At 32.2% G+C, this 71,192-nt stretch overlaps 7 protein-coding genes and 2 non-coding genes across 15 annotated transcripts; 6 read left to right on the top strand and 3 right to left on the bottom strand.

Annotated features, from left to right (window-relative positions):
* Positions 1–14,907: 14,907 nt before the first annotated feature.
* LOC105780408 (kinesin-like protein KIN-UC) lies at positions 14,908–27,223 on the top strand. Of its 2 annotated transcripts, XM_012604720.2 has the most exons (21): positions 14,912–15,466; positions 16,335–16,435; positions 16,661–16,783; positions 17,012–17,197; positions 18,272–18,493; positions 18,649–18,793; positions 19,051–19,200; positions 19,563–19,651; positions 19,859–20,071; positions 20,263–20,397; positions 22,194–22,373; positions 22,534–22,713; positions 23,809–23,928; positions 24,106–24,234; positions 24,309–24,447; positions 24,540–24,632; positions 24,848–24,973; positions 25,414–25,539; positions 25,869–26,012; positions 26,100–26,228; positions 26,581–27,223. In XM_012604720.2, exons 1-21 carry the CDS (start codon positions 15,244–15,246, stop codon positions 26,736–26,738), a joined length of 3,111 nt encoding a protein of 1,036 aa, XP_012460174.1. In that variant the 5' UTR covers positions 14,912–15,243; the 3' UTR covers positions 26,739–27,223. The 2 variants fall into 2 exon arrangements, 1 of the variants encoding a protein (XP_012460174.1); XR_008195424.1 differs by lacking the exons at positions 26,100–26,228; positions 26,581–27,223 and having other exon boundaries at positions 14,908–15,466; positions 25,414–25,638; positions 25,869–26,006.
* On the top strand, positions 20,404–21,434 carry LOC128040616 (uncharacterized). The gene is made up of 2 exons (XM_052629821.1): positions 20,404–20,987; positions 21,072–21,434. Exons 1-2 carry the CDS (start codon positions 20,678–20,680, stop codon positions 21,116–21,118), a joined length of 357 nt encoding a protein of 118 aa, XP_052485781.1. The 5' UTR covers positions 20,404–20,677; the 3' UTR covers positions 21,119–21,434.
* A 1,233-nt stretch (positions 27,224–28,456) lies between the features above and the next one.
* LOC105779725 (hypothetical protein) lies at positions 28,457–32,778 on the bottom strand. Of its 4 annotated transcripts, none has more exons than XM_012603625.2 (2): positions 32,291–32,778; positions 28,457–31,592 (listed from the first exon to the last, which is right to left on the bottom strand). In XM_012603625.2, exon 2 carries the CDS (start codon positions 31,527–31,529, stop codon positions 28,602–28,604), a length of 2,928 nt encoding a protein of 975 aa, XP_012459079.1. In that variant the 5' UTR covers positions 31,530–31,592; positions 32,291–32,778; the 3' UTR covers positions 28,457–28,601. The 4 variants fall into 4 exon arrangements, with proteins under 4 accessions (XP_012459079.1, XP_012459081.1, XP_012459080.1 ...); XM_012603627.2 differs by having other exon boundaries at positions 32,295–32,778; XM_012603626.2 differs by having other exon boundaries at positions 32,385–32,778.
* A 4,023-nt stretch (positions 32,779–36,801) lies between these two features.
* LOC105779726 (serine carboxypeptidase-like) lies at positions 36,802–41,317 on the top strand. Its single transcript, XM_012603629.2, has 9 exons — positions 36,802–37,181; positions 38,465–38,633; positions 38,813–38,932; positions 39,107–39,250; positions 39,369–39,519; positions 39,733–39,821; positions 40,415–40,673; positions 40,770–40,903; positions 40,998–41,317. The coding sequence occupies exons 1-9, from the start codon at positions 36,838–36,840 to the stop codon at positions 41,121–41,123; spliced, it is 1,536 nt and encodes a 511-aa protein (XP_012459083.1). The 5' UTR covers positions 36,802–36,837; the 3' UTR covers positions 41,124–41,317.
* A 2,769-nt stretch (positions 41,318–44,086) lies between these two features.
* Positions 44,087–44,709, top strand: LOC105779727 (protein phosphatase 1 regulatory subunit INH3). Its single transcript, XM_012603630.2, has one exon. The coding sequence runs from the start codon at positions 44,190–44,192 to the stop codon at positions 44,562–44,564; it is 375 nt and encodes a 124-aa protein (XP_012459084.1). The 5' UTR covers positions 44,087–44,189; the 3' UTR covers positions 44,565–44,709.
* A 5,380-nt stretch (positions 44,710–50,089) lies between these two features.
* Positions 50,090–54,420, bottom strand: LOC105780022 (vacuolar protein sorting-associated protein 24 homolog 1). 3 transcript variants are annotated; one of them, XM_012604084.2, is made up of 6 exons: positions 54,181–54,420; positions 53,914–53,990; positions 52,479–52,581; positions 51,389–51,510; positions 50,503–50,697; positions 50,090–50,416 (listed from the first exon to the last, which is right to left on the bottom strand). In XM_012604084.2, the coding sequence occupies exons 1-6, from the start codon at positions 54,290–54,292 to the stop codon at positions 50,336–50,338; spliced, it is 690 nt and encodes a 229-aa protein (XP_012459538.1). In that variant the 5' UTR covers positions 54,293–54,420; the 3' UTR covers positions 50,090–50,335. The 3 variants fall into 3 exon arrangements, with proteins under 3 accessions (XP_012459538.1, XP_052485780.1, XP_012459541.1); XM_052629820.1 differs by having other exon boundaries at positions 53,914–53,978; positions 54,177–54,342; XM_012604087.2 differs by lacking the exon at positions 54,181–54,420 and adding an exon at positions 53,334–53,383 and having other exon boundaries at positions 53,914–53,984.
* A 6,993-nt stretch (positions 54,421–61,413) lies between these two features.
* Positions 61,414–61,504, top strand: TRNAY-GUA (transfer RNA tyrosine (anticodon GUA)). Its single transcript is given in 2 exon segments — positions 61,414–61,450; positions 61,469–61,504. It is a non-coding gene; the product is annotated as a tRNA-Tyr (tRNA).
* Positions 61,505–65,545: 4,041 nt separating this feature from the next.
* LOC105780020 (stemmadenine O-acetyltransferase) lies at positions 65,546–67,178 on the bottom strand. The gene has a single exon (XM_012604082.2). It carries the CDS (start codon positions 67,137–67,139, stop codon positions 65,808–65,810), a length of 1,332 nt encoding a protein of 443 aa, XP_012459536.1. The 5' UTR covers positions 67,140–67,178; the 3' UTR covers positions 65,546–65,807.
* Positions 67,179–70,388: 3,210 nt separating this feature from the next.
* TRNAY-GUA (transfer RNA tyrosine (anticodon GUA)) lies at positions 70,389–70,479 on the top strand. Its single transcript is given in 2 exon segments — positions 70,389–70,425; positions 70,444–70,479. It is a non-coding gene; the product is annotated as a tRNA-Tyr (tRNA).
* Positions 70,480–71,192: the final 713 nt, after the last annotated feature.

Here is a 71,192-nt window from a genome sequence, read left to right as displayed (position 1 = left end):
TAATATGGTTGTGACAAAAATGGAATAAAATAGTTTACATGGGTAAAAAATGATAATAAAATAATAAAAAGTAGTAATAAGAATAATTTTAATCAATTAATAATACTATTTTTAATAATGGTAATAGTAGTAAAATAATAAGTGGGATATTAGCAATGACAAAATGTTAAGCATAAAATATTAATTAGCAATAATAATCATTTAACAATAACATCGACATTTAAAAAAATGAACTAAAATGAAAAGATCAAGAAAATTAAGGATAAAAATGTAAGTTACGCAAATTAAAGGGTAAAAATATAAATAGGAAATTAAAATGATGGAAATTAAATAATAGAAAGTAAAGGGTGGAATTAAATAAACAGGGATTAAATTGAAATTCAAACAAAATTTAAAGTATGAATTGCAAAAAAACCAAATAAAGCAAATAAAGAACTAAATTAGAAAATTCAAAAATAAACAAGGACCAAAAGGGAAATTATCCCGACTATATTACATGCGCCATTCCCTTTGTGGGTCAAGGTACGAAATTGTACAATAACAAAATAAAAGGGGTAAAAAGAAAATAAAATAAAAAGGAAATAGGACTAAATTAAAAAAGATCAAAACCACGGAATGACCAAAATGGCAATTAGACCCTCCCCTTGAAAACACACGGATCCTGGATGGATCCGGATCGGTACTTAAAACAACGTTATTTTGGACATTTGAAGCTAAGCCCAAAACGACGTCGTTTCAAGTGGGCTATATAAGTAAAAATATTTAAAAAAATTTCATTTGTAACCTATTTAAAAAAAACCTTTCTTTTTTTTTTTCTCTCAAGCCATCCTTAGGTCGGACATGAGGTCCGGTGAGCCTCCGCCACGACCATTGGTGGTCGGAGTACCCAAAAATTCCCCCTTTAGGACCCTTCGACGAGTAAAACACGGATCTGGGGTCAAAAACCCCTGAAACGTCGTCCTTCAAAAAGAAAAAAAAACAATGAAACCTTTCGGTTTCAACCTTTTCCGACGAGGTCCTCATCGAATCCCACTGGATTCGAAGACCTTTCGAATCGGCGAGGGCCACCGCGACAATGGTGACCGATAAATAAGTAAAAACCTTCTTTGTTTTTTTTCCTTTTTTTTATGTTTGCTTCAAAAGTAAATAAAAGAACTATCTTTTTTCAAACTTCTATTATGTTTCTTTTTTTTCTATTTCATTCCCCTCCTTTCGTTACAATCCATTTTCGGCTTTTATAGTAGAAATATATTACAAAATATTTTTTTGTCTTTTTCTTTTCTCTTTTCTTGTTTCTACCGCTCTCTGTTATTCTCTGCCCCTCTTTTTTGTCTTTGCAGGTGGTGGTGGCAAGAGGAGGTGTCAGACCTCGGGCGACACGCTTACTAACATGGTGAAGGCTGCAGCCCTAAAAGCCTAAAGGGAAACTAGAGTTTCTGAAATTTTTTTTAAGGTTTTGGGCTTGGGTTGGTGTAATATTGGGCTTTAGGGTTTAGGTAATGGATTAGGGTCATTGGGCTATTATCTTTGTAAATGGACTTTGATATTAATGGGCTTTTTATTTATTTGTTTATTTTTTGTTGGACCGGACGAAATTGGGTCTCTACAATAGGTTAATGACTTAGCGGTTGAAATAGGATTAAAATCTTATTTAAAAAAGATGGATGCGGTTTAATTCCTTTTCTTTGTGCCCATGTCGTTAATTTTAGGTGACAAATATGTTAGCATAAATTCTAAGGAAAAGTAGGTTGAAAGCCAGCCACCCATTCTCCATTAGTGACTTAATTAGGAGGTTACCTAAGATTGGTTTCAAAGAAAACAACCAACTCAAGATCACATTGCACTTAGTACGAGATTAGATAAATTGTTAAACTAATTAGTGGTGTTGGGAAAGGTGAGACAGTGGCACTTCTGCTTTTTAGCACTCGGCCTAAATCTAGTGGTGCATTTGTGGCATTGATTCTAGATTAAGATTAATCAAACATAGGTTATTAATTGTCATTAATTGAATACGATCGTTAACCATTGCATTAGCGAATTGAAGTTGAATATTCAAAATAACATTTTATTATTTTGTTTACTTTATTTGTACTCATTCTGCACATTCTTCATATTTCTTTATCTTATAATATCCTAACTTATATTAGTGGCCCATTCTGCCCATTCTTCACATTCTGTGCAAAGAATGTCCCATAGAGGTCAATTGATGAAATAAGCCTGATTTGACCCACATGAACTGGCCCGATTCATGGAACCCGTGAAGAAGTCCATCTACTTGAAATCTTGGTGGCCCAGTGAAACACTCCAGTAAAAAACTAGAGTTACCAGGGTAAATAGTGTAAATCATAAAGGGATAATATTGTATAGAGTTTAAATCCCTTAGGACTCTCAATTGTAGATAGACTCTAATATTGACCATCAATCTCAATCTGTATCGTTTGTTCTGGGGGAGCTCAACTATAAATAGATGCCTCCTCCTTCATTTGTAATTACTATTGTGTTGGGAAGTAGGAGATTGTTGGGAAATGTGCCCATATTATAGTAAATATGTAATTGTTTTCTATATATTTGAACAATGAATAAATAAATAAAAGTTAATTTCACATTCACTATTATGCCTTTTTTGTTTCTATTTTTTCATGTTTTGCATGTATAGCAAAATTATGACAACCAAATATTAGTTCATTGATTGTCTAAGTTCAAACTGATGATAAGTGACACTGTAAGAATGTTTACAATGCCAGAAAGACAACTTATTTCAATATATAATCTAAATGCTTCCATAATCCTGTAAAAGAATCAAAGTGAGCATTTGATTCAAATACATAGAAGGATTATTATGTCGTCTACAATTCCAATTGGGGAGATGCTTGTCTTGGCTATCGGAGCAGTTGACTCAATGGGTAGAGACATAAATGTATTCATTGGAAGAATGATACATTGTACTAGACCCAAGATGAATTAATTCTGAATCCATTTGTGAATTAATTCACTTGTGACATTCATGGTGTAATTTACCTAAATCCTGAGTTAGTCACTGACCATGCGTATGTAACTCATGTGCTTTGACATAAATAGGGGCTTATGCTCTAAAGATGATTGAGCCCATAGTCGGTATGTTAGGTACATGACTTGTGTATGGCATGACTTATTAGCAACAATGGAATTCATAGCTCAATTAAAGATTTAACGATATCTTCTCGTTGGCATTGTGTGGATTGATAAATATGGAATGTGGTCACGAGTTGCTTGTTCTCGAACAAGCAATTTATCATTGTCATTTGTTGACAGTGATCATATTAATCATTAATAAGACACAATGATGACAATGAGATAAAATATGATTGTATTGAGTGTACGGATTTAACTCAAAGGAATCAAGGATATTATATAAGAGTAACACACACATGACGAGGTCATTGAACAAAACAGTTGGATGAATTGATTTCTTAAAGAGTATACACTAAGGAGTTTTCAATCATGGTACTTCTTGTGGACTGACTCCATGATTAAGTAAATTACGAATTATTAGAACGATGCTTCTAGATATAATTGCAATTACTCGAGCCTAATTGTATATGTTCAATTGGTCCCTCCGCTAGCTCAACAAAAGCTCGATCAAATTGCATTTGAATCAAAAGAAAATTCGATGACTTTGGAAATAATTTAATTGAGTCAATTTATTCGATGTGGAATTAAATTAGGTAGTCGTGAGAATTGTTCAACTAAAAAAATTGATTAAAGAATTTTCTTGAAAAATTAATTTGGAAAATCTTAGTGATTTTTGGGAAAATTAATTTTGATAAAATAAAATGAAATAAATCAAATTAATTAAAATTAATATAATATTTTCGAAAATTAATTTTCAAGTCAGACAATTGGCACAATGGGTAATTGATTTTGAAAATTGGACCTAAGATAAAAAATTGGGCCCAAGAACCCCAAAATCGAAATAAAAAAATGGTCAAACCGGGCTTGGTATGTGAAACCGGACCAACGGTCCAACCGCTGTCATGAGGGTGTCGCACCTGTGATGGCACTACTGGACACAACGGTGCTGACAATGATATTCCAGTGAATGACAGATGGTCAACGACGATGGTTCTTCGGTGGTTGAGCAGTGGAAGAAGTACACTCCTATTGGGACTCTATTAGAGAATTTGATTTAAAATTAATTATTCCAAAAATAATATTATTTTAAAAGATTTAATATTAAATTTAATTTAATATTTATTGTGATAGTATTGTATTAATTTAACATTAAAGTGATTAAGTTTAATTATAGTTAAACTCTTTAAACTCTCCCTATATAAAGAGAGCATTGGGTTATTATTTTACAAACACTTAAATTTAAGAGAAAGTTTTAGAGAGAAAATTATTTAAAGAAATTATTTTAGAAAATTTCTAAAGATATTTTTCTTATTTACAACTTGACCCAGAAGTTTAGAGAAATTGCAAAATTACCCCATTGATAATTTTGTGGAAAATTTTCTGATTCGAAATAAGTCCACACTCGACAGATGTGAGTTTGAGGATAGCGAAAAAGACTACTCGGTTGAAGCATTCATCCTAGATGAATAAAAAATGTATAATTTTGATTAAGTGTTTATTACTTTAGATATCACAACCAAGTTCTAGTTTTGGAAATTTTTTAAAACTCTGGTTTTTTCCTTAAACTTATTTTTCGTTGCATTTTCCAAATCCGTTTTTCCAAAATTGGTATCAGAGTTAAGTTTTGATTTATCTATAAGTATAAACAGGTAATTAAAATAAATTTCTCCTCTTGAATGATTCGATTACATAGAAAGTGGCATTCTCTAGATCTTATGCATGCTTTGAGTTATATATGGGAATAGATGTGATATTATAAATTTGTTATATAATTGTTATTTTTGCTAACGTTGTGGTTCTTAGGAAATAGACTATGGACTATCATCTCCACGTAGGACTTTTTTTTTTAAAACATTCATAAAACTCTTGTGAGTCGGAAACAAACATAGGACTTAAATGTAATTTTTTTCAAAAGGAGTTCATGACGAGAAGAAAATGGAGTGATGGAGATTGAAGACCCAATGAATGCAATGTGGTGAAAAACTGTATCATTTTTGTTTTTCATTTATTTTCTAGAAATAGAACCATGGAAACCTTGGTTGACAATTTTATTTTAATTACTCATCTCATTATATATTTGTTTTATAATATTTATATTATGTAATGTTATAATTGTGATATATATATATGTATGAGATGATCCACAATTAATTGATTAAAAAATAAGAAGTGTGGTAATGAGAAAATACATGTGTTGTATTGTTTCATTCACTTCTTTAGGTTATTCGATTGTTGTGAGAAGTGTGATAATGAGAAAGGTGCATGTTTAGGATTAACTCTAGTAAGGAAAAACTTGGTTTTAAGTGGTAAAATATGAATCACCTCCCTTTCATGGGACTCTACTTTGTGCACGATTCAAATTCACTTCTTTGATTTTCCTGTTAAAAGAAAAACGATGGAGAATCAAAATTGTCTGTTTCATGATTGATTGATTCTTGTGAATATTAAAAAATTGTCATAGCATGCCATGCATATATTGGATGCCATATCGATTATGTCAGAATGTCACTAGGACTATTGTATGATCATTCTTGAAATCTAGGATAAAAACATTGCATGTTTTGTTTTTTTCTTAAATATTGACTGGGAGAAGATCATTGAACAAGAGCTATGGCCTCTATTGATGGTCCTGAAATGATTGTATGATAAAGTTTCGTGCTTGTTCCTACCCTAGCCGCACCCCAAGGTAAACTTTATCATGTGGGTTCACTGGATGAGTTTCCTTTTAAGGACAATTAGTCATGCATGACTCTCAATGAGATTGTCCCAAGATACCTCACAAATGAAAGCATGTTCATGATGAGTGTTGAGTTAATGGTTACACACTAAAGATCGTCTCTTATTAAATAGTTTCCCAAGAAACGATATTTAAACTAGAGATGATGCTCAAATGTTAAACAGTCGTTGGTTCGTGTGGAGTCTTGAGAATTCAGATTTACAAACTGATTAGATGTAATCCATGTTCTTGATAGTTAATCATGGGACCCCAAGGTGACATGTTTGATGGGTGTGAGAATGATCGTTAAAAATTTGGGTTTTAGTTTCTGTACTTTTATTTTTAAGAATTTAGTCCCTCTAGCTTTTAGATTTCAAAATTTAGGTCCAATTGTTAACATTTTTAAATCTTTTTTTTTTGTTAAATATATTGATGTGACGTTTTAAATTTTTTTTAAAAAATACTCACTTGATAATCATGTACTAAAAAAACATTGTAATAAACTTAAATTTAATAAAATAATTTTAATAATATTAACAATTGAATATGAAATTTGAAAAGCAGAATGACCAAATTTTTAAAAGTAAAAATATAAGGATTAATTTTAAATTAAAAAAAGCATAAGGCTTGGGGCACATTTTAGCTTCTTTTTTTTAAATAATGATATAAATTATTTTAATGGTGACATTAGATTTTCATTTTCCAAAATAAGCTGAACCCACTAAGAGCATATATATTGATTAGATTGAAAAACATAACATGGAGGGTTCCAAAAAATGATGGCAAAGAGCACATGGGGTTTGTTCACAAAGGAATAATGGGGTCACCCACTATTTTGTCTTTGTTGCCTTTTATTTTAGTCCATAAATTTCTTCTTTTTTTGGTGAAAGTTTATTCATAATTTGATTGTTAGATTATAGAAAAAAGAATGCAGAGTCCATAATCCTTAAACAAGGGTTTTGGAAGAAATTTTCCATTTTTGTGAAGGTTTTTAAAATTTCAAAATTAAATTTATTTATTTGGATAAAATATATGAATAATTTTAAATTTTGTAAAGAATTTTAAAGGGGATTTGAGCACCTCGTAATCTTTTCTAAAATTCCATTTAAAGAGGCTGTTTTTCAAAATTTATGATAATCCTATTTTATTTAAAGATATAAAAGCTTAGCCGACTGAGTCTTAGCTCGACTGGCATCAATATTATTGCCAGTGCAAGAGGACGTGGGTTTGAGTGCGCTGCAGTGCATTATTCTCCTATTTAAGGGTTAGGGCGAGGCTATAGGTAGTTTTAAGTATTATATCAAAAAAACAAATATGATAAAAACTTATAATGAGATTAATGTTAAAAAAATATAAAAGCCTAAAATTTAAATATTATTTTTATTTAATTTAATTACATATTTTATATTTATTTATTTTTAATATAATTATTTTTTAACTCATGAAACTTTAATATAATTATTTTTACAATACTAACATTTTAAAAGGGTTTTTCTGTTGAGTTGAGTATATTAATTTTCAAAATAAAATGTTGAATTCTAAGATATCGTGGGATTATATTCAACCACAAATTTACTAAAATAATTGCATATAAGATAAACTATAGAGGTATTTACTTATGTATGGCTTTAATTACATTTTGTTTATCAAAACTTCAATTTGTTACAAAAATGATAATTAACATTACTGATTTGTTATATTTTAGTTATTAAGTTGTTATCATCGATTAAAGGCATGATAGAAATCTCACATGGTAAAAAGATTGTCATTAAATGTCAACGTGTAATCCATGCTATTGCAAGGGGAAAAGTAAAAATAATAATAATAATTTGGGCCGAAATTAAGTAGTATATTCTTATGATAGCTAAAATTAGACCTGTCCATGGGCCGGGCCGGGCCGGGAAAAAAATAATAAGCCCGGCCCGGCCCGATTTTTAATAAACACAAAAAATATTTTAAAAATAAAAAATAAAAAAATATTTTTAAAGTATTTTAAAATTTAAAAATAAAAATAAAAAATATATATTTATTATATTCGGGCCGGGCCTGGGCCAAAAAAGTTGAGCCCGAGCCCGGCCCATTTTTTAAACGGGCCCCATTTTTTTGCCCAAGCCTATATTTCGGGCCTATATTTTTACCCAAACCCTCCTATATTTCGGGCGGGCCGTGGGGCCGGGCCGGGCCACCTGGCCCATGGACAGGTCTAGCTAAAATGCAATTTCACAATTTTAATATCTTATATCTTTATAAATTTTAAAGGATTAAATCAAACTTTTATTATTTTAAGGGGGAGACCAAAGTGTAATTTTACCTTTTACTAAATTAAAATCTTGTAAAAATTAAAGAGCCAAAGTGAAAATTTCCATTTTTAGGGGAGGCCTTGGCCCTTGCCAACCCCTGACTTCGCCCCTGGTCTTTGCCACACAAGTAATTTAATTTTTTTTTACTTTAACATTTGTAATTTTATAATGTTTACTTTGCTTTTTTAGCATTTAAAATCCTAAAGTAAGAGGGAAACATTCTTTCATGTAATTAGACGAAAAAGAAAAGAATATAAGAAGAAAGCAAACATGGAGGCATCCAATGTCATACTTGTATGCTACTATTAGAACTTAGATTAGTAAAAGATTCTTTGGTGATAATCTAAGTAGGAGATTTTTCTAGTACCAAATTTATGGGAATGATATTAGGAGTTATTGTCATTTTTTACCTGATTTGATTCTTTTATGGTGCCTCGTGTAAAGGTGGTGCTACTTGGAATTTTAAGAAAAGTGAGAAATATAAATAGGGAGAAAAGGGAGGAGAAATGTTCTAGATTTATTTATTGGTTTTATGTATGGTCATGCAATGAGTTTTGTTACCACTACGTGTATTGCAACCCTATCCAAGCGGCAACCCGATTACCTGAACATGGCGACCCGGCTTGGAAACCATAACAACTTGCCTCTCATCGTGTCCACAGCTTGCCGCTCCCCTATTCGCCTGATGGCCATAACTCGCCATCTCCTTATTTGTACCGTATCTCTAGCTTGCCACTTCATTATCTTGCCACATTCCCTAGCTCGCCAGTTTGCCAAGTAGCTGATTTGCAGTTCACCGCTTCCATGTTCACCGGTTAGTCAATTTGTCACTCTCTTATTCACAGGGTGGCCCTTTCAGAGATACCTCTGAGGTTACGTGTCAAACCTAGAGGGGTAACGTGTCGTTGTGTATGTCACCTAGTTATCCCCTAGCACGTCCCATCAAGGAACCGTGCCTAATAAATATGACGACATTTTTCGACCATCAAAGTAAGAAAAAAGTCGACATGACTTGCTCGAATGAGAGATTTTTGACCCAACCATCATCGCGCCAAAACACGAGAGATGAGATCGATGATTATCCGCAAGAGTTTGATTTTTTTGCAGACTGGTTTGCTAACCGACCGGAAAACCTTGGCAACTTGAGTTAAGAGGACACCCACCGAGCTTTCAACCTAAATTTCCCCTCAGATTAAGGAACTCCTAACCGTTTTGACCAAGGGACCTCCCAATAGTAGGTTTCAAATTTGCAGGACCAGGTATGCATGTTAAAGGAACAAATGTTGCAACAGAACGTGAGGTACGAGCAACAACGACTTTTTCATCGAGAGCAACTTAGGCAAAATGAGGAAATGATGCGGGAAATGCAATCAGACTATTTTGACCACTACAACAACATCGTGCCCTTGTAGGAGGAGGGCTATGGTGTGTATGCAAGGCCATTGCAGTAGGAAGTGTATGCCTTTTGTCGGGATGACAAGCATTACACCTAGATGTGCAGGATATGGATTGGATTTTCTATTTTAATAATCCTTTAGCCTCAAAATCGTGGTTGTGGGTTTTCCTCTAGAGTTCAAAGTGCCAAATGAGGTTTTTGAGGAAGAAGAGACTCGCAAGCACACCTGATGCAGTACAACTATTACATGAATGTCTAAGAGGCTTCGAATGCAGCAAATTGTAATACCTTCTCCATGAGTTTGAGGGGAAGTGCAAAGGATTGGTACTTTTCTCTATTGTAGGGATTTATTCGAAGTTTTACATAGCTTAATCAGATTTTCTTGGAAAGGTTTCATGCCCAGAAAGCGATAATGAGCACTCCGATGGGTCTGATGTCAGTTAAGTAAAGGGAGGGAGAGTCATTGCATGAGTACATCAAGCATTTTCATGCAGTCACTTTAAACACGAAGAACTTGGAGGACCAGTGGGCCATTGATGCCTTTATCACGGGGTAATAAATTGGCATGTTTGATATTCTTCCACGGATAACAAGCCACAGAGTTTGGTAGACCTCTATAAGAGGGCTCACAGGTTCGCGAAGGCAGAGGAGGTGATGAAGACAACTCACATGTTCTATTTTTCTTTTCTTAGATAAAAATATAAACTTTAGTGTTATTTTTCACCTCTATTGTTGCCACCTTCATCTTCTTCAAGTAATTATAAAAAAAACTCTAAGATTTTTTAACCTTATTTTTGTGCTTATTTTAATGTATGCTTTGAATGTATGTTGGGTTGTTGCTTGTATGGAAATGATGTTAAGTAGCTAAATTTATGGTGGTTGGTTGATACAAGTGTTGCTTGGTTAGTTTTTGGTACATGGACTAAATTATAAAAACTGGACTAAATTGAATAAAATTCAAAACTTAAAATTAACGTCTCTAGGTGAAAACATAGATAGGTGAGACTGAGAGGAGATCCTATTGAGCACTAATTTGGTTGTTCTGAGTTAGTTTGGTGAGGTCGAGAGATAAACCTGACTAAATCGTCTAATTAGGTAAAATGGAGACTAAGAGGTGAAATTGAGCCATTTGGAAGTTTAGGCTTTTTAGATCCCTAATCCAAAGACTAATCAGCAACATGGAAGTCAACCAACCGCTTTGCTTATTGAATTGTTAATTGCTTAATTTATTATTTTACAATTTGGTCTTTTTTAATGTTAGGTAATTAATTAGCATAATTAACCCCGATTATGAATTGTCGTAATATAAGACTTAGCGACTAGTTAGCTAGACTTATTGGTTACATGCTTGTTGCTTAGGAATCACTTAGTCCCCGAACTCTCTTGGGTTCAATCATTGGAATACCTGGGTGATCTATTGTAACACTATAAATGTTACAACTTGACCTGTCACACTTGTAGTACACTGCTAGATTATAACTATTTTTTTGTTGATTCATAGCCCTGGTACACTCACGGTGGGGCACGGTCAAAGCACGACCACACATAGAGACATTACATTACCACCCAGGAATTTTTGCAAAAAAGACATTGGCTATGGTTAAATGATAGAAGCAAAGAGTGTGCGATGATAACGTAAGATATGTCATGAAAATAAAGGAAAAGTTATAAAAACAAGATGCAATTAGTATCTTCAAAGATTACAAGTTACAATAGTATTTAAAATGAAGTATTACTTTTTTCTTCGGATGGTGAGTGCTCGGGCTAAGAAGCTCGAGAACGTGACCCTTCACCTGCAGGATCATTTTCTTCTTCTTCTTGTGACTCGTCTAGAGTAGATGTTGGCCTCCAAGTTTCATCATCAAAGGGGTTGTTCCTTGAAGATTCCCTAGTACAAACGAGGGGTCTTATCTCCTGAAGAAAATAACGCGAGTTGTCCGCAAATGGACAATAAATGTTGAAGTTCAAACGACGACCACACCTAATCATATCGAAGAAAAAAACATAGGGTTCATCCTGTAGGTGTACATGGGACCAAATGTCACTTGCATGGGCAACATGGTCCCATCTATGGTAATGGTCGGAACAATTACTTGAACATCCTTCAGCCTCCTTTGATCTTTCTCTCTTGCCGCACACATATGTTGTAATTGAAGGCTTAGATATTTCATTTCGAGATCCCATTTTTCAAAAGCTTCCCGTAGACTTAGATTATCCTCATGCAGCTAAGCTTTGACATTTTCATCCAACTCAGCGCACAGTCGAAGTCTACCATTCTCTTTTTTCAATCGCGCGTTCTCACCTTGAACCCTCCATAAGGTTTCCATCAAATCATGATACTGTTGAATCATATTAATCAAGCCCTTTTGAACCAAATGATCACCCTCTTGAAAGTCGTTTGATGATGCATAGGAGGTCTCAGTAGCTTGATTAGTGTCAAGATAAGGCAAAATTGCTAAGCTATATCTTGTTTTAAGTTAATTGGTCAATTCATCAAAACAAGTTTGAGAATTAGATGCACAAAAGATAGAAAAATTACCAACAACCTCAGGAGAGCTGCATCTCATTTCTCTCCCGATGGAGACTTTTAAAAGAAAAGAAGTTGAATTGTGCCCACCATCCAGGGTCTCAGTCTTACTACCACATTCAACAATATAAGAGTGAGACTTCATAGTGGGAAGAAGTGTGAAAGTATGAGCCCCTCTGGAAGGAACATTTTGAGATGAGACGTTAAAAGGATTCTTTCTGGAAGGATTGTGTTTCTGAGGGGTAGGAGTAACATATAGAGTGCCTCTTAGAGTGGCGGCTAAGATATCCTTGGAAATACTCTTCGGAGGGGGGCTCTTATATGTAGGACGAGAAGTAGTGTCTCGAATAGTAATTCCTCCGTACTTTCGCAAGGTGCATTTAGTTTCTAGCATTGCTATCCTTTGCCTCTTGACAAGATTAATGACTTCTTCTACTAGTCTTTTTGACCCTAATCGAAATGTGCCAGCTTGTCTCTCCCTTTCGTTGGACTTGAAATTTGTAAAACAATATAGAAAATAAGTTATCTCAAAGGTGTAACAAAAAAATAAGCAAATAATTGTCTTTTACTTATCAAAGTCCTATTGGCTGCACAGATATAATCTTCGAAGGAAAAGCTAATGCCAGAAGAAGAGGCACTCACTACCCCATCCGGGGCAATCATCAACAAATTTTTTTATACAATATTGGGGGTAGGGGATGAGAGTAACATGATTCAAACCTGTATTAAACAAGTGTCTGATAAGAGTTTTAACCACTGCTCCATACAAGTTAAGACATCTACAACATGTTTATCTTTTAAATATTATACAAATATAAATTTTAGTATATTTTAGATATTTTGCTTATCTATTAATAATGATTACTTACATTAATTATATACAATTAAAATTTTTATTAAAAATAAAATAATTAAATAAATATTTTACATAGCATAAAAACTATTCTTTAGTAAAATATAATCCATGCAATTAGGACCGTTTATAGAATCTAAGTTCAAAAACCGCGATTATCGAAACCAAACGAATTCTATTTTTATTTAATATATAATTAATTTTAATTTTATAATATAAAATAAATATTTTATATTTTAAATAGTGAAAATAATTTAAAATTTCTAGAAAAAAAATATTTTTTTAGAAATATTTAAAAGCCGAATAAGTCTAAAAACCATAACAAAAATTAATAGGAAAAAATCGAGAATCGAACTAAATTATGATTAACGGTTCAAAAAATCTGATCGAATCGAATCGGTATCACCTTTGCACACAATAATACAATAACCTGTATCAGACTTTTACGTTTCATTAGTCCCATAATTTTTTTTTTGAATTGTAACAAGTACAATATAATTTTAAATACAAGTCCAAGTAATCGTAAGTATCAAACTATTACAACCTAAACGAAAACTTAAAAACCTATACGACAATTACATATGATAAATCTCGAATTATTCCTTATTTACCCATAAATTTATGTAATAAATCTATCCAGCAGACAATAGTGCCAACAATTTCATTGTTGAAAACAAAGTTGTGCTTTTAAATATGATAAATTTAATACATATTTAATATTTTAATATGTTTAATAATATACATTTTATATTGTTTTCATGCTTTATACAACTTACACATGAGAATTACAATAACTTATCGATGTTACCAAAATCATAGCTATTATCACATTTCCATCTAATTATTTTTAATGATTTAGATTAATAATTCGTTGGAATATTTAGAATAAACCAAAAATATATATTTTTATCGATATTATTTTTGTCAATTGAATCGTAAGTCGATAGTATCATTGTTAATAATTAAGAATATGTGCATTCAAGTACGACTTTTCGCTTCAATTTAAGAGTGAAAGAAATTATGAATAGAAGTAAGCTTGCTGTAAAAAGAAATATTAATTTTAATAATTCAATTATTTTGTTATATTATATTATAATAATATTTAAAATATTCATATTTATATAAATTTGATACTCAAGAGATAAGATGGTGTAATTGCTTATATTCATGTACTTCCTCTATTCTCATCGCCTTCTTAAAAAGTTGGCGGCGAATTGTATGAGACCTATTAATTACAATAAGGCAAAATGACTTTTTCGACTCTTCAATTTTATATAAAAAATAAAAGTTATTTTAGCTTTTTATTTAATTTTTCATCTCGTTTAGCCTTTAAAATAATGCATTTTATCAAAGTACCCGAAATGAATGAAAAAATTAATTTTATTAACTTTGTTGATGTTGTAGCTCACATGTATGCCACATCAACAATTAATTAATTTTTAAAAATTTTAAAATTATAGAATATTATTATAATTTTATTATTAAATAAAGTTGATAACTTTTATTTTTAATAATTTTTATATTTTTGAATTTTTGGGATTTTCATTTTTAAATTTAATTAATAGCTAATGCAGAATTAAAAATATTAAATTTTTGTTCATTTCGTTTAAGAGTTAAAAAATCTTAAATGAAAGCTAAAATAATTTTTATAAAATTAAAGCATCAAATAAATCATTATGTTTTATAATAATTATTTAAATATATCACATACATTTATGTTATTGTGATGTGTAATTCTATTATTAAATAACACAAATGCATTTTCTTTTAAGAAATATTGCTTAAATATTTATGTGCTGTGATTAAAAATACTATATATACTATTTTTTCCTATTTGCTTAAATAATAAAAATATAATATTTAGTATGCTGGTAATTTATTTTTTATAAATATTTTTATTTCACTTAAAAAATAAATAATAATCTTATTCCTGTCCTTTTTATTATATATGTTTTTACTAAAAGGGAATGGAAAAGCTTTTTAATATTCAAAAGGGAACAACAATGGTGACAACTGACAATGAGACACACTTTTGAACAGATGGGAGATTTCATTTCCTTAAAAGCCATTTGAATCTGCTGAGTGCTTTGCTTTTCCTTCGTTGCCGGCTCCTATTCCATACACCCTTTCACAACTAACTCTACAACCTTTGTAAGCTTAGCTGCCCACCAAACGCGGGAACCCCCCATTTCTCTTCGTGCCTCCCTCAACTGCTGCTTCCCTGTCTTCTCTCTCTCTCTCTCTTTTCTGCTTTGGAATTTGTTCCATTTACTTACTTTCTTTAAAAAACAAACTCCTTTAAATCCAAACCCAGTGTCAGATTTTTTTGTCAGTCTGAAAATGGCTACAACGAGTTCTGGTTTGAGACCAGCACAAAGGGCTGAAAAGCAGAGGATTATGCAACAGCAACAAGGTCTTAGCCATGGCTGGAATTCATTAACGAGAAGTTTAAACAATGGACAACAGTCTCTTCGCTCAAAGGACACGAAACCTGTTCCTTCTTCTAGACGTTCAGTTACTCCAACTTCTCGTTCTTTCTACAGGGACTTTGATGATGACAACGGTTTCTTCCCCTCTTTCTTTTTTGTTCATTTTTGCTTCTCTTTTGTATAATAAAATTCCATTTCTTGGTATTATTTTACTTGGTTTTGTATAAAGGTTTGTTTTTGGATTGCTTAAAATGGGTTTATTATCGAGTTTCATTTTGACTATTGTGGAGTGATAATAATGATTGTTTAGTGTTTACTGAATATGTTGCTCTTATGCTTGCTTGATCTTGATCTTTGTCTTATAACCGAAGTTTCAGTGTCAAATCATGATGCACAGAGCTATTGGGCTACTTCTTTTCTCTCTCTTGGCCTGCATTATATGTCAACATGGAATTTTAAAGGCTATCATGGCTAAAATGTGAAATTTGACTATCCACTTTTGTTTTCAACTTAATGCTTAATTATCATGCTCCATTTTAGAAATTTTGTTTCAGTTTAAGGAGAGATGCAGTTTCGTTCAAACAATTCAAGGATTTTTCTTTTTGGGTGGGGGGGGGGTTAGAGTTTGGAGACTTTAATAAGGGAAAAAAATTAATGATTTTAGTTTGAGATTTAATTAGCATATGTCAGGAAAAGATCTTGAAAATCAAGTTCTCAAAACGCCTTTACGGGTATTGGCTTGGAATTATAGGAAAATATTCATTTTCCTTTTTTATTGCATTATCTGTAGATGATTATTTGTTGAGGCATGATAAATTATTAGCAAAGAGGTGCTTAAGATACGTGCTTTATAGAAAAAATTCTTTTTTATTGTATAGTGAATCCTGCTATCTTCTTTCTGGTTTCTTACTTTCATTTGATCGAAGTATACATTTTAAAAATCTTTTAAATCTTTTTTATCGAAATCTTCTAAATATCCTTGATTCTCAACTTGGTTTACAGATTCTGGAAGGGTGAGAGTTGCTGTTAGACTTAGACCAAGAAATGCTGAGGATCTTCTTTCAGATGCTGATTTTGCTGACTGTGTTGAATTGCAGCCAGAGGTAACTTATTGGTCTATTAACAAATTCGAGTGGCTTCTTTGATTGGTGTTGTAAATTATCAAAGCATGTTTTCTTCTGGTTCGTAGCTTGACTTCACGGTTTTATCATAATTAAGTTGGAATACCCTGACACATTTATCTTGTTTTTGCAATGTTCTGGAGTTCACTGGAATCTAAATTGTTCCTTTTTTTTTACTTCTTTTTTTTTTTTTTTTTTGCAATGTAGTTGAAGCGGTTAAAGTTGCGAAAAAACAACTGGAGTTCTGAATCTTACAGATTCGACGAAGTTTTCACAGAAACTGCCTCTCAGAAGCGTGTCTATGAAGTGGTAGCAAAGCCTGTAGTCGAGGTGATTGAGAAATATCTTATGAGACCTGACAAGATATAAATCATGTTGACTGATATTAGTTGCACGTTCATTGTTAAATGCTCCATGCATATGACTTAAGCCGTCTATTATGTATGTATATGCATGCATTTTCAGTTTATAATTGGTCATTTCAAAGCCATCATTTGTTTGCTTTCAAGTACGACTTTATATTTAGTCTTTTCGGTTGACTTTTATATGTTTTTGCAGAGTGTACTGAATGGTTATAATGGGACGGTTATGGCTTATGGTCAAACAGGAACTGGCAAAACCTTTACACTTGGCAGACTTGGTAAAAATGATGCATCTGAACGCGGTATTATGGTTAGAGCTCTAGAGGACATAATGGATAATATATCCATTGCTTTTGACACTGTGGAAGTCTCATATTTACAGGTAATATTTGATATTACATTCTTTTGTGACTTTGTTTTGTTTGTTCATAGGCACTTATGTCATGGTTATAGGTTGTATTTACCATTGATGCGTTTTTTCTTCCTCAACCTTTACTTGTATATTGGTTTGAGCTAAATTTATCACTGGATGCTTTATTATCTCCTTGACCATGGTTCAGTTTTGTTGCTTTGACTTTTGAGTTGAATTTAGCCCGTTGGAAGTTATGCAGAATGAATCAAACAAATACTAGTAATATAGAGAGAAACATGATCTCATTAACTGAGAATTGTCTACCAAGCTTCAAAATTGAAACCCTAATATGTAATAAAAAATGTCTTATTAAGTTTATGGGAATAGAAAATTTGAACCCCATATGGCTCTTAAATGTCAATGGTTAGAACTCTAAAAGTTCTGTTAATTTCTTTCTGTATATCAATAAAATTTCCACAAACTTAAAACCACTGCATTCAAGTGCCTTTTGTTGATCCAAACAGCATATAGTTGGTAGATTGAGTGTGCAAGTTGATCAATATCTACATTACAAAACACAATTCAGTGTATAGTAAAAAGCTTGTGAAGTTTACCAAAATTCAACTCAGAAAAACTTGGGCATTCAAAATAGAACTAATTGGATGAAAATCCTATCATACCTTATTCACCTTTATGGTTATACTACAATGGCATATTTATAGTGACAAAGCTTGTGGAAAAATATGCTTCTCCTTGGGAGTTTTGGAGGATGGCACTGCAGATTAATGTCATTTGGATCAAAAGCTTGTATCTGCATTAGCTCTTATTTTCCTGTTATCTTTTAGCACTCAATCACAGAGACACACACAAATGCTTACTTTCATTTAGTAGTCTGACATGGGTATGCATACTTCCATAGCTTTTACCCAGGCTAAATGTTAACTGTAGATCATAATGTTACCGAATGGTGATTCATTAGGTTTTTTCATTGGTGACCAATCTTTGAACTATTGTTTAATGAGTGTTCATTCCTGTTATACCAATATCATTTATTGGATGGATGATCGCCCTTTTTTATTTTCTTTTTCTTTTTTTTAAATTCAGTTGTATATGGAATCCATACAAGATTTGCTTGCACCCAAAAAGACAAATATCCCTATTAATGAGGACCCCAAGACTGGAGAAGTGTCATTGCCTGGTGCTATTACGGTTAAACTTCGAGATTTACATCATTTCCTAGAGCTATTGCAGATTGGTGAGGCTAATCGTCATGCAGCTAACACAAAGCTTAATACAGAATCTTCACGTAGCCATGCAATTCTAGTGGTAGGCGTGCCCTAGAAGTTGGTACTCTCTTGATTAATTCTTGCCTTTAATTTTTCAGTTACTATTTAAATGATGTTTTTAGCGTGAATAACAAAAATAGTGGAAAAATGATTAAAAAAAGTATTAAAAGGACCTTGAGCTCATTTATTTGGTAGGTTAATATCCGGAGGTCTGTCCCTGGAAAAGTGGAAGATGATATTAGCTATCAAGATAAGATAACAAAAGGCAACTTCCCCATCGTTAGGAAAAGCAAGTTGCTGATTGTTGATCTTGCGGGGTCTGAGAGATTAGACAAATCTGGTATGTTCTTGGTGGTTGATATTTTAACTTAGGAGGACTAAGTGCATACTTAAAATGCTTCTTACCTTAACTTTTTTGTTTTATTTTGCACAGTGTCCTATGCTTTGTCTTGTGTATGCTTTCTTAATTAACTAAAAGTTTCATTTAACTGGTTTCCTAAGTATTCTTGTTTCTTTGAGTGTTAACAAATGAAACAGGAGCATTGTTTTATCAAATTACCCTTCAAAAACTTGCATAACTGTTTCCCAATATTGTAGGCAGTGAAGGTCTATTGCTTGAAGAGGCTAAGTTTATTAATCTATCTCTTACTTCTCTGGGAAAATGCATAAATGCATTAGCTGAGAACTGTCCGCATATACCTACAAGGGATTCTAAACTTACAAGATTGCTTCGAGATTCTTTTGGAGGTATGGAACTCTTCCCTTTATGGTTTTTCTTTTTGTTTCTCATAATACCTTTATCAGAACAGGAATTTTTTGGAATACACTCTATCAGTGATATCTATTTGTCACACTAAATTCATGGTTCCTATGATTTTCTACAATTCTTTGATTGTCTACACACACATATATGTATATATGTATATATACCTTTTCTTAATTAATATGCTTATGCCTTGATGTGTTCCTTTGTATTCTAATTTATGTCTTCTAATGTGCATAGCAAAAGGACACTTATGTTTAGACTAAGTAAGCACATGGCATTTTACTTTTATATGCTTATTGGTTTGATCTTCTAATTCTTATGAGATTCATCGGTAAATGACTAGGCTCTGCTAGGACTTCACTTATAATAACAATTGGGCCATCTTCACGACATCATGCGGAGACCACTAGCACAATAATGTTTGGGCAGAGGGTGAGTTTATGAAGAATATTACATTCGAAAATTGAGAAATTCTCCTGTAAAATTACATGCAATATTGTTGTTTAATTATCAACAAACCTCTCTCTTTATATTACATTACATTATCCTGTAAAGTTACATGCAATATTGAGGAATTACTGTGTTTATATTACATTATATTATCTTTTTCGTGAGGCAGCCTAATACCTTGTTTTGTAGGCAATGAAAATTGTGAATGTGGTAAAGCTTAAAGAAGAGTTTGATTATGAAAGTTTATGCCGGAAGCTTGAGGCTCAAGTAGACCTTCTTACTGCTGAAATCGATAGGCAACAGAAGCTGGGACAGAGTGAAAAGTCTGGTTTGGAAAAGCAACTTCGAGAGTGTCAAGATTGTTTTCAGGAGACAAGAAAGACTCTAGTCACAAGGTCTGAGGTAATTTGCTCCTGCTTTTGGTTTCTAATCATAATTAATACTTGCTCTGAAATTTGTTTCCTTGGCCTTTTCTAACTCTATCTTCTAAAGTCACATTATCATGCCATCCAGTTTGCATTCAATATACATCCTAATGTTGAAGTAGATTTTCTTTTCCTTCTAATCTTCTAATATTTAATATTCTTTTGCAGTTTCTAGAGAAGGAAAATACTCGCTTGGAATTGGATATGGAAGACGTTTTAGCTGAATTGAACTGCCAGAAAGACCACAACTCTTTGATGCAAGATAAAATTGCAGACTTAGAAATGAGGTTAAAGCAGAGCAAGGTAATTCTCTTTAATAAAAAATTTCTGTGGTTGTTTTGTATGTATTCTTGGTTATATGATTTAAGCATCCACCGTGGTTGATAAACTAAAAGTTTTCATGCTGATAACATTCTGGTGAATCTCTAAGTCTTAAATACCTTTCTGATCATAGTAAAAAGCAAAACTAAAGGGTTGAAATGGAGGTTAACGTGGATTCTCTCGGTAGCCTTGAACTAATGGATCGCTGTTGCTGGTGGATCTCAAAAGAGCTACGAAAAGGGTGCAAAATAAAGAGGATGGAATGAAGGTTGAGGAGACGGGGAAGGTTAATAATGAGAATGACTTGAAAGCTACGTTTAAGGAGATGCTTATGAGCAATACAAAGAAAGCTGATGTTGAAGAGGGTCGGGTTGAGAATGGTGAGATTTCTCTCCTAGAAGATGATGTTAGGATCTCAATGGAGGGGCAATATCCTGAAATAAGTTTCTCTAAACGTGTTCATGAGTTGATTGATAGAAGCATGAGTCAGACAATTATTGCCTGGCTGCTTGGGCGCTCTATCGGTTATGGAGCACTTGTTAATTGTATCAAGAACATGTGGGAAATATCAGGTGATATTCAGGTAGTTGATCTGGATAATGAGTATTTTTTTATTAAATTTTCCCGTTTTAAAGGACTACGAATGGTTTTGTTAGGTGGACCACGGATGATTTATGATCCTTACCTAGTTGTGCAACCTTAGAGTAGGGATTTTATGACCAAGGAAACCCATGCATCAAAGATCGTTGCTTGGATACATTTACCAGGATTGTCATACCGCTACTACACTAAACAGGCAATGAGGGCTATTGCTTCAGTTATTGGGGAAGTGGTTAAGGTGGATTTTAATAATACGATAGAGGAAGGGGTTGGTTTGCAAGAGTGGTTGTGATAGTTGATCTGAAGAAACTGTTCATCCCTTGTGTTCGTATTGATGGGATCCTTCAGAGGATTGAGTATGAGGGGTTACTAACGATTTGAAGTGTGGGCACTTTGGGCATACACAAGATAGTTGTGAGGTTTGTCACATGTTTTTTAAATCACCGGTGTTCCTAGTGAACTTTTGGAAATTTGGGATATTATAGGAACCTTTTGTGCATTTATCTAAAAATCAAAATCTTGCTAAATAGGTTTCACTGTATCTCTTTCTTGTTAGATAAAATGCTTTCCAGAAGAAGATTAGAAGATTACAGGGAAAAAAAAATTGTCCTAGTATTCTTAAAGATAACAAGGTGTAGGTTATCTAGGAAACTGAATTAAGGGGTTTATGCCACTTTTAAATCTATTCCATTTTTAGACTATAGATATGATCGAATTATCATGTCTGTAAGATAATCCAACTCTATGAGAATATAAAGTTACAGCTACATTTATGCTTTATACCTTTGAAGTACTTTAGGCAATCGCTTCAGCCATAGAGGAATATGGTTGACTGAATTTGGAAACCTTTTAAATGGACAAACCTTTAGCTCTATATCACTTTTAAGGATCCTAATGTGCAATTAAATAAAGGCTTCTCACAAAATTTCTAATATAGTTCTAGAATCTTATTTCATTTTTATTATTTAAAACTATAGAACCCTCACCTCCATTTTATCCTCTCTATATGTATGAATGGTTCTTTTAAAATAAAAATCCAAAAAACTGTATAACTCCCCGCCGCCCCCCCCCCCAATCCCCATTATGTTCTCTCTACATGGGTTTCTATGTTGTTTCTTAAAAACAAAATAATTATTAAAAAACAAGAGTGCTTATGCTGTTCTTTTGATTGTTAGTAGCAACACCAGCTTGAAAACTCTACCTATCACAAACTACTGGCTGATACCACTGAGATGTATGAGAAAAAGATAGCTGAGTTGATCAAGCAGCTAGAAGTTGAACGTGGCCGGTCCAAAACTGCTGAAGAACAGTTAAATTCTATGAAAAAGCTATCAGGTGACCATCAAAAGTTAACTCAGGTTAGTAGTTGTCGTCTGGTTATTTGAAAATGTCCCTGGTTCTTGCATCTGTTTCATCTCTTCTTCATGTTAATAATTATTATTTTTTCTCTGATTCCTTGGGATTTCTATTTTGTAAGATTATATGTGAATCTTAGTTATATATTTTTATTGCTAATAGCAACACGAGATGGAGAATTCTAAACATCAGAAGGCTCTTGTTGACACTACTTGGATTTATGAAAAGAAAATAATGGAGTTAACTAAGCAATTAGAAGATGAGCATACCAGGTTTGAAGATATACAAGAACAACTGCATTTGGCAAACAAGCGTCAAACAGATTATCAAAATTCAATGCAGGTAACTTTCTCCTACAAAGCCTTACGGTTAATTGCTAAAACCAAAAAAGAAATTCTTTCTATTCTCTTCACTTGCTAGGCCTGGTTATGTTTCATTTTATTTTATTTTATTGTCATTGGGGTCCTTTTAACAATTACTTTAGTCAATCTGATGATCCATAAGAACTTAAGGGAACCCAGAGTGCTTTGCATAGGAAGTGAAAGTTGAGTGTATGTTTGATGCTAGGTATCCTTTATATTGGTATGTTTCTTCCTCTTTCCTTCAGACTAGCTAAAATATTGGGCCTTGGGAGCATGTTTGGGGAATGGGGATTATTTAAGGGGATATTCTTGAGTTCCCATGTGAATGAGCGTTTTCCACACAACATCTTCTTGAAAATAATTTAAATTTTTTTCTGAAATTTTAGAAGAAAGGGCCAATTTGATGAAGACATGAAGTTGCCTTGTAACATGCAAATGGTCACATAATGAATTTGATGTCTCTGAGCTAGCTATAAATATATTTAGGAAAACTGTGGCATCTTAACTATTTGACATATATGGATATAAGCATCTCAGTTTCTGAATATATGAAATCTCAAGAAAGACAGCTGGCAGTTTTTTTGTTCATTTGCTCCCGTTCTTAAATCTCCAATCTGTTTAGAGTAACTTATTTTTCATCCCCACTTTAGAACACTTCAATAAGGGCCCTCATGTTTAGATCTGAAAATTTTCCATCTTTAGGATGTTATAGATTGAGAATCCCAGGATGTCAAGCTGAAAGAGTGAAGACTGCCAAATATTGTATATGTTACCAGTTTGGTCAGCCGTGTTTACGTGAAAATTAGACAACGTCGATTCCCATACCAATTTAAATTTTTAGTCCTGCGAGAGGATCAGACTTCATCCAATTGTGTTAATTGCAGGGATTTATCTCATTGTCGTTGTTACATATTATTAGTCATTGCAAAACAGTGTTTTTGAGCAGTTATCCCGAAATACCTTTTCCTTCCGTTGGCCTGCTGCAGACAATTTACTGGCTTTGTTATAAGTAATCCACTTACTCAACTCTTCTATGCATTATTCACTTCATCTCTTGTTTTGTTGTGTTATCCAGAAGCAGGAAGAAATGAGTGAACTGAGGTCGGAGTTACAAGAAATGTATCAACTTCATGAATCTACTATAAATGAACTACAATCCCTGAAAGCAGAATTTAAAGATCAGATTGAAGAGAAGGTATGATCGTTATGCATGCTTGTGTATGCCTGCACACGCAATGTTTTTAGTTCAAGTTTGTATGTATTAGTAATTACAGGCTTCTGACAGTTCTGAACAAGAGAAATGTCGATGTTGATTGCTACCTGAAGTTTGACCCTTAATGCTTTTTTTCTCAAAATAAATTGGTATGTACAGGAATCAATTACCGTAAAGCTTTATGCCATGCAAGAAAAACTGTCAGCAGAAGAGAAGCGGAGGAAGACTATAGAAAATGAGCTGGAAAAGCTTAAAAAATGTGCACCTGAAGGTGATACAGATTTTGAGGTAAGTTGCTTGTATGTTTTCTACTTGACATTGATTATTATTGTTTTATGGTCTTATCATATCATGTTTCACAGGATGAGGAATCATATATGAAGGAAAAGATCAGAGGAAATTCTGTGTTAGGAACCTCAGCGAGTCTCAAGAAGGCTGGTCCATTAAGGGTTACAAAATCTGCAGCTCAGAGGGTTATAGTTGCTAAGATCTGTGAAGAAGGCAAGACTTTGCTTTAAGAACATATATTATCAAAATATTTCTCCTAATCAATAAGAAACTTTGATTTAAATGATTTTGGTTCTTCAATTCAGTTGGGATCCAAAAGATAATACGATTGTTAACTTCTGAAGACTTGGACGTACAAATCCATGCTGTGAAAGTGATAGCCAATCTTGCTGCTGAAGGTGGGAGCAATTTGGCTTCTGATTGGATTTCAATAAATTGTTGCTTTCTTCTCCGCTATGTTTGGGATTGAAATTTTGTGTTTCCAGATTAATTTAACTGCAAAATTCCCCATCTCTTTTTCCATCTCTACACCCTTCACTCCTTTGCTTTGAAAGTTTGCAGTATCTCCCTCAGGTTGAACAATAGGTTTTGATTAAAGTTTTATACTCTGCAGAAGTTAACCAGGAGAATATTGTCAAAGAAGGTGGTTTAGATGCTCTGCTTACTATGTTGAGATCATCACAAAATGCTACTATACTTAGAGTAGCTTCGGGGGCCATGGCGAATTTAGCAATGAATGGTAATTAACATTTTTTCTAATTATAAATGACAAGACATTGTTGTATGAATAATTAGTACACATACATATTTAGTACATGCAAACCTCCACATCTATGAAGTAGTGCGTTCCTATGATCATATATTCTGGTTGAGTCTCTGCACCCACTACCTATTGGTTTTAGGTCAAATACTAGACATGGTACTAGAGCCCAGGTGTGTTCTGTCGTTTAAGTGAGGTTGTCCACATATACTACACGGATTATGAGATTAGGTTAAACAAAGGCTGGGTATAAATTTCCATTTCGTAGAAAATGGAATTAATTTGATGTTACATGTATTCCCGATTATCAGAATATGTCAATATAATTGGAAGGTGAGGTTTTCCAAAACTAGTACAACATATTTGACTATACTGTATCCGAAACTCACTATATTAATTAATTCTCAAATCGTTCTCAGAGATGAATCAAAGCCTAATAATGAGCAGAGGAGGTGCTCAGTTACTAGCAAAGACTGCTTCCAAAACTGATGATCCACAAACTCTAAGAATGGTAGCTGGTGCACTTGCAAATTTATGTGGAAATGGTAAGACTTTCTCCAGGTCCTGTAGACTTCATTTTCAGGGCATCTAAGAGGGTGGCAAAGGATTGGGGTGGCGTATTGTGCCGAGGGTTTAACTGGTTGGTCAGTACCACCTGGTTTAGTATCCATTTGTTTGAATTTTAGTTACTTTGACTGTGGAATCCATCTGCTTTGATCATGAAATGCTTTTATTTCTTAAGCATTAGTAGCTGCTTCATGATTTGGATGTTTCACAACATACTTGATATCTGAATTAAGTTAAAGTAGATCTTATCGGAAAGGGGAAGTTAATCATCAGGTGGGTTTATGTTCATGTTTTTATTGCTCAACAGAGAAATTACATATGATGCTAAAAGAAGACGGAGGCATCAAGGCATTGTTGGGAATGGTTAGATGCACGAACAGTGATGTTGTTGCCCAGGTTGCTAGAGGAATGGCTAACTTTGCTAAATGCGAATCCCGAGCAATTGTTCAAGGTTTATCAGCGTCCTTTTATGAAGTATATATATTCTATGTAGGTCATTATGTCTCTTCATGATCCTAATGAACTTTGGTTGCTGCAGGATATCGTAAAGGCCAATCACTTCTAATGGAAGAAGGTGCACTTGAATGGTTGATCGGAAACTGTAACAATGCATCAGCTTCAACCAGACGTCATGTTGAGTTGGCCCTTTGTCATTTAGCACAAAACGGTAAACAAAGTTCTGGGATTGAGATTTCTATGCATTTGCAGCATTTTGATTCTGATATCTATTCAAAAACTTTGAACTAACTACAGAAACCCTAAACTCTGTGATACTACGGAAATGCGTATTGGATACTTTGGATTAGGTTGCTTGAGAACATCACAATTCTCTTTCTTTCCAGACCTCTGACACATATAAATTTCCTGAATGTCGTGTTTTGTCAATTATCTAACATGAAACCAGCCAATGTGAAATCTGCTACCAAAAGTCAAGCCTTTATAGTTCTTGGAGTTGGATCATAAACCAACTTTTTCATCATTGATACTTGTATTTAGAATATAATGTACGCCTGTTGCAGAGGAGAATGCCAAGGATTTTACATACAGAGGAGGATTAAAAGAGCTTCAACGGATATCAATGGAATCCAGCCGAGAAGATATTCGCAACTTGGCTAAGAAGATGCTGAAATCGAACACAATGTTTCAGGGTGAGTTGGCAGTAAGATGTTCGACATGAAGCCTCGTGAATTATTTCGTTTCTGTTATATAATTAGTACATTTCGGGTTTCTGTTTCTACATCATTGTGAAGCACGCTTGCATGTAGTGGAGGGATGAGATTAAAGTGGTGGAAAGAAACTTGGGGTCCACGCCGAGTTTTTAACGCCAATTATATCTAATTATTTGTGTATTTGTATTATATTGTGTTATTTTCTTTGTAATATAATCAAAACAAGCATATCAAGGGATAGCCATTAGCCATGAATTTTAGAGTTTTTATAGGTTCATTAAGGGGTTAGACGCTGACTATGAGTTTTAAAGCTGCTTCATACCTAAGTTAAAGATCGAACCATTGGTTAAAGTAGGAAAAAACTCTTACCATCTCACCTAACCCTTATGGTTGAAATGGGTTGGTTTTGATATTCAGCACTTAGTTGCATTTAGTTTGTGGAATGTAAGATTCATTTTGATAATAGGATTGTTTGAATATAAGTTGTTTAGCACATTACCGAGTATATTACATTATTCTGTTTGGATCATTTGATTGAAATGTAACTTTGGTGTTTGATTGCCAAGACGTAAGATTATCTAAAAACATATTTCTCTTTTATATATATATTTTGTAATACACAATAATTGAAGTTTATAGTATTTTAGTTTTTTTAATAAATGCATTTCTCTAATAAATTATTTTAATATGGCTCATTTTTCAAATAAATAAATTGAAATTTAGAAACAACAATAATTAATTAGGGCTTTTTAAATTAAAGTGAAAGAAAAGGAAAGAAAAAAACATTTTTAAATATATATTTCTTATGATTTAGGGCAAATTTGACAAAAATAAAGAAATGATAAAATTATTATAATGTAATATTTGAGCCATAATAAAATAGACAAAATATCATATAATAATTGTTGAAAAGTTACTTGAAAAATATATCAAAAAATAAGAAAATTTAATTCATTAATTTTTATTAGACCTATCTAAAGGTCAGGTAGCTCGTGAGGGTCGGGCTTGGATAAAATTTTTTGCACTTTATCTAGCCTAGTTTGATATCAATTTAAATAATAAAAAGTGTTTTTAAATTAAAATTTGATTATAAAATACATAAAATAGCAACTAAAAGTAAATTTTTATTATTTTATTAATTTTTTAAATAATAAAATGGACTTTTTGAGTAGGTTGGGACAACCTGAAAACGAGCCTAGAGTTAAAAATATTTTGGAGCGAGGCTCAGCCGGATCCATGAGCACTATAAGATTACCGGCTCAAGTTAATCTTTGAAATCCAACAATGAAATATTATTTTGAAATCTTACATTACTCTTAGAAACATAAGATTACTTGAACCAAACTCTTCCTTAGAGAACTATTATTCATAACGGATAAATATTATGGTTATATATAAACTTTGATCTCATGTATAAAAGAATATAAGAATTTTAATAACATAATTATACACTTTTAACATTGAATTTGTTTTAATTATTTACGTAAAATTTTAATTTTTACTAAATTATTAAATTTTTATAAAAATAAATTATTATTATTGTTGATGTCAAATTTGTGGGTTAGCTTGAGGCGAGTTAAACAAGTGCTTTAAGACAAAAACTAGTCAAAGGGTGTCAGAAGCTTTTCTCAGAAGCACTCTCTGATGCTTAAGTTAAAGATGAAAACTAAGATGGTGCAAAGTTTTAGGGAGTGGTCAAACCTAGTTAAAATGTCATTGGAATCCATGGTTAAAATAGTTGGTTTCTGCATTGAATCGAATAGAATGCAAAATTAAGAAGAAGAAGAAATTCTGTGAACTGTTTACAGGAGTTGTCATTTGTAAACTTTGTATAATCTAAGGTTAAAATTGCTAACAAGAAAATATAGAATCTATGATGAAGTATGAGTCTCAACATTTGCAAGAAGCCGGGTAAGTTTGCTCAGTGTTTCACGAGCAGCTATGGTATCCGGATGATCCTCACCGCAGATTGAAGTTCTAATAAAAATAGCTTTCCGAATCAGGTCATCTCCGATGTCGAATTGTCCCCCTCTTAACATTAACTTGGCTCTGGTTTCTAGCACGGTGGCTCTTGATAATGCCAACTCCTCCCACAGATATGGATTCAATTGAGCATTAGTTTGGATGGGCTTCCAACATAGTGATTTGTCCAACCATTTCTCAACCGGGGTAAGGAATGCCTGGTCTGCTGCCTCCAAAGCATCGGTGCATACCCGGAGGAGTTCGAGAGCAGCACCACACCTAGAGAATGTTACAAATGTCCAAATCGCAAGAGGCAAAATCACTTGTTTTACAAGGCATAACAGTTCTGACACCCTGAGCTCAACGACCTTAGGGTTATTACCGAATCCAAATAGCAAGAAACATGCTGCCCATACATGTTCCGAATGGAGGGATAATGATCCGCGACTAGCAACAGCTTGTACCATGGCATTAGCAGCTCCGGTAACTCCTCTCTTCCGAGCGTAAACCTTGATGAGCTCATTGAAATGGAAATAACCTTCCTTGGTGCTACTTCTTGCAAGATTGAACCTTAATAACATGGACGATGCTTCTACTTCGGATCTCTTTGAGTATGATGAAGAAAAACCACACGTCAAGGAATGCAATAACTTTCTCCAAAACTGGGTTCCGTTATGTTTCTTGGGTACCTTGTGAGCAGCTAAGGATAACAGGGAAATTGGAATGGCAGCAGGTGCAAACCAACCACTCACCAGGACCATTCTCGTTGCCAGGCTCCCTGGTCCATCTGCATGATCGAATATCGAAAAACACACCTCAAAGAGTTGCAGCAGGAAAGTGTTTTTCCTCAATAAATGAACTTCCCTACCACTCCATAAAATGTCTCTCGAGGGCATCCTATTGATGGTATCTAGTAGCCTGCTTGGATTTATGGGTAGCTCGGACAGCATTGAGCCTACAATTGCCAAGGCCAAAGTTAGCCTTCCAACTTTCTCCTCGATGATCCTAAGTGCATCAATGTCTGCAATAGGATAGTCTTTAATACTTCCCTGCATTAATGACATTGCCTCCACTCCAGACAAGTACGAGAGTTTTAACGGTTCTAAGTTCATCACACATGGAAGGCGAGTGGATATCAAAATGTGGGTCTCACCGCCAAAACGAGGAAGAAGATCCATTACAAGCTTCTGATCCCACCAATCCTTTTCACTCTCTAAATTATCAATCACCACCAGAAAAGGTATGTTTCGCATTAGCTCTTTCCGGACTCTAGAAATAGCAGCCTCTTCTTGCTCTTCGAAGCTGTTAATCCTGCTTTTATCAATGGAATTTCCAACCCCGACATCGACCTCTAGAAACGACCGGAGATTTAAATAATTCTGCCTAATATACTGGCTTTCCCCTCCTATCCATAGAACCATCTTATACCTCTGGTGAAATCTGTAGGCAAATTCCAGAAGAAGCTCAGTCTTCCCTATTCCTGAGTCCCCAGTTACACAGGCAACGCCCTTTCCATATACAGTTTTCTTTGATCTCTTTCTCCGTGAACTCTGTCCACCTTTTGGTCTTTGATAGTGTTGCCTTTCAAAACTTTGCATCTCAATCTCCTTTTCAGACTCCTTCCAAATGACTGGTTCTTTACCCTTCTGGCTGCCACTCGCCCGGTGCCTTTCCTCCGCCGAACTGCTGTTACTCCACCCAACAGTCAAATTCTTTCTCTTTGATCGAGCCTTGAGCTCAAAATAATCCCTTTCTGATTCTCCAGTAATATCACCAAAAAGTATAAATTCCAGCTCCGACAATTCTTTCTTCCTGCCAATAAAGTTTTCATTTTGAGGAAACGGGAATTCCTCTTTGTCCACCATGTCTCTCCACTTTGTCAATCGCTCTAAAACGCTTCGCCTTCCTAACTTCATCGCCAAAACAGTAACAGCTTGTAATATGCAGTCTCTCCAGTTACCGTCCTGCGCTTCTAGTTTCCATTCATCCACTCGAACCAGGCCATTAACAGCTTCCTTCCACTCTTTCTCCAATCCTCCATAAAGAACCCATAAGTCACCACCATGTTTTTCCCACAGCTCTCCCCTTTTCTCGACTATATCTCGGACAAGACAATCACCAGGCCTCAAATCAAAATAGATAGGGACCAAATTTTTCTTGCTTGAAAAAAATCTAAGCTCTTCAATAGTATACGGATTCCTCAAAGACTTCCTTGTTAGAATTACAACCCCAAAGGAAGAAACATCCATTGCCCTTTCCCTAAGTTCATGCTTACGAGAATTCCTGAATCGAGCTCTGTCAGATACAAAGCAAGTCATCCCTTGAACTTCCAGCTCAGCACGGAGCCAATTCGTGAACCTTATTAAGGAAGGCTTGCGGCCATGCAAACCTATGTATACGTCATAGCTCCTCCGTCGGTTAGAAGACAATGATATCGGAACAGGGGAAAATGACATATCATGGTTTCTCATATGCTTTCTGTGCTTCGCTATAGGGACGTTATAACCATTGTCACCCATATGATCATAACTAGATCGTATGCCACTTGCAACAAGAGTTGTAGATGGCACGTGATCAAATTTCTGGAAGCCAGAAAATCCGACATCTGCAAGGCATTCTGGAACCTGGATTCCAGAACTGGAACTTGGAGGATCAGCACTGAAATTAATACTGTTACATTGAGCATCAGACCTTGTCGATTCGGACAATTGACACGTTGATGATCTTGGAGAGAAGAATGGTGATTGATTCGCAGAAAAGAATGCTGACGATGATGACATATTTCTAGAGGTTGCTTGCAGGGACTCCAACCTTACGCTATCTTCTCGGAGATCCATATTTATGATACTTCCTATTATTAAAACGATCTCATAAATGCGATCACGTCACGACAAGCCACGCTGTGATCAAAGAAATGAAATTAATCAACAACAATAAAGAATGTCAATACCAAAAAAGGACATGTAGTTCATAGTTTATCCAAAACTGAATGCCACATTCATATCAGATATGATGTTTTAATTAAGAAAACATCAATGCCACTCAAACAAACAACCATGGAAGAACAATTGTAGAAAATAAAGCATACATTTCCAAAGCAAAACTAAGAAATCAAACTTCAAATCTTTGAATCACTAAAAATAAAAAGAATCCACGAATTCTAATTAACAGAAATCTACAATACAATTTAAAAACTAAAAGTGAAAAATACAATACTCCATTAAAGCTAAATTCCAGCATATGATACACAAAGAACAAAGAGGACCCAACTTCTCAATTTTCTTTAAAAAGGCATAAAGGCAATAAGTAAAGCTTGAACTCTAAAGCACGACAGATCTAAAGAAGCTATTTAAAATACAAAGAAAGTTGAGATATAAAGACCCACTTCTCAATTTAGTAGAATAAAATAACATTTCCAATGTAATTCAGATCTATGTATTGGTGCCAACCAGTCAAAAACAAACTCAACTTTACAAGACCGCAAAACAATGGGGAAAAGGGCATTTTTATCAATACAAAAGTAGCCAAAAACATATAAAAGAAGGTAGTTTCGATAGCAAAGTTGATCATATATATTGAAAATGAAAGAAACACTCACTCACAGTGTAGAATTGATTCACCATTTAACATTGAAGGCTCGTTTCACAAGAACAGATTGAACAAAGTAAATATTTTTATCAACACCCCCATACCTTATTATTATTTAAAGTTCAAAGAAAGAATGAATCCAGCAATGGCAGGAAAAACACACACCACTAAAGCTCAACCCTTTTTGGGTCTGTATAAGAAGATTTTGTTTTTGAATGTGTGGCTTTTGTCTGTAGTTCTTTTCCCTTTTAAACCCAACAGAAGCAGCAGCAGAAGAAGCAGCAGCAGCGTTGAAGAAGGAGTGAAAAAGTGGGGCCCAAAAGGACGGATCTGACGAGGTATGACCGCAAGGGTTGGTAGGCTCCACTCTCTCTCACTGCAGCCACCGTTTTCTTTTCTATACCTCTTAATTAATTTTCCTTTTTCTGACAAAACAAAATCCACAGTGTTTTTCGGAACAGGGTTTTTCTTTTGTTTCTGTTCTCACTGTTCCTGTGGGTGGGGGTCTTGTTGGCTTGCTTTCATACGTTTAATTATTTATTTTTGGTCAAAAACAAATTATGTCGTCATATTACATTATATATTTTTATTAAAATTTAAATATTATTAATATTTGATTATTAGTTTATATAAAATTATATGGTAGAATTTTGAAAATTAAAATATATTTTAAGCAAGATTTTCAAAACCGGACCAATAGTCAAATTGGTCAGACCATTGGTTTGTATGGTTCAATTGAATAAATCATTAGAAAGCATCTACCATCTAAGGGTGAGCGCTCGATTAAATCAAGTGAAAATATTTTGAATTAGTAGAGTTCACAAGTCTTATTTTATCATCCTAACTCAATTTTAAATTTTTTCGAATTGAGTCAAGTGAAATGAAATTCAAGTCGAGTCGAATCAAATGAAATTGTTCGAGTTAAATTAAAAAATTAAACATGTCAAATAAAAATATTGTTATAGTATAATTAATTCTATATTAGAGAACATAAATTTGAAATCATATATATTTTAAAAAATTCAAAGCAAAATAAGAAAAAATTTCTTGAGTATGATAAATTTGAATCATTAATTAGGTTCTAAAATTACTATTTTAGAATATTTTAAAATTTTAACTTTTTTGATATATTTCTAAATTTTTTAATTTTTTATAATTTAAAAATTGGAATTTCTATAAATATTTTGGATTATAAAATTTATTTTGAATTTTTGAAAATCATTTTGTAATTTTTAGGGTAAACTACACCCATGGTCACTTTTGTTTACCTTAGGTTACATTTCAGTCACTTATGTTTGAAATGTTACGTTTTAGTCACTTACGTTATCGTGTTGTAACGTTTTAGTCACTGAGCCATTAATTATCATTAATGGTGTAATGGTAAGCTGACGTAGCACGTTAAATCATCATTTCAAACAAAAACTTTAGGTTAAATTATACAATTGGTCCCCATAATTATTCGTTTTGAGCAATTTAATTCTTTTATGTTCATTTAACTTTCTTTCTTTCTTTTTTTTTTTTTTCATTCTCTTCTGCTTCTCCCTCTGTTTTTCTACCTTCTTTATTTCTTTTAACATATCAGGAAGTCGAATTGGTAGTGAAGAAAGAAGCATGGTATGGGTTTATGGGTTTTGGTTATACGCAAATGATGACAGTCGACTTCCTACTTCTTTTTTCATTGCCAATTCGACTTCCTAATATGTTAAAAGAAATAGGAAATGTTTGAAACCAGAGGGAGAAACAAAAGAGAATGGAAAAAAAAAGATGAAAGTTTAAAGAACATAAAAGAAAAAAAAATTAAATTACTTAAAACGAAAAAAATATGGGGATCAATTGTATAATTTAACCTAAAAATTTATTTGAAATGATGATTTAACGTGTTACGTCAGCTTATCGTTACACCATTAACGACGATTAATGGCTCAGTGACTAAAATGTTACAACATGATAACGTAAATGACTAAAACGTAACCTAAGGTAGACAAAAGTGACCATGGGTGTAGTTTACCCTAATTTTTATTATGAGAGAGACCAATTTGTTTATTTTCAAAATTGATTAAGGACCAAAAGAGTACTTACACCAATATGTTATTCGAATTATTTGAATTGTGAAGTTCAACTCAACTCGAACTAATTCGATTCGATTAACTTGAAATTTAAATTTTTTTCGATTTTTTAATCGAATCAATTCTGCTCACCCCTACTCTCACTAGACTGATACCCGACTTATCCAAACAACAATGACTCTAAATTTCTACAATTTGTACATTTAAAATTTAGTCCTCCTACTTTTATTTTCAAGAATTTAGTTCTTCTACGTTTTGGGTTTAGAAATTTACTTTCAAATTATATATAATCACGTAACATTTTAATTGATTACATTATAATAAAATATTAAACTAATTAATAGCATTTTGTAATATAAAGACCAAATAATGTTAGAAATTAAAGTATAATGATTAAATCTCAAATTTAAGCATATTAAAAAGACCAAAACTGAAAATTAACCACTTTTATAAAATGTAAATGTAACATCCCCAGAACCCAAGTCGGGGATCGATAGTAAATATGTTAGGATTTAAAAAGGTAATAAAATAAAAATTATCTGTGTTAGTGGAGGGTGAACATAGAATCTACGAATAATTGAAAAGGCCCGTATGTTGTGAGAAATAAATTCTGAGTTTTGGTCATTGAACTATGAAAAATTTTAAATTAGTTAACAATATTATATATCATTCTTATTTTGATCACTCATATTTTAGATCGTTTCTATTTTGGTCACTTCCTATTAAATAGTAAACAGGAGTGATAATTTGATATTTTTTCTAATTGATATAATAACATATTTAGTCATTAATACTTACAAATTTTATCAATTTGATCCTCAAAGACATATAATTAAATATAAGTATAGTTATATTTAAACACATTTAATTGTGGAAAAGGGTCTCCGACCTCTCCCGATCTAACTTCCAATCGTGCGTCTCTTCCATATTCGATTCCTACCATCCATTCGAGGGCGATGAAAACTAAAAAAGTTTGCTACTTTTAATTTTAAGGAGAAATTTCAAGAAATTGTTTGAAACCTTGAAATTTCCAAGCGAAAAGATGAACTGAGAGCTAAAAGAAACCTAAAAATCTTGATAAACTTCATTTATGATCGTGCTAATAACATTTTCAACGAAGGAATCCAATTTTTTCTATGAGACCTAACAAATAATTAACAAATAAAAAGAAAAAGCTTCCTATAAGCCATTTTCAAATCATAATCTTTTACATTCTTGTTAACTTGAATCGTGTAATAATTTGCATCCATCTCTAAATATAAAATTTATTTTAAATTTTATCTTCATTTAATTTATTTTCAATTTATTTAGAAAAGATGTAAGTTTTATGAATTTTGATTTTTCTATTTTGAATTTTATATATATTTTAATATTTTAGATACATACATTTTATAATTTATATTTTCTTTTGAATTTTTAAACACTTTTATTAAAAAAATAGATTATAGCATTATCATTGCCATGTGTTAAAACCTGAGAGTATCATGTGTCATGTATTTAACTTCGTTACAAAAAAAAAGTACTCAAGCCCTTGACGGAATGGAAACTCGGGTACCAACGTGAGACAAAAAAAGATATAAGTACCAATTTGAGAGAAAGTGTAAGTTCAAAGGACTAAATGAACAATTGAGCCTTATAATTATAATTAAATATAAACACATATAAACAATACTATATAACCATCATTTAATTATGTGTGTTTGAGGATAAGTTGATAGAATTTATGAAATTGGCGGATTAAATTTATTGAATTATTTAAAATTAAGAGCAAATTAATAAATTGTGTAAGTACTGAAGACTAAATGTGTTATTATATCAATTAGAAAAAGACAACATCATCACTAGTGACTAGAGGTGCTCATGGGCCGGGCTGGGCTCAAAAAAATTTGGCCTGCGTCCTAGGCCCGGCCCGACCCGAAATATGGGTCTGAAATTTTGTCTAGGCCCTGCCCGAGAAAAAATTCCTAATCTTGAGTCTGGCCCGGTCCATTTTTTAATAAACACCAAAAATTTATTTTAAAAATAAAAAAATTTTAAAAAAAGTATTTTAAAAATATTTTAAAATAAAAAAAATAAAAAAATAAATATTTATTATATTCGGGCCAGACCCGGGCCAAAAAAGTGGTGCTCGAAGCCCGGCCCATTTTCTAGACGAGTCTTTTTTTTTCCAAACTTATATTTCGGGTTTATATTTTTATCCGAACCCTCTCATATTACAGGTGAGCCGTCGGCCCAGACCGGGCTGCTCGGCCCATGAGCACCTCTACTAGTGACCATAAAGAAACGATATAAGATGTGGGTGATAAAAATAAAACTGATGACTAAAGGTGAGTTTGTATAGGCGGGAGGCATAGCGGATCCAAACCTGGAGGTCAAAATAAAAATTTTATAATTAGATAGCCAAACATCATACTGTCAGTAATTCTTTCACTCATTTTAACTATAAATACTCGTTTCTCTTGCCATTTTCGTTTCCCCCTAGAAAAAACAGATGAAAAAACAGATGGCGAAACTGAAATCTCTAAGTCTAATATTCTTTTCCCATCTCTTTCTGGTTTCCTCTTCCGCCGCCGTATTCCCTGTCTTAGACGACCTACGTTTTGCCGGGTCGAGTTTTCCGTCGGTGCAAGCAAAGAAATTGATAAGGGAGTTGAATTTGTTTCCTAAAGAGGAAGTTAACCTGGTCGATCGAGGCCGAGTTTCGTTACCCCAGGATTCGAAGCTGGTGGAAAAGCGGTTCAAGTTCCCCGGTTTGGAAGCCCTTGGTGGGGTTTCTGTTGACGATTTGAGTCATCATGCTGGCTATTACAAGCTTCCTAATTCTTATGATGCCAGGTAATTTTTTTTAACTGGGATATTCATTTGATGGTTTTTTTTTTTTCAATTTTCATTATGTTGGAGGATTTTTTTTTTAAAAAATTTGATTCGAGAACCATGCTCTTGAGCAGGAATCACGCTCCAAGCACTGAGCTAAATGCTCGGCTTCGTTGGGGGGTTTTACAAGCCCTTAAATTATAGTTATTGTAACTTAATCGGTGAAGGGGGTTAACATTGTAGATTTGGGGGTTTAATAATTAAAGCCCCATGAATTGGATATTGAGGTGATTTTTCTCTGGTTTTTTATAGCTGAAAGTTTGGATTTAATTGGAATTAGGGTTTTTTCTTTTAATCTTAAAATAATTTTTAGTTAAAGAAAATCAGTATTTCATTTGTTAAGGAATATTTTCGATGTTTAAATTTGGAATAGGAATTTCAAATTCTAGTTATTAAAAGGCGATGACTCTATTTTTTTTTGCTTGATTCTTGTTATTCATGGTTTTAAAATAAATCTTATTTTTGTAATTTTCAGTGTGTAGTTTTTCATTAATCTTAAGTTGCCTCTCGGGCTTAATCTCTAAATCCCTGAAATTTATTTGGTTTCTGGGTGAATTTCTATATGTAAGTTCTCCCGTTGCCTTGTAAATTCAGAATCTTTTTTCTTTTAAAATTTTCTTAAATTTAGTCTCTAGATATGTAACAGCCTAACAGGTTTGTCTCAAACAATTTGGTCTTGCATAAATGTCTGTGCAGTTCATGATGATCTTACTTGTTTTGTAAATGTTAATGCTTGAATGGTTATCATCTGCCTCTTCAAGAAATTAGAGGCTACAGGGCCTTTCATTCCCTTGACTCATACCGATGAGAATTGGACTCCAAGGAAAAAATATATATTAAACAAACGAAGCTGAGCGAGCTCATCTTTTGCCCATATCTATTAAAGTCTTTTGAAATGAATTGCAGACTAAATGCTTTCTTGATACTCAAGCCTAAAATAATCCAGTCACAGAATAACATATTTTCCAGATTGCAGCTTTCTTGTTCCGCTATTAGGTTAATTAAACTTTATAAACTTTACATGTAATCTTCATTTCATGCTTGATTATCAGTTTATATAGTCAATCTCTCAGTTTTCACTCCCCCCCCCCTGAAATGGATAGAGGTGATTAATTACCTCTATGGTGGGTTTATCGAAATTTACAAACAGCTTACTTGCTATATCTCTCCCCTGCTTTTCGCCCTTTAAATGTTACTAATATTTTCCTTTTCAATTTGGTTTCACTCTTCCTGTTTTTTGGCAGAATGTTCTATTTCTTCTTTGAATCACGCAGTAACAAAGAGGACCCTGTTGTAATCTGGTTGACTGGAGGTCCAGGTTGCAGTAGTGAACTGGCTTTATTTTATGAAAATGGCCCTTTCTCCATTTCTGATAACATGTCTCTTGTCTGGAATGAGTTTGGTTGGGACAAGGTATTTTTCTTAATATTCTCCGTTCTTTGGTATTTGGTGTTTTCCAAATTAGGTATCACATTGAATAATTATAATTTTGTATCGTTTTGAAACCATGTAATATTAAAAAGTTTTAAGTTCTTTATATAAATGATGATGGACATGTTTTCATCTTTCCTCTTTCTCGGTTTTGTGTTTAGGTGTCAAACCTTCTATATGTAGACCAGCCTGTTGGTACTGGCTTTAGTTATAGCTCTGACCGAAGGGACATTCGTCATAATGAAGACGAAGTTAGCAATGACCTTTATGACTTTTTACAGGTTAGTCTGTTTATCATTGGATCTTATTCTGGAAGAAAAGGAGTTTAGCATAATTATTTACTCTCCACTGAACTATTATTGTCAATATTGTGGAAGTGAATAAACTTCATTCAATATGTTAGAGAAAAACGAATAAATTTGTTTGTTTTGACTGTGCTCTTTTTATTATGTTAGGCATTCTTTGCTGAACACCCTGAGTTTGCCAAGAATGACTTTTATATAACTGGAGAATCGTATGCTGGGCACTACATTCCAGCTTTTGCTGCCCGACTCCACCGAGGAAACAAAGCTAAAGATGGAATTCATATAAACCTGAAGGTGTGTTACTAATTATGTGACGTAAAGCTTCTAGATTTTATTTACTAATTTCCCGAAGTTTTAACTCGTCTGAATCAATTCATTTGTTTGCTTACTTCAACTACAATGTGTTTTACAGGGATTTGCTATTGGAAATGGCCTGACTGACCCTGCAATCCAGTATAAAGCTTACCCCGATTATGCTTTAGACATGGGGTTAATTAAGAAGACTGACTATAGTTTAATCAACAAGCTGGTTCCAGTTTGTGAATTTGCAATAAAGCTTTGTGGTAATTTTGCATCTGAAATGGCTTCATCTCTTTTGTATGATCATTCTCTACATATTTACCTCGAATTTTCAAACTTCAAAGAATTGATTTTCCCCCCCAATTCTGCATTTTATATTATAAGATTTTCTTTAGAAAAAGTTATATCACAGATTGAATCAGTGTTGCTTATCTCCTTGATTCTTTTTCTTTCTTTTTGGAAAACCATTTTTCCAGGCACTGATGGTACAGTCTCTTGCATGGCTTCCTATTTTGTCTGCAATACCATATTCGCTAGCATCATAGCACGTGCTGGTGGTATAAATGTAAGAGACATAAATTATTTGCTTACTACGTGGGATCAGTTATCTTTTAATGCTTAGAAACAGATTTGATGAATTTTTTGCTTAATTGGTTCTAGTTGTTCTTGTTTCTGCTGTAATATCCTGTGATGTAGAATGTGTTTCTTTTCCTAGCATTACGAAACTATCTTCTTCTAAAATATCTGGAGAAAAGTTTTTGTGCAAATAATGTAATTTGCCTGATTAGAAAAGAAAATGAATATAGTTTATGAATGATGGAGTAGGGCCTGAAATTGGTCTTAATATCATTGACATTCTTTCTTAAGATATTTTATGAGCAATATGAGCAAAGGATACCTAGAATTTTTTTCCTATTGTTAAACCACTTATAACTTAAATTACTCAGATCCAACTGTGAGTGTCTGATATGGGTATGTGTTTGACATAGTTATATTCGATTCTTTTAGAAGTTTTTTCGTGTATTTAGAAGGTCATAGAGGTCAGACATGACACTTCAAAGGGAAAAAAAAAAAGCTATTGAGAGGAGTCATCTGTGGTCTGATATCTTATGATTCTTTGAATAAAATTTGAAATGCTCCAATGTTTTCTTGTTGCAGTACTATGATATTAGAAAGAAATGTGAGGGGAGTCTTTGCTATGACTTCTCAAACATGGAGACATTTCTGAACAAGAAATCTGTTAGGGATGCTCTTGGTGTTGGGAATATAGAATTCGTTTCCTGCAGCCCTACAGTGTATCAGGCCATGCTGGTTGACTGGATGCGGAATCTTGAAGTTGGCATTCCTGCTCTCCTTGAGGACGGAATCAAGCTTCTTGTCTATGCTGGTGAATATGATCTTATCTGCAACTGGCTCGGTAAGCATGTTCTGTTTCGTTTATGGATGGGGGGAGGGGCAAATTATACCAGATACATCTAGCGAATTACGGATCACAATATAATATTTGGAACAGGCAATTCAAGATGGGTTCATGCAATGCAATGGTCTGGTCGAAAAGAATTTGTAGCATCGCCAGAGGTTCCATTTGTGGTTGATGGCTCGGAAGCAGGAGTCTTGAAAACTCATGAACCTCTTGGTTTTCTTAAGGTCTGGTCCTTCTCTATACCAACATTTACCTGTGTCTTTAAATCTAGTTGCAGCTGGCTGGTTGTTGATATAGCTGCATGATGATCTTTAACAGGTTCATGATGCTGGTCACATGGTGCCTATGGACCAGCCCAAGGCAGCCTTAGAAATGCTGAAAAGATGGACCAAGGGTTCACTAGCTGAAGGTGGTAAGGCAGAGAAACTGTTTGCTGAAATGTGATTTTTTTTTTTTCACTTTTCACTGCTTGCAATCAGTGTTAGTTACCCGCTGCTCTTAGAGTGGGAACAACAAAACAAAGTAACTTTGAATACCTGTATATATATGTATGTGGATGCCATAGGATCCTGGTTATCTTGGTGTTTTGAATATAACCTACTAAAAATAATGAAGTGATTTGAACTTTTTGTTGTTTACTTTTTTATGTAGTTAATTATGTGTTCTTTTATATCTATATTATTTAATATTTGATATAGAGTAGAAATATGGTTAGGAATTGACAAGTATCTTATAGGGTATAGTAAAATATTAAAAAAAAGAGACATTATAATTATTTAAGACTGTTTGTGAAATATTTTTTGTCAATTTATATAATGTAGTTAAGTATAAATTTAGGCAAATTATGTGATGTTACATGTTAACAAATTTAATGGGTGAATATTTAATTATTTGTATTTGTTTTTAAGAGTATTTTAAATAAGATGTTAGCATGTTTGATGAGAGTATAGATTTACACATTTGTAACATAGATTAGGTAATGGCCAACTATAATGGTGGTGGGAAAAAATTAATAACAAATATCTTTATAAAAATTATGTTAAAGATAAATGAAGTTTTAGTTGAATTAAAAAGAATTAATGCTTTAGATGTCACGATGTTTAGGTTTTAATCTTACCTTATGTTGTAATTGTACTATGCATTGTTTAGAGATCATCACTCATTGACACAAAATAACCTTTTTAAGGTGTTTGATTTGTCGAATTTTAGATTATACTTAATCAGATTATGGAAACGTAAGATTGTGAATGGAATGTGAGATTATATTGTTTGGTTCATTTTGTTGGAATGTAAGATTCAAGTATTTAATTGATTGGATGTAAAATTATTTAAAAGTAAATTTTATTATATTGTCCTTGTTATAAAATATGGACCCATTAATCAAATAATTAATTCAACCATTGAATTAAAGAACAAATTAATCCACCAAATTGTCAATCATTCTACAATCTAATATATGAAAAAAATAAAAAAGAATTTGATTGAAAGCTATGACATTGGTGAAATTCTCTATCCGAACGGCATGGCTAAACAAATAAGCTTCAAACTTCAATCTATATCCTTAATATTAAATTAATCGAATAAAAGTTAGCAATTGTTCTTAATAAAATAAAATAAACTCATAGCAAAAAGAAATTTTGGATTTGAAAATTGGAAGTTAGTTAAAACTTACAAACAATACTATATAGAGGAAGAGATGGCGACGGTGGTTATCATACAAGGTCTCTTCTTTCTACCTCTCTCTTTATATACTCTCCTTAATTAATTAAACAATGATTCATAATAGTCAAGAGAACCAAAAAAATAAACGAAAGAATTCATAACAATCAACAACAAAGAACTCGACAAGCATCAAGCCTATAACATAAATTGAAAAAAAAATCTACAACAATCAACAAACATGAAGCCTAAAACATATATTGAGAAAAAAAAATTAAAAAAATCTTTCAATGCGATAAATCACAAAGCAATATGAAGACACAACTAGAAATTAAAAATATTAAACTTACCTAACTGTAGACGATAATGAATGTCCAAGAGAGTGTGGAGTTAAAATTAGGAGGAGAAGACTAGGAGTTTGGGTTTTCAATTTATGACAGAAAAAGAGAAGAAGAAAATAAGAGATATTTTGATTTTTGTCTTAAAAATAATAAAATGAATTATACCGATAAATATAATAAAAATAGAAGATAATTTTGTCTTAAATTTCAGATTCTATTGTAATATTAGATTATTTAAGAATGTATATTACAGGATGACCGTAACGTGAGATTATAGGATGGCAGGAATGTTGAAATCCAAACACCATAACCTCATTCTAGAATGTAAGATCATGAACCGTATATCGAGACGGGTGAAAGATGTTACAAAGTACACATTTTAGTAGGGATGGCTAGCCACTTAGAGGCCACCATTCGCCTAAAACAATTTTGAGGACTAATTTATAAAGTTTAAAATTAGGGAATCCATCTTATAATTTTCCATTTTTATTGAAATATTATATAAATAAAATTGGGCCATAAACCCAATTGGGTTGTTAAAACAAAAGTGGGCTCCAAATACCCATATTTATTTATTTAAAAATTAACCAAGGCTCAACTAAGAATGAAAAGCCCAAACTAACTTAAATCTATTAAAATAAACCCAATTAGCCCCATGAAATTCAATGCCTTCTATATAGATAATCATTCAATTTTCACAAATTTTCATTTTGGGTATCGAAAATTATTCCCGTTAGATATTTTTATCGCTTTAGATATTTTTGTTAATTTATCATCACATTCAATCATTTTAGTCACCCAACTTTAGTACTTTTTTATTTTGGTCGTCAGTTCATCTAATGAGATGAAACCCTTTTTTATTAAAAAATAAAATCAAACCTAAAAAATTAAAATAAATTAAAAAGATAAGCTGAATTTAAAAAAATACAAATTTTCCTATGAAAACTAATACAATTTCTTATAAACTCTCGTGCTTTTCCTTTTATTGAAAAACTAAAATTAATTTTAAAAAATAAATTAAAAGATAAATATTATAATTCTTGTAAAATTCCAAATTTCCCCTTCTCTTTTACTAATAAAAACTAAAATTAGTACTAAAAAGAAAAAAAATTAAAAATTTGAAAAGATAAAATGAGTTAAAAATAAAAAATTAAAATTAAATTAATTAAATAATATGTAATTGAAAATTAAGGATGAGTCACTAAAATAATAAAAATAAATAACGGTAGTGCTCATATTACAAACATTTTTGATACCTAAAATTAAAATTTATGAAAGTTGGAGGATCAACCATGGAATTTACCCTATAAAACCCGAAAAATCGGTTTACGGACTCTAATTAAAATAAAGTGGAGAGACATGTAATGCACACGTGTGATTGATGTTTATGAAAAAAACAAAGCCCTCACAACGCAATTAAATGAAACTGAACGGCTGATTGGGGAGCTGAAAGCCTATTATTTCATCAACAAAAAGAAAATAAAAAATCGAACGGCGATAATCTCTGGCGATGGTTCGACCGACGGCGATAGGCACCACGAACAGATCGTCATCAGCGATGTCCTCCATGACAACCACCGTGACGATCGAGAACACCTCGGGCGCGTCCTCCTCGTCGTCGCAGCCTCAAGAAGCCCTCGTCCTCGAACTCCGCCCTAGGAAGAAGAAAGTTACGTGGAAAGAAGGCACCGTGGACAACGAATTCATGAACAAGAAGAGTTCCAAGATCTGTTGTATTTACCATAAAGAAAAGCCCTTCGACGAAGACGACAGTGATGACGACGGACATGATCATCATCATCACCATCATCCGTCCAACGGACATGATTCCTCCAAGGATGGCTGCAGGCCCAGCAGCAGCTCCAGCTCCAGCTCCAGCGCCTGATTCTGTTTCCAATCTGTTTCTCTAAAACTTTGTTTTGGATGCACCGAACCGACTTTCATGAAATTCTATAGTATTGATTTCATGTAATTTGTTTGGACCTTTATATCGATTTGGTTTTTGGATGCAATGAACAAACGTTTATATCGATTTCGTTTTAACTAATAACGCATAGAACTGATATGATTAATTAACTTTTGATAGCTAAAGATGAATTTAAACCCTAATTTACTTATGATCTAAATTAATTTTTGAGGATGTCTTGAGAGATTGTTTTCTTATCATTTCTTTTCTCTACTTGCTTCTTAGTTAAATTTATCCAAGAATTCCAGCATCAGAACTGAAGGTATGCTTCAATTCATAACTCTGTTTTCTAATATGCATGATGAATATTCTGTTTGTTTACGATGCATAAATAAGCGAATTTTGTCTGACATAATTTTGGAGTGCTAGTTTTAGCCTCTTTTTGGTAGGCAAGAAAGAATTGGAAGGTAAATGTTTGAATTTAATGGTTGAGTTACAGGATAGGATATGTTAGCATGCACTTCTAACATTAGATTAGAACTTCTTTTCGTCCTATCCCCTGTTTTTCTCTTCTATCAAACAGTGTGTTAGACACAATGGGAATAGTGAGATAGACGACCCAAGGATTTAAGTTGTGGACTGAGGTGAACATCTGCGGCGGAAAAAGTCAGAAGCCCCAAAACAATGGTCACAACATTGTGGTGTGACTAATATTTAAACCCTTCACAAGGCCAGTATCCCAATTAGCTGTTGGTAGAGGATAGTAGGGGAACATGTTACTGAAAATCTTGAATTATTGATTCCATTCTCATTTATAAAAGACATTAAGCAATGATTCAAGACTTTGATGCTGGGACTGTCTTTTTATCCACCGTTGAGATTCAAAATGGCCTCTTTTTTGGTGGTTGGTTTACTGTAACGGGGTTTACACTGATCTATTCAGGGGGGGTTCGCTTGGTTTTATAAAGTTAAACAGAGTTCGTGAGAAGAGTCTGGAGGGGAGGTAGCAATATGGAGATTGGAAAAGGGGACGGGGCATCAATTGAGGAATACGTTGTGCGTAAGAAAGGGGGTTAGAAGGAGATGGTTTGCTTCGTATTTAGAGTGTCAAACACAAAAATATGTCCCACATGGGTGTTATTTTTTTTATGTATTTAGAGGGTCCTTGGAAGATTATATTCTATACCATGTACAAGAATTTATGAAGATGGATACTTCATGAAAAGTTTTGGTAAGATAGATGGTAAGAGATGAGTAAACAAATAAAGCGGATAACAAATAAAGAGAAGGGTTAAAAGGAGGTGTGTAGGTATTAAAATGTGGAGAGGGTGGGTTGGTGAATGGTTAGGCTTGTTGGCTTTGGTGACAAGGGCTTGCTGGTGGTTGTTGGAAAGGTTAGTGCAAGTATGTCACAGGAATGAGTCTGGGGCTTGGAAATGCTGTGTTACCCTTACCATGAATCTTCATTTTGATAAGTATGTTTATATATATATATTCAGACATGATATAAATTATGAAAAATTAAGCATGCTTGTATTAGTTATATACTCCAGGTCCAAGGGGTGATACTCATGCGAGGTGTTGAACACGAGCGAGCTAAGCCTTGACTGGGTGGCTGACTTGGCGAGGAGGAGATATGTAAACACCACTCGTTGAGGTTCTTGCTCTTTCTGTTAAGAATTACAGAGAATTTTGTTATTAATCACACTCCACGAAAAGGTCTGAATTTTGGGTTTACTACTAGCTTCTATATAACTTTTATAACAAGGGAATGTGTTGATAGGCTCTCTAAAGATACTTCCTTAGCGAATCCCTAAATTTTTTCTATCAATAGAACGTTCACTGGAAGCTTAGCAACTTCTGAAGTAGTTTCTCCTTATTCCAACCTTTTTTTCATCAATAAATTCATTAACCATGACCTTATCCCAATTTTTATTCAAATCAAGGGATGATACATCACTATCCCACCAGTTATCCTTCCAAAAGCTAGTATAATAACCATCACCCAATACCCAAACTCCACCTTACTCCAGTCACAAGAACATGCTTCCCATCAAGGATGCTTCTTCAAGTATAGAGCATAAAACATTGTTTGCTTGAAACTTGGAAAAAGAAATTTTGTGAAGAAATTTTGTACATATAACATCTTTCCACAGTCTCCTAGTATCATCATGAAGCTCCAAACCCATTTTAGCAAGAAAGGTTCATATCTTTTGTTTTTGAGACCCAATTCCCTTCCAATTTAAGCAAAACAAAGTTCCAGTTAATATGAGGGTTTTTTTCCTCTTTCCGGAAGTACTTGCCTAATATGCCTAGTGGGTTGCATGGTATAGTTCGTGATAGAAGCAATAGCAACTTGGATGAGAACAACTGTACCAACAAGAGATAATTGATTAATCTTCCAAATTGCTGACCTGTTTTGAACTTTTTCCACTAAATGTAGTACAATTATGTTGTTTTGGGAATGCTATTATGTCTTGTGAGCTCTCTGGTTGCCCTTTCAAGACTGTTGTTGGAAATAGAAAGTTTTTACTTGGAGAAGCTAATAGTCTGTCCTGAGCATTTTTTGAGTTGTTTCAATGTTTCTTTGACAATCTCAACTGTGAGAAGAGAACCAATGGAGCTCTTCCTCTTTCAGAATTTGAGATACTCTTTCTTTTTCAAGCTTGTACAAGAACGAAATGAGATTCCAACACTTTTTAGATTGTAGTAAGGATTTTTTAATTTTTTTGTCTAAAAATTTTGCTACTCATCTAATTTATTCCATTTAGAAAAGGGCTGTAAATCTTAAAAGGTTTCAAGTGTGGCTATAGAGGACTCAACCCCAAAGTGCCCAAAGAGAGGTGATACACCATTGTTTCAGGATAAATAAGCTTCCATTTCTCATTACAGAGAAAATTATCAACCCTCTCATAAACATTTGTTATCCCCCATTTTTAATTAGTCTCCCAAGTATATTTCTACTCAATGAAACCAAGTTCAACAAAGCTATAGTGATTAATGACCTTTTGAAATTTATTGAACAATGAGCTGAAAAATTAAAATCATGTACTGATGAGCCAATTTCATTGAACACTAAAAGAGCCATTGGTTTGTTGATTTTGTAGGAGCTGGACTCCCATATATGTTGGTAATTTCACTCTCTACTAACCAAACATTGTGATTGTTCTCTTTCTTTCCATAGTCATATCTTCATAAAAGAGAATGATAAAATGAGGAGGAATTCATCTTGTTATACAACAAATCCCTCCTTTTCTTGCCTATCACTCATACCCTCACATCAAATTTCTTTATCTGAAATGTTGATAAAATGGTGAAGGTGTGCTACAGATTTCTTAAACATCTTTTACAATCCTAGATAACCTTGTATAGCTAAATATAATAAATCATCAATAATCTTGTACATGTGTGAGTTTTCTATCTGAACCTAAAGGTCTGAGGAAGCCTAAAACTAATTTCCAAGAAAGGTTCAGGGGCTTTAATCAATTTCTTCTTTGCATATTCAAACTCACATTCGTTCTTTTGACTATTATGTAATTCATAGATTGCTCGATATGTGGATACTGAACCAAACATGAACACTCGTATAAGCTTGAAGATTGATAAAAACATATTCTCAAGAAAAACTGTAACCTCTTTTGACCAGTTAAGTGTTTTCCCAAAATTCCCAAACTATTATTTTGCAAAATTCAACAAACTTGCAATTTCTTTAAGGATTATTTAAGCTCATAAAAATAGCAAAAAAATATCAAAAATAATTTCCTGTAAACCTAATTATTTAGTTGTAGAATTTATGACCAAACTCTATCGTGTATAGAGAGTCAATTGATAGAATTCTACTTAATTTGAAAAAATAAACTGCAAAGTCCTAAAATCATCACAACTAATGTTGGCATGTCCTTGGTAAGTAATCTTTTTTCTGCACCACTACTTTACAACTTGCTCCATAAGTCAATCAATTGTTTTAATATATTAAAATAATTGTACTTGTTATACATGTAAAATTCCGAACGGATCTAATACCTCTATCATATCGATTTACAATATTATCTATATAAATATATATTTAATGACTAAATTCTTTTATATAAAACAAATAGTTAAGATATCTCTATCGATCGATCTAAAATATTATCTATATTAATATATATACCTAACGATTAAATTATTTTTATATAAAACAAATAGTTATAAATTTATCCAATTTCAACTAATGTAGTGCTTAGAGAGCCGCCTAGCAATTAGATTTTGGTGTAATTATAAAAAATATAATTTTAAAAATAGTTTTATACAAGTTATAAACAATATATTATACACATGAATATGTATGAGTGTTTGAGATGGACATGATAAAAATTTCTCATATTAATAAAAATATTAAACCCTAAAATTTCTAAAATTATAGCAAAAAAATTATTATAAAAATAATTTACATGACTAGAAGTATGGACATAACTTATTTATGTGTCTATGCTATATATTATGAAAATAATATACTTATTCATAAAATGTTATAATTTTTATCATAATTTATTTATAAAAAATAACTTTATAAAGTTATAAAAAAATTATTTATAAGAAAAGTCATAAAATTTTGGACAATTTATATAACTTTTTTAATAGAAGTTATATATTATAGTTTTATATTAATTTTATATTATAAATAGGGATATAACTTAACATAAATCTTTCTCCAAATTAAGTTTATATAAGTTATTATAATTAAATTTACAGACTATTTGGACTATGAATTCAAATATTCTAAGGTCGATGCTAAATATGTAAATAGAAAATATTTTCTTGCACCATATCGTTGGGTATGGTACCATTTGAAAGAATAGTGCTAGGCACAATCACCATATACAACTCACAAACTCTTTAATTTGAGAATATATTTGTTGTTCTAGAAAATATTTTCCATATTAACAAAATTATCTTAGCATAGCATAAAAAAAGTTAGATCATACTAGGATATTGCATATTTTATAACTTCGATCATAGGTGGAATTGAAATAATTCATACTTCAAAGAGTACGTGGAAAATGATATATTAAGAATCTTAATGATATACAAATTCCAATGGTAATGAACTCAGTCAAGGACAAACCGATGATGATGATAAGGAGCATATGTTAAATATTAAGGAGGAATAATCCAACAAATATGCACTAAATCAATTAGATAAAATTACACATGTTTATTTTCTTGTTATTTTGTTAGTAATCATATTATCAATTATTTTTAGACTGGCACAATACATATGATTTTTATAGTAATTAATATTTTAAAATATTAATTACGTAACTGTCTAATTACGACATAATTACTATTTATAACATAGTAACTATTATTACTTTGTACTTTCCAAACATAACCTAATTTAATCGTGCAACAATTTTATTATAATTTTGATAAATTAATTATCTAATTATATAAATTTTGATATTTTCATGCATACCAGCCCATGTTTTTTTTTTTTTGGGGGGGGGGGTTACATTCCAAAATTACCAAATCTATTTTAAACATTATATTTACATAATAATATTACAACAAAAATAGAATTTTCAGTGAGGCTATTGCCACAATTGTAAGTCCCTCTCGTTAATGGCTAGTGAACTCAAAGCTCTTTTAAATGGCTGGCATGGTTGGTAGGTTCACGGTGAGCACAAAAGAAGCTATTTAATACTAACACAAAACACACACTTTTAGTTGATAGATAGCAAAAGAACACCAAAATGGAAGTTAAAGGTTTACGATCTAACTCGAGCGAGTCGCGCCCTTATCTCTTCCAACTCTTCCTCATCATCTGCACCCTCTGCAATCGCTTCTTCCTGTAATATTTTGAAGCAGTATAGTTCCTTTAGCGTTTTGTAATAACAAGTAAAAGAACATAAAAACAATGGCCAAGGGAACATACTTGATGTGAAGTGGTTTCTCTTTGGGTAGGTACCCTCGCTCTTTCCTTCCGAACAGCTTCAGGAAGCTGTGCAGCAGTTTCCCCAGCTATTTCCGAAAGAACCTTATTGACTTCTTCTTCTGTCTCTTCTTCTATATCTTCTGAATCCAATGCCGTGTCAACAGCATCATTTACTATTTCTTCAATCACCCCAGCCTATAAACCAACTTGCAACTGCAGCTTAAGAGAATTTAAAGAAAAAAAGAGATGTACTCGCCAAATATGCTGCATGACGGTACTTCTTACATGCCACTTAGGTCTCTTATCAGTTTTAAAAGGGACGTTCATTGATTTAGTTACGTTACTAAATAGTACACCAATCTGGTTCTTTCAATCCTCTTAAGTCTGAATCCATATCCCACTTGACTGAGCTGAAAAACAGGGAATCTGGCATCCCCATCTGTTAAATAACACCAAATGCACCTCCTCCACTCCCACTAATAACGGTGGATTTTTTATCCAATTATCCATAATCTTTTTCCGAAGAAAGTTTATGTGACTATATCTAATATTTAAATAAAATGAAAGAAAACTTCAAACTCGTAAATGAATCTTAAATAACCTTTAGACGAAACCATACTGGATCAAAATTTGAAATTTCAATTGGACATGTAAGAAAATAAACAACCTGACAGTTTACTCGAGCACCAGGAGAAAATCAACTAACTCAAAAAAAAAAAAAAGCCAAATACCCAGTGTTAATATGTTACTTGCATTAATTTCCGATGAGTTGAGAAAACAGAGATTTAGAACAACTGAGACAGGAATATTGCCAACAAGGATGATGAATATTATGAAACAAAAACTGGCAACATAAACATAACACAATTACAAACTTTAAAATTACCTTGGTCATTTCTTTGCTAAATTCTTGCATTGTGGTAGCCATTTGTGGAGCTTTCATGAGGTTGTTTACAAGTTTCATGACTTCAGCACTCTTGGAAAGATGACCGACAGTACGAGCAATTGCTTCAAATCCATTCCCAGAAAAGAAACATTTATAAATAAAGGTTAGAGAGGAGCAGAAGAGATCTATGTCAAGCATTTCTTCCAAAAGAATACAAAAAACATTAAAGAAAGAAAAAGGAGGAAAAAGAAAAGGAAAAAAAAATTCCCTACAATACCCTTTTATTTTCAGCAAGGGCTCCCCAAACATGCCATTCCTAAAGCTGAGTTAATATCTAAGGCAGATGGGAAAAAAATTGATAACCTCAACTCCAGCAACAAACAAGGTTTTGTTGCTCCAGAAAGAAGTTGAAAGTGAAGGTCTTCTTAAATACTACAATGAAAGTGATTTTACATTGGAAGTTCATAAATAGCTCGACATAGTATAAATCTTTTATTAAAAAAGATTCTGCAATCAGTCATTCTTGTCCTCCTGTAAACATCACCTCCCAGAAACAGAAAAAAAGCTCCAAAATAACCACATGAATAAATCCTTGTACACTTTTAAGGCTGAATCCACCAACACAGAAAGGAGTAGGCTTCTCTAGTAGCGAAAGCAAAACAATTTTCCAGACATATCGACATGATAAAGCATGAGTGTTCTTATCTTTCTATGTATAAAAATTGTAGAGGCATAGCTTCTGTAAATAGAAAAAAAATAAGAATAGGTACTTCAGTAATCGTCAATATCCCGTAAAAGATGATAATAATGATTATTGATAATAATCAAAAGTCAAAATCACATCTTTCAACCACCAAAATTGCTATTCCCATAAAACATTATTCGACTTGCACATTCTCCAAAGTTAGAAGAATATGTACTTAGGTGTGTTAGTTTAATAGTGAAAATACCAAATTATTCATGGAAGTAACAACATGCCATGAACATTCTCAGCATGCATTCTGATTCTTATGAATTAAAAAGTTTTAGGCATAGGGATATAATAGTGTCTTGGAATAAACATAACGCATAAAAGCATAAGTTGTCATACCAACACTTTCTCCGAGGTGCATGGATATTGAATTAAGCTGTGCCTTATTCTCATATAGACGGTTCACAGCTTTTCTTGACATTACAATTTCTTTTGCAAGTGCCTGGAAATATATAGGGATCACAACGTGAATGTAATTAAGAGACAATTCATCAACAACAAGAAAGCAGATTGAAAATTAAATTATGGGCATTCAAGCATGCGGATGACGGAAATAGATAAACATTCTCATATAACAGTTATGGGTACACAGGTTTTAATTTATCAAACCTATTCATTTTTTGTCAAGTACCTGTGTTTGATATATAGACGAACATGGATATGGAATATGACTCTCCAAATACATGGAAAAACTTAAAGAAAGAATTGAACAAGCTCATGTCACACATACTCAAATCCAACACTCATACCGGAGTACCAGTAGTAACATAGGGTCAAACCACTTAACTAAAACATGATCATTTCTTGATCCCAAAATCTACATTTCCCTGTTTTCAGTTAACAATTTGTGTTTCTCACTAATAGCCAGTCACAGTTAGGCCAGCTTTCTAATCTTAAGTTTAGTTTCTAAACTTTCGAAAGCTTACTGGATGAATATCTAAGATCTTTAATATTTCTATATTCAATTAGCATCCCTTGCGTGCATGCCTCATTATGTCATTCAAACAAGAATAAATTCCAATCTGCTTTGGAAATTTAAATACCTAAATTATACATCATATTAGGACCAAATCCTTTTAAGGTAAACTTCAATCTACATGATAGAAGAAAATTTAAATATTTATAGTATTCATCATATAGGCCAAACCCTTTTAAAGTAAACTCCAATCTACATGATAGAAAAAAATTAAATACCTATATTATTCATCATATTAGGGCCATATCCTTTTAAAGTGAACTCCAATCTACATGATAGAACAGAATAAAATAAAAGAATAGATCAGCTATCAACAAAAGATAAGAGATAGTCTATGTTGCCCCAATCATTTTTCTTGAATATCCATGTCCAACACCCATGTCCTACACATATTCGGACATGGGTATAGGGATATGAGTCTCAAAGAACCCTCAAACATACACTCACATCCGAGTCCAAGTAACATAACAAATAGTTACTACTAGCCACAATTGATTTCTTGAAAAACAAGCCAAAAAGACAAAAAAGAACAAGTAGAAAAATTCACACTAGGGAAAAGAAAAATTAGTTCAGATATCTCCAACAATAAGGCCAGTATCCGGATGGCAACAAAATCAATTAGATAACCCTTATTCCATAATGATCTTTGATGTAATTATATAACATCTACCTAATCATTCCATTCTAGTAAACAAGAAAAGAAAAAGAGTTCAATTCCCTAACAACTATGGCACAACCAATCTACTTAACTAAAATTCCATTGAAAACAAAATATAAACAGGAACACTAAGAAATTACCTTAGCAGACCCCATGTCATTTCTCTTGGCAGCTTCTCTAATTGCTTTTTGTACACTTTTCTCCTCTCTCTGAACATCTAAAACAAAATCCATATGAAAAAGAAAAACCCATAATCAATTTTCTTATCTGAAAATTCAACAACCAAAAACCAAGCAATATTAAACTCCGAATTTAACCAATTAGCTCAAAAATCACATTAGCACCAGAAAACTAATTTTTACGATTCACCTAAAAACTAAGAGAAAAAAGAAAATGAAGTAACTTGCCTCTGATTTGGCGTTCAATGTTACGACACTCTTGACGAAGCTTTCTTTGCCAATCTCTTAGTAATTGCTGTGGGTTCGGCTTGGGTTTCAACATGTTCTTAAATTTATCCATCTTTTGCTAGTCTCTTTGTATATCAGTTTATTCCTAATTTTCTCATCGGCATTTGTTTCCCCGGAATCTTTTATTTGCCTTACTTCTGCACTTTTCAGGGACAAGAGAGTACACAGTGAGCACAAGACAGCGACGTCGTATGTAAACTGCTTTAGACTTTCCTCCACAAAATTTTGGCTTAATGCTCACTTTGTCCCCAAACTATACCAGTTTTTCATTTTGGTACCTAAACTTTTTCTCGTCTCATTTTAGTACATAAACTGTCATTTTGTTCCATGGTTCAGTTCAATTTTTTTAATAGCGTTAAAAACATTTAAATTTAAAAATAGAAAAATAAGAATATTAAAAAATAAATATTTTTAAAAAATGCCTTTAACTTAACTTACCGTTGATCAATGTTGATTGGCCGTTGATCACTATGTTAACTAGTGTTGATTGATTATTGACCGAATTTTAAATATTTTCAAATTTTCATAATTTCTTAAAATATAAATTTTTTCCACTTTTTAAAAAACTTAATAAAATTTTTCTAAAATTTATATATTTTGATTTTTCGATTTCATATGTTAACTTTTCAATTTCTAGACTTCATATTTTTAGTTAAAACTTTTTTTTCTAATTTTTCTAATTTTTATTCATTTTTTAATTTTAGAATTTAAAATTTTCTCAAAATTAAAATTTATTACAAATTTTCTAGAATATATTTTTAAAAATTTTAAGTTTTTATTTGCAATTTTTAAAATTTAAATACTTTTTATTTTATAAAATTCTACAATTTTTATATCTTATGATTTTTAAAATTTATATTTATATATTTTATAATTTTATAATTTTTTATTTTTGAATTATTTTTATTGTATATATGATTTTTAATTTTTAATCAAATAATATATATAATATTAAAAAATAAAAAAAAGACTAAAATGGTGCATTCTAATAGCGACACGTGATTTGCTGTAATTTGATACATCAAATTAGGCGCTCCATTACACTCGAGAAGCTTATTCTCAAGCAATTTAGGAGTTTTTTTATTATTTATTTTTGTCAATTTTTAGCTTTTGTTATTAATAAATGGTTTTTATTAGTTTTATGCTCTTTTAAGAACCAAATTGGTCAAATGGTGCCATGAGGGACTTAACGATATATTGAGTTGATGTAGGAAGTTGATAATGGGCTGAAGTTGAAGAAATCATCATTCAGAGGGGATATCACGACACTGAGGCCATGGTTCAGTTCAATTTTTTTAATAGCGTTAAAAAAATTTAAATTTAAAAATAGAAAAATAAGAATATTAAAAAAATAAATATTTTTAAAAAATACCTTTAACTTAACTTATCGTTGATCAATGTTGATTGGCCGTTGATCACTATGTTGACTAGTGTTGATTGATTATTGACCGAATTTTAAATATTTTCAAATTTTCATAATTTCTTAAAATATATACTTTTTTCCCATTTTTAATAAACTTAATAAAATTTTTCTAAAATGTATATATTTTGATTTTTCAATTTCATATGTTAACTTTTTCAATTTCTAGACTTCATATTTTTAGTTAATTTTTTCTAATTTTTATTCATTGTTTTGAATTTTAGAATTTAAAATTTTCTCAAAAATTAAAATTTATTACAAATTTTATGGAATATATATTTTAAAAATTTTAAGTTTTTTTCATTTTTAAAATTTAAATACTTTTTATTTTTATAAAATTCTAAAATATTTTTATATTATGATTTTTAAATCTATATTTACATATTTTATAATTTTTTATTTTTTGAATTATTTTTATTATATATATGATTTTTAATTTTTAATCAAATAATATATATAATATTAAAAAAAATAAAAGAAGACTAACATGGCGCATTCTAATAGCGACACGTGATTTGCTGTAATTTGATACATCAAATTAGGCGCTCCATTACACTCGAAGAGCTTATTCTCAAGCAATTTAGGTGTCTTTTTATTTATTTTTGTCGATTTTTAGGTTTTGTTATTAATAAACGGTTTTTATTAGTTTTATGCTTTTTTTGAGAACCAAATTGGTCAAATGGTGCTATGAGGTACTTAACGATATGATATAGTTGATGAAGGAAGTTGATAATGGGTCGAACTCAAAGAAATCATCATTCAGAGGGGGTATCACGACACTGAGGCCATGGAAGTCGTGATATCTCTGACAGTGCTAAAGTGAAGAAAATTGAGATAAACTCTAGTGATATCGTGATACCAAATATGGGTATTGCGACACCGAGTCCCCCAAGACTCCCAATTTTAATTTTTTTTGGGTATCGTGACACCAAAACTTGAGCATTGCTATACTGTTGTTTGACAAGAAGACAATTGACTGTAGGGGTAGTTTTTTTCCAACAACAATTAAAATACAACATCTAATGGCATTTTGGTTAAAAATTTTGGATTGTAATTAGATGTTAAAAGTCACTTTTAACTGAGAACTAAAGAGGTTGTTCACTTTTTACTTTCTTGTCATCTTCATTTTTCTAGGGTTTAGTTTGTAACACCCCCTACCCGTATCCGTCGCCAGAATAGGATACGAGGTATTACCAGATTTTACTGAATAAATTTTTTTTTCTCAATATAACCCGTTTATAAATATCTAATCCTCCCTGCAAATTTTAAACCGAGACCAAGCCAACACAACCAATCCATTTCAACATATTTTCAAGATAGATTTATTGTATTCATAAGATAATCTCATCACATGCCAAAACCAAAATTTGTCAGCCATACCAATGGCTAACCATACATTTATTCCACATTAACATCTACTTTACTAGCTTATACATGCCATTGATTTCCAAAATAAAGTTTCTTTATATACCGAGAATTTGAGGTTGATAGTGTGATGCGTCTCCGACCAAATCCGACCTCCGAGCCCTTAACACTACAAAACAGGGGAAAAAGAAATAGGATAAGCACTTTGTGCTTAGTAAGCTCTTGTAACAAGAATTATACTTACCTAATATTTTCCATACAATGTAATAAACATTCATACACCCATTCCATACATTATTCCCCTATCATGCACAAACTCAACATTCAAATTAGTCCAATAATTTCCATGTATCAATAATTTATACCATGATTGATGAGCTCATCAATTCCATGATTTCCATTTCCTTGTTATTTTTCCATATTTATCCCATTGAACTACTTGGAAGTTCGATGGATTTTCAGAGGTACACTTTAGTGTACAAATCCGGGTCCGTCAATTCATATTCATGTGCGCACATTTCCATTTCAGAGAGCACACTCCCGCGAACCTCATCCTTACAGCGGGATTACCAGTCCAGGCTAAATCCCCTTTAATATAAACTCATAGAGTATTGTCGGGATTACCGGTCGAGGCTAAATCCACAACGACAATTACTCTAATGAGCTTGGATCCAATTACAGTCGAAGCTAAATTGCACCTAATTGATTACCGTCCGGGCTAAATCCATTTTCCACATATTCTTCGGGAGGGCTATATCAGAATAGGATCACCAGTCCGGGCTAGATCCTTTTTACCGTCAATTCCTTTTCAAAGATCCATCGAATTTTCCTTTCATTCAACCAGGATTTATTTCCTCTTTTCATCCAGAATATCAATACTTCATTAGTTATCATACAATAAACATCCAAATCATATTCACATCAATAACAAACATTTCAAGCATTTATGAATATAATTCAAGTTACACGAACTTACTTCGACACTTGTTCGTAACCAAAAATCTACTAATCACGAACTTTTTCTTTTCCTCGATCTTGCTTAGTATTTGAATTTTCCGGATCTAAATAAATAAATTTAATCATTAATCTAATACTTTTCATGTTCATATGTAACATTCTCTATAATTCCATTATTATTTGTAGTGCATTCAAAGCTGTCTCACTGAGTCACAATCACTAAATTATTTATATCTTGAGCTACGGAACTCCAAATCAAGATCCGTTAATTTTCCCTGAAACTAGACTCACATATCTTCTTATCATAAAATTTTCAGAATTTTTGGTTTATCCAATAAGTACAGCTTATTCTTTAAAGTTTCCCCTATTTCACTGTTCGACAGTTCCGACCTCTCTTCACAAAAAAATTGTTATCTCATAGTACAGAATTAGGATGATGTTTCCATTTGTTTCTTCTGAAAATAGACTCATTAAGGATTCTAGCCATATAAATTATAACTCAATCATTTTTGTACAATTTTTAATGATTTTCCAAAGTCAGAACAGGGGAACCCGAATTCATTCTGACCTTATCTCACAAAATCTATTATATCTCATGATTTACAATTCCATTGATTAAACCATTTCTTCTATGAGAAACTAGACTCAACAAGCTTTAATTTCATATTTTATTCATCCTCAAATTCGATCTCTACAATTTTTGGTGAATTTTCAAAGTTAGAGTACTGCTGCTGTCCAAAACTGTTTTAGTGTATGATGTTAATTACCATTTCCCCCTAAACTTTCAATAAATGATAATTTCATCCCTTCTCAATTAACCTCTCAATTGAGCTGATTTTTCTAAATTAACACTTTATCCCATCACTTTAAACCACTTTATAAGCTTTGGAAATCAGAATTTTAGTACTAGACTTTAATTCCAAACTTTTTCACAATTAGGTCCTACAAAACAATTTCTATTGAAATTACCTAATAAAATCATCTCATAAACAAATTAAAGCTTCACTTTCATGCTATTTCATCATGAACTTACAGCACTCAACCATAGTAACTTTCAATTTCATCCATGAAATTAAGAACTAATGAATTTAGTAATAGGACCTAGTTGAAAAGTCTTAGAAACACAAAAATTACAAGAAAAAGGAAAGGATTAACTCACGTGGTGCAAAAATTATGAAAAAACAGCTTGAAGAAACCCTTAGGACGTTTTGGCTGCTGAGAATGCAGAAAAATAAAGAGGAATCTAGATAATTCCACTTTAGTCCTAACTTTTAAAGCAATTTTTGCAATATTCCAATTTTACCCTTAATTCTTCAATTCTCCTGATTTTTCTCAGCGTATGCCGCCCAAAATATCTCCTTTTGGGGTTATTTTCAATTTATGTCCCTCTTCATTTAACAATTGAGCTATTTAATCCTTCTAGTAACTTTTACACCTTTTTCAATTTAGTCCTTTTCACTTAATTGACTACCCAAACATTAAAATTTTCTAACGAAATTTTAATACCATATTACTAACACTTCATAAATATTTATAAAAATATTTTTGACTCGGTTTCTGAGATCAAGTCTCGATACCTTGTTTTACCCAATTTCTTCAATAATTTCTTTTCTAACTAACCACTAAATCGGTAAAATTTTTCTATCAATATTTTCATACGATTTTCCTATCATACCAATATTCATGCAAAAATATTAAAATAAATTTCTCTTTAAATCAGATTTGTGGTTACGAAACCACTATTCCGATAGCCTTGAATTTGGGCCATTACATAGTTTCAAACTTTTCTAGTTTTAAGTTGTGTTAGTTGGTAATCAATGAGTTTTTACTGTAACTTTGCCTTAATTGCTATTTAGCACTCTAAACTTTCTTTGTATTTTCATTTTAATCCATAGCATTTAATATAGTTAAGCTTTATTTCCTTTTTCTTAGTTAAAAATATGAACTTTCATGATATTTTGCACCTCCATTGTTGCCATATTCATTCTCCTCAAGCAATCATTAAGAAAACACTAAGCTTTCTTTAACCCTATCTTTGTGCTTATGTTAATGTATGACTTGGATGTATTTTGGATTGTCGCTTGTATTGGAATGATGATGAGTAGCCAAATCTATGGTGGTTGGCTGATGGAAATGTTGTTTGGTTAGTTTTTGGTATAGGGACTAAATTGTAAAAACTAGACTAAATTGAATAAACTTCAAAACTTAGAATTGACGCCTCTAAGGGAACATATAGATAGGGGAGACCAATAGGAGATCCTGTTGAGTATCAATTTATTTAGCCCGAGTTAGTTTGGTGAGGTTTAGAGATAGACTAGACTAAAACGTCTAATTTGATGAAATGGTGATCAAGAGATAACATTGAGCCAATTAGAAGTTTAAACCTTCTAAGCAATTTCATTTAAACTTCTAATCGAGCCCTCACTGACCTTAAAAAAACCAATTTGCTCATTTTGCTAACAAAATCGTCAGTTGATTAATTGGACCATTAATATTGCTGACATGATTGACGAAAGCCACCAAAAATTGCCATGTGACAGTATGCTGAAATAAGCATGCTGACGTGGCAAATATAAACAAAATTTAAAATTTTTTAAATAAAAAATAAAATAAAATGTGCATATATAATAAATCTAAACATCTTGATAGCCTTTTCATTACATAAATTAAAATTTTATTACATGCTTCAGTTTTATCTTGTTGATTTGGAACTATGTAGCGACATCTCCCACATCCTACAAGTCTCCATATTAAAATATTTGTTGATTTAAAAATAAAATATTTTAGATTTTGTTTTTGAGTTTTGAACATTCAAAATTTATATATATATATATATATATATATATATATATATATATATTAGATTTTTAAAAAAATTTTGAAGTTTTTTTGGTTTTGTACTCATCCAAAATGAATCTATACAACCATGTGTACAAATTCATTTGAATCTGGACAACCTTTGTCCAGATTCATTCTATATGCACATTTTAAATTTTTTAAAAAGATTTTATATTTTCAAAAATAATTATTTAAAATTTAAAAACTAATTTTTTTATTTTTTTGACATGGCATGCTAGGTTGCATACTACCACGTGACATTTTTTTATGGTTTTTGTCAATCATGTTAACGATGTTAATGGTTAAACCGATTAACTAATAGTTCTCGTTAATGGAAGGAACTAATTAATTTTTTTAATTTTTTTGACTAGGAGTAATATGATAAAAAAAAAAGGAGTTAAAAACCGATGCTAAAAAATTTATCAAATTAAAGGAGAGCTTTGCTTTGATTCACCCTTAAAAGTTACGTCATGTAAGTATTTATTATCCACCAAAACATGTACAATTCTTTCTCAACAATTAAATCTTTTCTTTCAAATAATTTCCATATCATTTTATTAATTATAATAATTTATAATATCATTGTCAGTTAGCCGACCTTAGCTCAGTTGGTAGAGCGGAGGACTGTAGTTGGACAGCTTAATAGCTATCCTTAGGTCGCTGGTTCGAATCCGGCAGGTCGGATCTACTGTCTTTTACACTTCTCTAACAGAATAGGTTAAATTCTGCTATTAGTCCCTGTTTTATGCCATAAGTTGTGAGTTTAATCCCTATGCTTTCTTTAGTATTTTCAAATTTTAAAATTGCTTTGCATCACCTTTTCACCTTATTAAAACGATAGTAGGTTTAATTCAATTGAATTTTTGATTATTTATAAAAGATGTATGCAATAAATGAATACTTATGTATAAATTCTTATCAATTTCAGTTTCAATCTTTAGATCTTTATTTTTTAAATTAGTGATTTGTAATTGTTTTATTTGCTTATTTTCAGTACAGTAATTATAAAATTCATTAAGTTCTGTGATTTTCAAAATTTGAGGTGTCAAACATATTATCGCATGTGTAATGTTACTTGACTTGTTATTTTCATATATTACTCACACAAAAAAATCAAGTAAATGGATTTTAATGACTGTCGTTTATATTAAGACTAAAATTTCAAAATTCAAAAAAAAAATATAACGACTGAAAATGATCCAATTGGAGAATACTGACTAACTCTATAACTTTACAATAAATACAAGACTAATAGCATACTTTAACCAAACAAATTTTAACTGCTAGCATTTGATCAGACTAAAATTAATCAAATTAAAGTACAAATACTAAATTTATAACATATATAAATTACATGGACTGATAACTAAATTTAATGCTCATAACCTACACGCTCCTTTTTCTTTGAATTATTATTAGGAGTTATTTAATTTAATAATTTTCCTTAGCTTAATTGTAATTAGTGATGTTCATAAATTGGGTGGGTCGGATTTAGGTTGAATTCATGTAACGTATTTAGATCAGTTTTTTAAGTTCTGGGCTGGCTCAGTCCGAAAAATGGGCTTATTTTTTTTAAATTCGACTCAATTTAAGAAAAGTAAACTTGGGCCTGACTCACCCATTTTTAGATTACTTTTTATGTAAAAATATTTTTTAAAGATATACTAAAATAAAATTTTCTAACACATTAAAAATATATTAAAAAGTATTTATATTAGAAAGCACTACCATAAATATAATAAATGTTTTATTATATTAAATAACAGAAATAAATATAATAAATATTTTATTGTATTAAATATAATTTTAAAATTTTATATTTTAGGTTGAGTTATTTAGTTGGGTAAGTATCTTCTTCTTTTTAAGTTTTGAGAAATGAATTTAATTATTATTGATTTAATATAAATATAAATAATTATTATTTAACATATATAATTAATATTTATATTAATATTTTAACTTCATAGTTGGTGTTGGATATGAATATTGATACTAATATTTAAAAAAAAAATTAACATGATGTGTGACAATATTCATGTAATAATGTCCGGTCAATGTCTTATGAATAGATATTTTTTTCTCAAATTATTGTATCTTTTTCATACAATGCCCAGAACCATCCATAACACATCCCTAACTCTTAAATAGGAGGATAATGCGCTTCAACGCACTCAAAACCATAATCTATTGCACTGATAATAATGTCGATATTAATCGAGCTAAGACTCAATCGACAATATAAACAATAATAATTAAATTTTTTTTTTTGTTATAGTTGTTTTTTGAAGAGATAAATATGTTACGTAGTGAACCACATAAATAAGGTTAATAAGTTAAAAGAAGAACCATAGCTAATTGTTTGAGAGTGTGTTGTCCAGGAGATCCATAAGAACCTAAGTATGGTAAACATGAGTGGCCCCAATCCCTGTTTTCCCTACATCCTTGTCTCGTTGAAGCAGTCCCCTAATACCGGGGTTGCTCCGAAAGGCCCATCACCCAACCTTTTGTTCTTCCAATATTACGTGAGAGGGGATGAAGTGTAATTATTTCACATAATTGTTTTCCTTTAAAACATTAACAATCTGACACAAATAAAGAGAGATCTGTTTTACATGGTACCATTTTTAAAATCTAGTTGGATTTTAATATAAGTGTTGATAAATATTATACTATGTATAGATTAGATTGATAGTTATTTGATGTTTTGGTATTTTGGATTAAATCGTAATGATAGTTAAATTGAATGTTATAATTGAAAAATGTACATTTCATGTAAGTACGTTTGAATTGGTATAGTGCAATGAAATTAAAGGATTTGAATATGTACATTGGTCCCGTTTGAACCTTGTGAATACTTAGGATACAAATGACATCTCATTAAGGATTAAATGGTTTCGGGTGCTGGTCTTGGATGTCCTACCAATGACCGAGTTCCTGCATTTGTTGTGGATTCTCCACAGTTCATGTGAGCAGATTCGTTTCACAGCTCAAGTGAGATTATAGATACGGTTACAGTTACATGTAAGGCAAACTTTGTGTGAGCATTTCCCGAGTATCCGATGTTATTCAATTTGGTTCTACGTGTAATTTAGCTTTGAAACGAAAATGTACGTATATGAAATGAGCTATGTTAATGAGAATATGGAATGAAAAATGTAACATGTGTAATTGGATTGAAAAGGTAACAAATGGAATATGTGATGGGTGGTTTATATATTGGAATCCTTTTCATGATATGTGCTATGTTTCATAGGTTGATATATTTTTAAATATATCTGCTAGCTATGTGATGTGTTGTGGATAGGAAAGAAAAATATCCATATGATCTAATGAGCAATGTTTGAATGGTTTAATCGTTTTATGTTTGGTAAGTTTAAGTTTCCTTTATATGAGTTTACTAAGCATTAGTTGCTTACGTAATTGTTTTTCTTTGTCTTGTAGATCATCAGAAAGCTTGATTGGTTGGAATCAGATCGAAGCATGATCACACTATCCAATTATCATTTTTGTAGTTTTTGGTTACTTTAATTTAGGGTTAAAAATGACATGTAATAGGGCTTGAATGTTAACTTGACAATTTGGTATGTTTGAGTAGTGCCAAACTTATGTATGCCTTAACGTTTTTGATTGATGAATTGTAAATAATGGTGCAAATAGGTGTGTTGTTAAACACTTATGCATGCCCATGTGATGATGGGTAAATCATGGCTAAATGATATGTATGTGTGAAATGGTTTTGGTCTGGTTACTTGTGCTTAATGAATGAACTTGAGATGTTGGTTGGATTCATTTTGATGTATTAATTGTGGTGCCTTGTGATGACATATTGGTTAGATTTATGGGATGGTTGATTTGGTATGTTTTGAAGTGTGTTTGAATGTGTTTTGGTCATATGAATGCATGTGGAAATAGTGTATTTTAGTGTGCAAGAATTGGTGCTTGATTTGACTTATTTAAGGGGCAACTTATAAAGCACATGACCTGAGAAACGGGCTACCATACGGCTGTGTGCCACACATGGTCACCCCACAAGGCCGTGTGTAAATATTATTTTAGTTGCAGATTTTATAGGGCCTATGACGCGACTGTGTAACCATATTTCAAATATACACACAGTTTGGCACACGGCCTGCAACACGACCATGCAACCCTATTTCGAATACCACATAGGCAGACACATGGGTTGAAACACGACTGTGTGTCCCATACTTTGAATACTCGCACGGTTTGGGTTATGTCACACGGCCTGGCCACACGATCGTGTGACCCCTGTTTCTAAAATTTTTCAAAATTTAAAAACTTTTCTATTTTGTTTCAAAATGATCTTTGAATGTTTTTAAATTATTTTTAGGGCCCCGTAGGCTCGGTTTAAGGCCTGGAAGTGCATTTTTACTTTAATTAAAATAAAGTACTATTGATTGATATCAATTAAATTTCTTAATTGTTTATGTTTAAAACTAAATGTTCTGATTTATATCGTAATGCTCTGTAACCCTAATCCAATGACGGAGATGGGTTAGCGGTGTTACAAATAATATATGAAAACCTTGAACCTTAAACCTCAAATCCCAAACCTAAATTCGAACCCCAACCCTGAACCCTAAATTTGACTTTTTGGTTTAAAGTTTAGAGTTCCAGATTCAAGGTTTAAAATTTGAGTTCGAGGTTTATGTTCAGGGTTCAAGTTAAAAGATTACTAAAATTATGTATTAATAAGATGCGGGAAGCGAATGAAAAATGATTTCCAATAAATAATATATTAAACACTAACTGATAAAATAATTTCAAAGACTTTCACACCCACTCAGCCACTCTCATATATATATATTTTGAAAAGAAAAAAGAAACTAATAATCCGGTCAACATAGCAGTTCAACAGCAATGCTTAAAAAATACCTGAAAGACAAAATATTAAAGTAGAAACCATATACTACTGAAAAATACCTTACTCATAGTAGAGGAGATTTTATTGATCATCCAAAGACACTCACAAGCTTGAAATCTGGAGATTTGGAGAAGCAAAGTTTAGGAATTCATGATCTTTTTGTAGTGCAGACATTCTGGTTTCATCTAAGGTTATCCAAGCTTCTATTCCTTTCCCACATTTGGTTTCAAGGAGAATAGTTAAGTTTCCAAATTGCCCTATTTTTCCCAGTATTGCCCATGAACAAGGTTGCCCCCGTCCGAAATCTAGTTTGTGAAACTCAGTATTGATCCAGCTGGTGAAGGCGAAAATGTCAGGTTTTTCAAAGGAAAACAACAGCTCCAGCTGGTTCAAGTGCTCAGCGATGGCTTCAAACCCTTGTTCACCTTGGATGGATCTCACGTATTCGCCGTCGATAACAGCAATGGATTGACTCATCAACTCGACCAATGTGGATAACTCGGTGCCTGTCTCGGCTGGATTCGAGAGTGCACTCGCCAGCCAAAACACATTCCCAATCGAACCATCTAATGTGGTAAGCTTCCCTTTTGACCTCATGTTCACCGCTTGGACTACAATGGATGGTTTCAGGGTTCCTTGTATCGCCCTGGATGCCGCCATTGAACATTTCCAGATGAAACTCGAGATAGCTACGGTTCGTGTCGGTGTAGTCACGACTTCCCCTTTTGCCATGTCCTTTAGGATGGCTACTGCTTCCTCATTAAACACAAATTTCCTTGTAATAAAATTACCTTTGGTGAACCATAAGTTTTCCATCATGGATACGTAATTCTTGGGCATTGGATTTTTAGGTGGAAAGATCAAGGATGCCTTAGATAAGGCAGGAAATCTAATTTCAGGGTGGTATCCTTGGCAGATTGTGCTCCAAACAAAGCCTAAAATGACTGCTGTTTCGGAGTCAGTGATTTTATGTGAGGCGCAGATGCCTAAAGCTATTCCCCCACATGCAAACATGGTGACTTGACAAACCAAGAGAGGACCCTGATGATTTGATTCCTTGGATAAAGGAGTGCAAGGGAGCAAGTTGTTCAAGGTCTCAATTTGATGATGCCTAAGAAACTCGGATAATCGACAACCGATTCGAGCCGATAAAAACGGAACACCAGCGTCGAAATCATGGATGAACATGTTACTAAAGATTCTCCCAGAAAAGGGATATAAGATGTTTAGGGTTTCTGAAAGAGATTTCTTCAGCTGAGTCAAAATATTGGAGGTGTTGGTATCACTCGGGGCATAAAATAATATGATTGGAACATAAGTGGTGGGAGTTAGCTGATCAAATACACAGAGTTTGAAGGGTTCTTTTAGATGAATTTCTGGGGAAGATGGTTTGATGATTTCTTTTGAAAGAATCTGAGCCTCAAACTTCATCATTTCTTTGTTTTTTTTTCCCTCACCAATATGTTTACACAAGCTCCATAGGAAGGAGAAAAATATATAAACTATTGGAGATCAAAGCCTCCACTATAAGATCTTCTAGTTTTGGCTAAACTACTATAAAAGCCCTTTACTTAGTTTACCTTTGTTGAAGCCCTTCACTATAAGATCTCCAATAAATCTGCCAAAAATATTGTTAATAATAGTAAACAATTGTATTAAACATGGATAATAAGTGTAGATAGTAACATATTTTGGTGAATTACCCAAAAATGCTATTTTTTTCGAAAAAATATATCGGATTAGACCGGTTTTTTTTTTAAATTTATCGGATTAAGCTGATTTTGGAGAGAGAGTGGATTTGGCAGGAAAGTGCTTCTAGCTAGATGTGCTTTCCTGCTCAGTCAACAAAGCACATCTAGCTAGACGCGTTTTCCCTAATGGCTACCCACTCAGCGGTCGAATTCTAATGGCTCCCCCCTAACGGTAACTCTTTTCCCCTATTTAAACCCCAAATTTCCCACTTTTTCAATTCACTCTCTACTCTCTCAATTCATTCTCAATCCTCTCTTAATTCTCACTCAATTCTCTCAGTTCACTCTCAATTTTTATTAAAATTGTATTAAGGTTTTTTAATTATTTTGTATTACAATTTTTATTCGTATTTATTGAAATTATTAATGACAAATTTTCTTATTCGTTTAGATGACAAGCACATTTCGACCGTTCAATTGCAAATGGTAAGAATTTTTTATTACTTTTAATCTAATTTAATTTAATTATTTTGTTGTTATATTGAAATTTAAGATTTTGTATTTTTTTTATAATTAGCTAGAAGATCGGATTTTGGAGACGTACATTCGCAATCTGTCTACTCCTTTATCGTTTTTAATCGAACCATACTTGTGAGATGCGAGATTTTTGCACATCGCCCGTATGGGTAAGGGGTGCAAATTGGAACTCGCACTTGTAAGCGTGTTGGTGGAAAGATGGTTAAAGTCTTATTGGTTTGAGATGTGAAATTGGACCTATATATTGTGATGTTTTCACTTAGGTCTTAAGATCAACTGTACTTTGTTAAATGACAAGATGAAACTAAAAAGGTATGAGCTTGTAGGATTCTGCCTACAAGGTCGCGACACTAGCTTTCAACATTACTACGTCCTTTGTTTGAGGTCGCAACGTTAACTCATTGTTTTCAAAGTCGTGACATTGCACCATCAAAGTCATGACACCATGTTTCTGCCATTGATGACGTGACGTGAAACCTTCATGGTGGCGAAGCCAACTCGATAAAACTTGATAACTTTGCATTTTGGTCCTCATATGGTCTCGGGTTATCATAGGAGCTTTCATAAGCTTGCATAAACCCAAATATGAGTTGGAAGAATGTTTTATTGATGTTTTATCTGAAATAACTTATATAACAAATGTCCTTTTTTGAAAGAACAATTTTGTATGTTGATATGGGAGGGTGAGTTACAATATAAATGCAAGAGGTAGAAAAGAAAAATGAATGCTCTTATTATAGCTCCTAGTTGTTTACATTGAATTCACTCTTTAGTAATTGTGCTTACTTCAAGAAGGAAAAAATTAATGCTCATAGCCTACACTTTGCACCCTTTTCTTTGAATTATTATTAGCTTAAATTGTCTAGTCACCTATTTTAAGAAGTTATTTAATTTAATAATTTTCGATAGCTTAATTGCAATTAGTGATGTTTATGAATTGGGCTGGGTCGGATTTGGGTCGAACTCATGCAACGTATTTAAATCAATTCTCTAAGTTCAGGACCGACTCAGTCCAGAAAATGGACTTACTTTTTTGTTCAAACTCGATCCGATTTAAGAAAAGTAAACCTGTGCCTGACCCACCCATATTTAAAATCTAGTTGGATTTTAATATAAGTGTTGAATGCATGTGTTTGATTTATATAACTATATATTTTTCCATATTCATATTAAAATTTTTAGTAGATGAGCAGGGGCGTCACCTCATCCTGTATTTCTTTCCAATTATTTAATGACACTTCAACAATTCTTTTCACGTCATTGATCCATAATTTTGGTAATTTTTTAAACCTAAACCTTGAATTTTGAACCCAAAACCCCAAACCCCAACTCGAACCCCAACCCTAAATCTTAAACACTGACCTCTAAACTTGACCAATTAATTAAAAGTTGTAATTTCCCATTGATAAGGGTTATAAGTTGAATTAATTATTCTAAGTTATTTGAATGGTTTAATTGAATGAAAATTATTATTTAGATCAATAAACAAACCAAACGAATCTAAACTGAGAAAAAGCTAAAGTGTCGGATTAGTCGTCGACTTCATTTTTATAACTGTTTTTGTCGAGGTAAGTTCATATAAAGATTTAAATTCATTAATTGATGTTCTGAATGTAGTTTTGATAAATATTATACTATGTATAGATTAGATTGATAGTTATTTGATGTTTTGGTATTTGAGATATAATCATAATGATAGCTAAATTGAATGTTATAATTGAAAATGTACATTTCATGCTCACGTGGCAAATATAAAAAATCCATATTTTTAAATTTAAAAGAAATAAAATGTGCATTTTAATTACATTAATTAAAATTAAAATTTTATGTTGTTGATTTGGAACTACGTAGCAAATTGTTAAAATCTTTATTGATTTAAAAGAATTAAAAAATTATAGATTTTTAAAGTTTTTAACACTTGATAATTTTATTTATTTTAGATTTTTTAATTTTTGAAGTTTTTTTAATTTTGTACTCTTCTAAAATGAATTTGTACAACCGTTTGTACAAATTTATTTGAATATGAAGAACTTATTGTTTAGATTCATTCTATATGTACATTTTATTTTTTTAAAAAGATTTTATATTTTCAAAAATAATTATTCAAAATTTAAAAAAAAATATATTTTTTTGCTCACTAGGCAGCATACTACCGATGGCAAATTTTAGTGGTTTTTGTCAACCATGTCAACCATGCTAATGGTCAAATCAGTCAAGTGACAGTTTCGGTTAATGGAAGGAACCAATAAATTTTTTTATTTTTTATTGAGATTTTTTTTTGACCCTTAAGGCAAAAGAAAATTACTTGTGCTAATTGTAAGAATTGACATAAGTAACTTTAAGGACTAATATGATAATAAAAAAAAGTTAAATACGTCATGTAAGTATTTATTATCCAAATAAGTTCCATATCTGTTTATTAATTAAAATGTTCTATAACCCCATTACCAATTAACCGACCTTAGCTCAGTTGGTAGAGCGGAGGACTGTAGTAGAATATCCTAACAGCCATCCTTAGGTCGCTGGTTCGAATCCGGCAGGTCGGATATTGCCTTTTTTTTTACAATTTATTTAAAAGAATAGGTTAAATTTTGCTTTTAGTCCCTATACTTTACTTGGTACTTTTTCAAATTTTAAAGTTGCTTTGCATCACTTTTTCACCTTATTAAGAGAATAGGTTAAATTCTACTATTAGTCCTGATCAATTCGTAACTGTTAAATAAATTAGTTTTTTGTTATTTCTAAAATTTGAAACGATAAATACATTATCACATATGTGTAATGTCGCCTCAATCTATTATTTCCAAAGATGATATCAGTTTAATTCAATCAAACTTTTTAGAATTTTCGAACCATCCATCATACTTTAATTTAGTAAATGAATCATAATAAAATGATAAAAATAAATCATATTTATAATTAAATATTTATTAAGAAATGATAAAATTTATATAAATTTTTTTTGTAAAAGATGTATTCAATAAATGAATACTTATGTAAATTCTTATCAATTTCGGTTTCAATCTTTATTTAAAAATACTATTTTTGTAATTGTTTTATTTAAAATTTTGTATAAAAATAATAAAAGATAAAAGATACTATTTTTAAATTAAAATTTACAATATATCAAATTTTTATATATTTTTACAAATTCTTTAATAATGATTAGAATTTTTTATTATCACTATATTTCAAATATCAAAATAATTTATATCTATTTATTATTTAATTAATTATTATTTTAAATAATGTCACTTTA

The sequence above is a fragment of the Gossypium raimondii genome, chromosome 4 (assembly GCF_025698545.1).
Source record: "Gossypium raimondii isolate GPD5lz chromosome 4, ASM2569854v1, whole genome shotgun sequence".
NCBI classification, from domain to species: domain Eukaryota; kingdom Viridiplantae; phylum Streptophyta; class Magnoliopsida; order Malvales; family Malvaceae; genus Gossypium; species Gossypium raimondii.
Note: the sequence above shows the minus strand (reverse complement) of the source record. Positions and strands in the feature narration are given on the sequence as shown.

Bases quoted from the DNA above. Each gene is read 5' to 3' on its own strand.
- LOC105779725 (XM_012603625.2), bottom strand. From the start codon at position 31,529: ATGGATCTCCGAGAAGATAGCGTAAGGTTGGAGTCCCTGCAAGCAACC.
- LOC105780022 (XM_012604084.2), bottom strand. From the start codon at position 54,292: ATGGATAAATTTAAGAACATGTTGAAACCCAAGCCGAACCCACAGCAA. The intron at 53,991-54,180 runs GCAAGTTACTTC...ATTTTGTTTTAG, and splicing joins CATTGAACGCCAAATCAGAG to ATGTTCAGAGAGAGGAGAAA. The intron at 52,582-53,913 runs GTAATTTCTTAG...ATATATTTCCAG, and splicing joins ATGACATGGGGTCTGCTAAG to GCACTTGCAAAAGAAATTGT.
- LOC105779727 (XM_012603630.2), top strand. From the start codon at position 44,190: ATGGTTCGACCGACGGCGATAGGCACCACGAACAGATCGTCATCAGCG.
- LOC128040616 (XM_052629821.1), top strand. From the start codon at position 20,678: ATGAAGGTTGAGGAGACGGGGAAGGTTAATAATGAGAATGACTTGAAA. The intron at 20,988-21,071 runs GTGATATTCAGG...TGGTTTTGTTAG, and splicing joins GAACATGTGGGAAATATCAG to GTGGACCACGGATGATTTAT.
- LOC105780408 (XM_012604720.2), top strand. From the start codon at position 15,244: ATGGCTACAACGAGTTCTGGTTTGAGACCAGCACAAAGGGCTGAAAAG. The intron at 16,436-16,660 runs GTAACTTATTGG...TTTGCAATGTAG, and splicing joins GTGTTGAATTGCAGCCAGAG to TTGAAGCGGTTAAAGTTGCG. The intron at 24,235-24,308 runs GTAAGTTGCTTG...CATGTTTCACAG, and splicing joins AAGGTGATACAGATTTTGAG to GATGAGGAATCATATATGAA.
- LOC105779726 (XM_012603629.2), top strand. From the start codon at position 36,838: ATGAAAAAACAGATGGCGAAACTGAAATCTCTAAGTCTAATATTCTTT. The intron at 37,182-38,464 runs GTAATTTTTTTT...GTTTTTTGGCAG, and splicing joins CCTAATTCTTATGATGCCAG to AATGTTCTATTTCTTCTTTG. The intron at 39,251-39,368 runs GTGTGTTACTAA...TGTGTTTTACAG, and splicing joins GAATTCATATAAACCTGAAG to GGATTTGCTATTGGAAATGG.
- LOC105780020 (XM_012604082.2), bottom strand. From the start codon at position 67,139: ATGATGAAGTTTGAGGCTCAGATTCTTTCAAAAGAAATCATCAAACCA.